Source organism: Hemitrygon akajei, chromosome 10 (assembly GCF_048418815.1).
Source record: "Hemitrygon akajei chromosome 10, sHemAka1.3, whole genome shotgun sequence".
NCBI classification, from domain to species: Eukaryota; Metazoa; Chordata; class Chondrichthyes; order Myliobatiformes; family Dasyatidae; genus Hemitrygon; species Hemitrygon akajei.
In genome coordinates, this window is record NC_133133.1 from 51852498 (window position 1) to 51924586 (window position 72089).

General features: G+C 39.7%; 1 protein-coding gene across 1 annotated transcript; it reads left to right on the forward strand.

Moving 5' to 3' along the window:
- Positions 1-7451: 7451 nt before the first annotated feature.
- Positions 7452-43025, forward strand: kctd12b (potassium channel tetramerisation domain containing 12b). The gene is made up of 5 exons (XM_073058280.1): positions 7452-8539; positions 18415-18468; positions 31301-31573; positions 33698-38315; positions 41113-43025. Exons 1-4 carry the CDS (start codon positions 7708-7710, stop codon positions 34153-34155), a joined length of 1617 nt encoding a protein of 538 aa, XP_072914381.1. The 5' UTR covers positions 7452-7707; the 3' UTR covers positions 34156-38315; positions 41113-43025.
- The last annotated feature ends 29064 nt before the right edge of the window (positions 43026-72089 follow it).

A 72089-nucleotide genomic window follows, 5' to 3' on the forward strand; every position in this document is an offset into this window, starting at 1 on the left:
CATTGCAATCTCACACAGTTCAAATGTAGAGTAATTTGCCATGGATAAGAAAATCCCAGCATTTTTGACCTTTGTTTATGAACTATTTCCCTATGAAATGCATTCAAATGCTGTATAGATTTGTTTCGATATTCCTAATCGCAGTTTTCTATTTCTACGAAAACCGTTTACTCTAGATTACCACTAGAGGGCACCATATGATTAAATTGTGAAAATAGCAGTAACTGGTATAACCCTTCTAATTGAATATACAGAGCACAGACGGCTAAATATTCAGAAGGATATAAAGAACATCACATCTCAAGATACAGAGTAAAATTGATTCAATGCATAGAATTACAAATTAATATAGTCTGCCTTTACACTATGTATAACAGATGCAGTATTTTATTAAACCAAATATGAATTCATTTGGTTACTGTATTTGTTAAGCAGTGAATTGAAGGAAATATTGGAAGAAGTTCAATGAAGAGAGTTCAAGGAACAGCAGGAAAACAATTTTAACTAGCTGGCTATTTCACTTTCTGTAAGTGAGACCATACTGTGTTTGAAAATTGCTACTCTGTTTGCTTAAACAATGATAGCAACTAATAAGCAACTTTCTGGTGCTCCTGATGCAGTCTCTTTTATGTTGATAAGACCCAGTGTAGATTGGGGAACTGCTTTGTCAAGCACTTCCGTTCCATCTGCAAAAAGCAGAATTTCCCTGCAGCCAAACCATTTTAATTTCTATCCCCATCCCCATTCCACCATGTTGGTCCATAGCCCCTGTTCTACCATGATGAGGTCACTCTCAGGTTGGAGGAGCAACACCTCATATTCTTTCAAGGTAGTCTCCAACTGGGTGGCATGAATGTCTATTACTCTCACTTACGGTAATATTTTTTTCTTCCTCTTCCCTCTTTTTCATATCCCCACACTGGCCTCTCACCTCTTCTCCTCATCTGCCTATCACCTCCCCCTTTCCTTTCTACCATGGTCCACTCTCCTCTCCTATCATATTCCTTCTTCCTCAGCCCTTTACCTTCTCCACGTATCACCTCCCTGCTTCTTGCTGCATTCCCCTTCCCAGTCACCTGGCTTCACCCATCGCCTTCTACCTTGCCCTCCTTTCCCTCGTCTCACTTTCTTATTCTGACATCTTCCCCCTTCTTTTCCAGTGAGTTGCAGAGAAATCAACACAGGAGGTGGAGGAGTTGGTCCTGGCAATGTCCTGGCTGGGATCTGGCAGAGATGCTTGGAGAACTGGGGCTTGAGAAAACGACTGAGTGTACTGTTGGGAGTTGGTCTCAGACAGGAAGGGAGGTAGAGATGGCAGGAAGTACGGAGTTAAGGAGGTAGTATTGGGTGATAGGAGTTGTATGGAGGAAGACAAATGGCAGGTATCTGGGAAAAGAAAAAAAAAGTGGCTGATTGAAGATTGTCATGGATTATCGTCCAGTGATGAAGCTAGCAGACAGGACAGAAATAAAAGAAGGAAGGAATCGTTTTGTTGAGTTTTGAACATGATCTGTTTCTGATATCAATCCAATTAGATTAATTTAGGATTTCATTAGGAGATATTGTGCATATGAAACTTTTCAGAGGTAAAACGCTCTTAGTACTTTGTAAAGATCATAAGCAATCTGAGAAAGCTTTGGGATTAAAAGCTGGCCCCGCTCCTTCCTTGTCTTCTCACCTGACTATTGCTACTCTCTGGTGCCCCTCCTCCTTCTCTTCCTACTGTGTACCACTCTCTTCCATCAGCTTCCTCCAGCCCTTTACTCTTTCCACCTACTGTATCACCTCCCAGCTACTTGCTTCATCCCCCCCACCCACCCACCTGGCTTCACCTATCATCTTCAAGCTTGTCCTCCTCCCCCTCCTCCCACCTTTTTACTCTGGTATCTTCCCCCTTCCTTCTCAGTCCTGAAAAAGTGTTTTGGCCCAAAATGTCAACTGTTTATTCATCTCTGTAGATGCTGCCTGACCAGCTGAGTTCTTCCAGCATTTTGTGTGTGTTGTTTTCATCCTAGTTTCCTGTATACATATAGAATAAGCTTTAGTTGGTAAAACTTCAATAAATTTCTTAAATTCTTGACCATTATCTAATAAACTTCTAGCATTCCACTGTAAATTAGAAAAGCCATTAACAACTCTCCTTTGAAGTCTGTACATTATTTACTCCTCCTTGTAAGGCATCATTAATAACTTCTAGAGTTAAGCCTTTTATCACTAGATGTTGTTCTGCAGCTTTTAGCGTAATTTTAATTTTTTCTGTCCTACTTTTAGTTTGCACTGTACAATTTATCACATCTGCCATGAAAGTGTCAAACTTTAGTTTATCAACAATCAGAGAATTCTTTGTTATTCAATCATGCACTTTACAAACTGCCTTTAATTCTGGATTCATAATTCAGATTTCTTTTATTCTGGATATTAAAAGGTCTCACTGACACTGTCTGTTGTACTTTCTGCGGAGCTTCTGCATATGATATGTGCATTTCCACCTGAATGTGCTGCACTTTCGCACCTTTCTTATATATGGGACACCCTGCATAAGCAGAGCTATGTTCCCTTCCACAGTTGCTACATATTAGCCTAACATCTTCTCCACAGTTGCTATAATCATATTCTCCACCACATCTACCACACCACTTTTTACCTTTGCACTCTGTTGCTACATAGCCTAACCTCTGGCACTGAAAACATCTAGAGGGCGAGCACATAAACTCAAACCATATAACTCATATAACCTAAATTAATCCTATCCAGCAAATTTTTCATCAAATTTAAACAACAACAATTAGATATCTGTTCTTACTCCACCATCTAGCATCCACAGAGTTTTCCATAACTATATTTTAAATTGGTACATGGATTCATCTAGAGGCACTCCAGTGATTACCTCCCAAAGCCACTGTTGTTCAATATTTTCACATTTCCATCCACACTTTCCAATACATCAGGTGTCAACCTTTCACCAAGGGTTATAAAAATGTATTACCTGTACTTTACTAATCTTACCCCAAATTCCAAAGACAATTGACCCATAAGCAATTTAATTTTCCATAATTCTATGTATTATCCCATTTTTGACAAAGGTAGCCACACTTCCTCCATTAGCCATGCTCTGAAAGTGTCTTATATCAATATAACCTTGTATATTAAAACTTAGACAAGATTTCAGATAGAATTTTAAAAAGACAAATTGGGAGGTATTTGACGATTTTTGTGAAAGTAGATTGCTTGATCATTTGGTTTTGGATGATATCGAGTTGAGTAATAATACCTTGTGCTCTGTACTCAACTCAATAGCTAAGGAAGCATTTCCCAGATCATCGGTAGATAATAAAAGGAAAGCAGTCCTTTGATGGATGTATGAATGTAAAAGAGCTATGAGGGTGGGGAATACAGCTTTTAGGAAAGTTAAGCTGTGTTACTCATATTCACCTTTCAGACAGTATAAAAGAGTTCAAGCCGTAGTTGGAAAAGTAGTGAGAATGGCTAAAAAAATGTTTTGTGATAGTATTGAGAAAGAGATCCAGGTAGGGTAAGCTTGGCGTATAATTCAGAAAATAGGGAGAGTTAGAAAACTTGATGTATTACTGGTTTAGTTTGACAGAAAGATTTTTGCAGTTACTGACTAAAAAAAAACAGAATTATTAGCAAAAACGTATTAAGAAAAACATTATCATACAAAGTGCCAGTATTTACATCTGAGATGGCTGCTATCTTTTTAACTTTGAAATGGGTTGAAGAAGTATACCCTGATTATACAGTTCTGTGCACTGCTTCGTTCTCAGTTTTGACATCTATTGAAATAGGTACTTCACATTTTAGGCCAGATACTTTTCTTGAGATTGGACAACATCTGTTGAGGTTGCAGGGTCTAGGTTCGTGTACACATTTCATATGGGCTCCTGCCATGTAGGAAAAAAAGGTGGCAGACATTCTAGCCAAGCAATCACTTAAAATCAAGGATCCGCCCTGCTCTGCTGGGTGAGAAGCTGACAGTGATGCAGGTGGATGCTTCCCTGGTGTCATGGATTATTGATTACCTGACTGGCAGACCACAGTACGTGCGCTTGCAACACTGTGTGCCAGACAGAGTGGTCAGCAGCACTAGGGCTCCATAGGGGACTGTCCTGTCTCCCTTTCTCTTCACCATCTACACCTCGGACTTCAACTACTGCACAGAGTCTTGCCATCTTCAGAAGTTTTCTGATGATTCTGCCATAGTTGGATGCATCAGCAAGGGAGATGAGGCTGAGTACAGGGCTATGGTGGGAAACTTTGTCACATGGTGTGAGCAGAATCATCTGCAGCTTAATGTGAAAAAGACTAAGGAGCTGGTGGTGGACCTGAGGGGGGCTAAGGCACCGGTGACCCCTGTTTTGATCCAAGGGGTCAGTGTAGACATAGTGGAGGATTACAAATACCTGTGGATACGAATTGACAATAAACTGGACTGGTCAAAGAACACTGAGGCTGTCTACAAGAAGGGTCAGAGCCGTCTCTATTTCCTGAGGAGACTGAGGTCCTTTAACATCCGCCAGAGGATGCTGAGGATGTTCTACAAGTCTGTGGTGGCCAGTGCTATCATGTTTGCTGTTGTGTGCTGGGGCAGCAGGCTGAGGGTAGCAGACACCAACAGAATCAACAAACTCATTCGTAAGGCCAGTGATGTTGTGGGTGTGGAACTGGACTCTCTGACGGTGGTGTCTGAAAAGAGGATGCTGTCCAAGTTGCATGCCATCTTGGACAATGGCTCCCATCCACTCCATAATGTACTGGTTAGGCACAGGAGTACATTCAGCCAGAGACTCATTCCACCGAGATGCAACAGTGAGCGTCATAGGAAGTCATTCCTGCCTGTGGCCATCAAACTTTACAACTCCTCCCTCGGAGTGTCAGATGCCCTGAGCCAATAGCCTGGTCTTGGACTTATTTCCACTTGGCATAATTTACTTATTATTATTTAATTATTTATGGTTTTTAATATTGCTATATTTCTACACTATTCTTGGTTGTTGTGACTGTAACAAAATCCAATTTCCCTCAGGATCAATAAAGTATGTTTGTCTGTCTGTCTGTCTGTCAAATGTAGCAGCTGCTTTGCATAAAGGGAGGTGAAAGCCATAATTAAAATACTGTATCTATTTAGACATTGTGTCAACGAAGTTGGGATAAGGACAAGAAAGAGCAGCATTTATATAAAATTTGGAGGATGGTGGGAACTCAACTGGGAGATGGATATAAAAGAAGGGAAGAAGTAGAATGTCGAGGAATGACGGGGAATTGCATTGAAACCTATTGAAAATTGAAAGGCCTTGATAAAGTGGCTGTTAGGAGGATGTTTCTTATAGTTGGGGAGTCTAAGCATAGACAGCACAGCCACAGATTAGAAGGACATCCCTTTTGAACAGAGATTAATTATTTTAGCCAAGTGACAGTGAATCTGTGGAATTCGTTACCTCAGATGGCTGTGGAGCCCAAGTCTTTGGGTGTATTTAAAGTGGAGATTGATGGGTCTTGTTTAAAAAGAGCTTCAAAGATTACAGGGAGAAGGCAGGTGAATAGGATTGAGAAGGATAATAAATCAGCAATGATCAAAAGGCAGAGGACACTTGATGTGCAGAATGGCCTAATTCTGCTCCTATGTCTAATGGTTTTATGGGCTGAAAGCTTTGAAAGTACCAGAGCGTAAGGCTTGGCCATTGATAAAACTATTTTTAAAAAATCAGATGCATAAGTAACGCCAAAAACTACAAATATAAACACCAACACCAAATACAAAGCAACAAAATATAGAAGAAATATTATCTGGATGGAATAATTTCCAAGTTCTGTGCAGATATTTCATGGATAATCACTCAGATTTTGACTTAATATTTAATCAATCTTGTTTATGCTCAGCAAATCATGTGCATTAACAATATTTTTTGTTATCTGCACAAGCACACCCCTTCTTTGAAGTTTGGTAGCATCCTTTTCCTTGGTGAAGAAAGATATGACTACTTACTCTACTCACACAGTCTATCTTTGGTTACATCACCTTCATAGTTCATTTTCAGTCCGTCCCTGACTATTTACTGTTCATAACTGTACTAGAATACAAAAAGTTTTGACCAGACTGTTTGCAGCACTGAGTGCAAAAAAAAAACTGCAGTTGGTGGAAATCTGAAATAAAAAATAGAAAATGCTGAAAATATGCAGCAGGTTATGCAGAATATTTGGAGAGAGGAAAAACAGTTAATGTTTCAGGGCAATTGCCCTTCATCGGGAAGCGGCATGCTCTAAACGGAGTTTGTACCGCTGTTCGGGAAGCTTCGGGTTACTTCGGCACCCTCCATCTATTTTTATATCACTCAAGTGGTCGGAGTCCTGCTGATGAAACTGAGACTTAAAGATGGTAGAGGACATTGCGGGGTTATTGTTTCAATGGAACACAAATTAGTATTTATTTGTTACAATATTATATTCTAATTGATACATGGTCATATGTAATTAAGCCTAAAAGATGTCGCAATATTGCAGAGGAAGAAGAGATCTATTTTTGAATCAGTATGATCTCGCGCAGCCTATGCCATATTACATTACGGCTGAAATGAACGGTTTGTAAGTTACAAAATATTTTAAAAGAGGAACTGAAACAAATGGGTAACACAATTCTGCATTTATTTTGAAAACGTTGCATTGTGTTAGACAGCGAATTCTGTAGAAAATTCAATGAAAGTATAGTTGAAAGTTTCAACTATTACTCAAAACTCGATATCCTAAAGTATGGTGCAATAAATTTAATATTTCAAGAAATGATAAAGACTGTAAGTTCTATACTGGAAGAGCAAACTCCCGCTAAATGAAATCACTTTATCTGTGTGCTGATTTCCGAAGATACAGTAATTGCTTTACTATGACACATATTCAACGCTGCATGAAAATATTAACTGCAATCTCATGGGTTTACATATTTGAGTAAAATGTTATTATTGCATCGTGGATGTTACCTTGATTGTCTACAGCAACCAGGAGATCTTTTAAATGTGTGGAATGCAGCCTTGAGTATTGTTTTTAATATTTTATACCAGTCTGTGATTACAAGCACTCTGGTTTATTTCATGTTTGAACAAAGACTTCACGCCGCGATAGATTCACGTTTGATAGAGCACGGGTCATAAAGTGAGATTTATTGAAAACTGAAATAAATGGAACAGCGTCTAATGATGAGCTACATTAAAGTCAATCATACGTGAAAAGTAAAAGTTGACAGTACTATTCATCGACACAGTGGATGCCGGTGCAGAAAACGAAGAGGAGATTCCCAAGACTGGAAACATAGAACAAACTGTTGTATGATCTCAGCGGGTCAGGCGACGTCTATGGGGGAGGGGGTTAAATGTTCTGGTCGAGACTGTCCATCGATGCCGTCTGACCCCTGAGTTCCTCCAGCAGTTTGCGTCTGTTGCCACAGAGCCGAGCATCTGCAGTCTCCTGTGTCTGATGGAAGCGCTGATCCATGCAGGCTCAGCAGCCCCTCCCACTGCCTGACGGCGAGGGCGGACTTGCGTCGCCCACTTTAAAATTGACTTGGAGGAAGAGTGAGGAGAGTGAGCGCGGGAGAGAGGTGGAAGCACGCGGGACCGGAGAGCGCGTCCCTCCCGTTCCCCGCAATCAGCTCAGCAGGTCCGGCCAGTACCTGCAGCACAGCGGGGGCCAAGTGCGAGGATGGCTCTGCCGGATAACGCCAGCTCCACCATGGCCAGCGAAGAGGCCCCTTTCCCCGAGATCGTGGAGCTGAACGTGGGCGGGCAGGTGTACATCACCCGCTACTCCACCCTGCTCAGCGTGCCTGACTCCCTGCTGTCGCAGATGTTTGGCCGCAAAAATGGCCTGGGGCTGGCCAGGGACGGCAAGGGGCGCTTCTTCATCGATCGCGACGGCTTTCTCTTCCGCTACATTCTGGATTACATGCGGGACCAACAGCTGGTGCTGCCTGACCACTTTCCGGAGAGGAGCCGGCTGCAGCGGGAGGCCGAGTACTTCGCGCTGCCCGAACTGGTCAAGGCGCTGACCCCCAAACTCAGCAAACAGAACTCTATCAACGACGACGCCTGCCCCAGCGACCCCGAGGACGGTTCCCCCAACACAGACGCTGTGCGCAGCCTGGCTGCGGCTACGGCGACCACCGGCACTGGCAGCGGCGACAGGAGGATGGGTTTCATTACCATCGGCTATCGGGGCTCGTACACGCTGGGCAGGGACAGCCAGACGGATGCCAAGTTCAGGAGGGTGGCCAGAATCATGGTATGTGGCAAGACGGCGCTGGCAAAGGAGGTGTTCGGGGAGACGCTGAACGAGAGCAGGGACCCGGACCGTCCTCCTGAGCGCTACACATCTCGCTACTACCTCAAGTTTACTTTCCTAGAGCAGGCGTTTGATAAATTGGCCGAAGCTGGCTTCCACATGGTGTCGTGCAACTCGACGGGCACCTGCGCCTTCGCTCACGAGCAGACCGACGACAAGATATGGACCAGCTACACTGAATATGTTTTCTACCGTGAGTGATCTGCCACCACAAACCTCTGCCCACCAAACCCTCAAGTGATTAGACCTAAACCCGACCCACCATCCTTAGAACAGACCCTCTGCTCCTCCAGCTTTCAAACTCCATGTGCCATCCCTGCCTCACCTAGTTTACCACGCTCTCCGATACATTTGGATGGATGAACTTTTCTGAAGTGTTTGTTTTATTTTTAATTTTAGAGACACGACGCTGTTTATTAAACTAGTGCATTTAGTTTTTAACCAAGCACAAAGTTTAGTTGTGTGTGCGTGTGTTTGGATGTGGTGCACACTGGGTGTTGGCACATGTCCCGGTGCCTTCAGCAGCTTAGTTAATCGCGTTTGACGTAAAACAATTGGGGGGAAATGAAGTATTTCCAGTGGCAGAAAAACTGATACGGCGGCGAACGGTAGCGGCATGTAAAATTAACCGATTTTGGAAATTTTCAGGTGGAGGCTATTGGACCTTCATTGCGTTATGAACAGCAAACTGCGTTATGTGCTTCTTTCCAAGAATATTTAAAGGGAAGGTTGATCCGATATGGCGAGACAGTGTTTCTAATTACAGCACGACAATGCCAAATAGTGACTTTAAATTGCCATTTTTTTTTGACAGCGGGGCGTACTAAGTTCTACAAAATGCGGTTTGTATCTTAAACTAAGTGTTTGCCAAATAACGCGTAGCCTTTAAATAAGATAAATGAATTCAAATTTCATAGTGAAATTATTGTTGTTAAAATTTGGATAACACTGCATAAGTTTCTGTTAAGACATTTATGCAGATTTTCCATAAATTAATGTTTCTTATGATATGCGTTATGTGATGTATAAAAAATAAAGCTATTTTGTGATTAGAACAAATGCCAAAGTCTTGACATTTTAATTTGTACCTTTATTTAAATATAAGTTATCCTGTTACATGACTTTATAGCCTGCTTTCCATAGCATAAGTTGTATTTGTAAGGTTGAACACCAGGTTGGTGAACACATTCTAAATCTAAATCTGATGATTTACATATCTTTGATAAAGCAGATATACAACTTCAATACAGTCAATAGAATAGGTATACTACAATCAGCTAATAAATTATGAAGAACAGTATAAGTGCAGTCGTTGTTGTTCTGTTGGCAAGACATTTTCATTTAACATTGATTCACAGAGGCTTCAAGTTCCTGCTGAACAGGTATAAATATTCAGTGCATAGTGTATATGCAGCTGGTAGAAACTTCTGTACAGAGTCAGTGATATTCACTGCTTTCAAGGACAGTAGTCACTGCAGTTTATCAAACTTGTCTTTTAAAAGTTCCCTTACAAATAAATCTTTGTAGACAATCTCAATTCTGTTTCTCTGTTGTCAATACTTAATGCACAACTCTTTTGAATATGTATATTTTCATTTTATGAATGTTTATAATGGGAGTTTATATTAATGCTCTGTCATTTGATGTGCATTGTAGCTCTTAACATATACATGCATGCACAAATGCACACATGTATAGCCTAAACTCTGGCTTGAATTCAATAAGGATTGAAAAGTGGATTTGAACATATTCAGGTACCATTCTTCAGAAGCAGAAGGGGCCACTTGGCCCATCATCGCTATACTTGCTAGTAGATTTTCCGCCAATCTTAAGGATAGTTTGAAGGGGTTTTCTGTATAACATTTTTAATATTAAATAGTCAAATGGAAATTAAAATCTGAGATAATTACAGAGAATAACAACAAAATTTATAGAGAGGGAAACAATGTTAGAGGTCTTCACAGTAAATATTCTCATACTGAATTGTGATTTCACTGTGGTGGACAGCTAAAATAGAGTACAAAGGGACCTTATTGGATTTATTATTCCATATTTATTTAATTTTAGAAAGTTATAAATTTCCCTTTTCATCTTTCAAAGAGCAATTTGTATGAAGGTGCAAGTTGTGAATCAATTGGTAGCACCATTGATTGTTTTAGGAAGTGGTGTGTTCATGTGGTGCTCCATCAACTTGAACACAAAATCCAAGCTGATACTTTTAGTATTTGGAGAGTGCTACAGTGCTGAACTTGGACTCGAGGCTGAGGCCTCCTCCTCAAGAATTTTTGTTTAATGCATACTATTTTGAAGAAGCTTAATAACAGGAAATCAGACTATTTGGGTAATATCTCAGTGTTGAGGGAAAGTGGGTATCTATTGTGCAGTGCAATTATAACCACAATTCTGAAATACTTAGTTTGCTGTAAATAGGTTTTGGGTGAGCTGAATTCATGAAAGATACTTTATAAAGACAATTTTAAAAAATAAATGTTCATTATTATAGTCATAACCTGTAAACAGCAATGCAGTCTTTCTAGTGGGTGGAGTGATAATGATAAGTATGTGCAGTTAAACATAAGCTTGGAAATGCTAAGTACGTTAATGTATTACTGGATCTATTTCTAGTGTTAATGCAATTTAATAGGATGCTTGAGGCATTCTGGCATCCTGCAGAAGAAACATTGCAATTTTCTAACAACAAATATGAGTTTCTTCACAATCACTGCTGTAAAAAATGTAGTCATCTGGTCCATTCCATACTTTTTTATTAACTGAGAGTTCACCCTTAAGGATAGCCTTCATAGATGTTGCATGGCCTGGGAAGCCAAAATTACCTGTAAAAATAGTAACATGTTGCTTACACATTCTCCTTGCTGTGCTTCAGCAGTTACTAACTATGTAAGTGTTCTGTCAGAGCTTCCTTTCGTAGTGAAACATTATAAAGAATTATGTTTAACTCCTTCCTTTATTATATTTTAATAGTAAAACCTGTGATATTGATGGCTAGCTAATAGATATTTTTAAGACTGAAAATGTCACAGAACTTTGTGTTAGAGAAATATCGTTGAATCAAAAATTTCTCCAGAAATTGGACAGTCCATCTCACTCTCACAGAAGACCTTGTGTGGGAAGCGGTTTTGACATTTCTAATTAAGTTTCAATCTGGAAAGCTTGCAGTGATTACAACTGGTGGACTTAATGTTGTTTGTCTCTATTGCCTTTTCTGCTTGTGTTGTCCCTTGATGTTAACAGTACTAACTTCCTCTTGTGTTTTTGTTGGCTCTGAAGTGGTTGATGAGGTCGATGTGGGAATTGTAGATGGTTTCACAGGTGCAATTTAATCTGGTATTACGTACCCCGTAACTGGGTGTCTGACCAGCAGAGAAAGAAGAATCTGTTGGAGTCTGGTGGTACCAAACTAAAGGTGTTTATTAGTAAACTACACAATACAATATCAAAAATGCAAATATACATATAAAACAAGTTAGCAGTAATAAACTTAAAAGTGTAGGAATAATAATAATCAATAATAAACAAGCTCTATCAATGTCTAGGGGTAAATGACTTGTCATAGGAAAGTAGAGTTCAGTTCATAAATGCTGAGGTAGTTATGGTTGTTGTATTGAAATCGTTGGAGAGAGAGAGAGCGAGCGAGATGTAACAGCAACAGCTGCGGCAGGCAAACCTTTTGTGGCTTTCTTAATCCGTCGTATCGTTGTGGTCATTCAGTTATGACCCCTTTGTTCTTCAGCTAGACCATTCTTCTGTGGTGGACTCGTCACTCTGGCATGAGTGGACACACACACAAGTCCCCACCGGCCCTGCTGTAACACTGTGAGCTTTACTGACCGATCTCCTGATTCGGTCTCTGAAGCCCCCATCTTCCTGTGGGTTCACAACACTCAGTCAGTGTCCACTGGTGCGTCTGAAGGGTATCTCTCCAGACCTGTCTTTTTATCCCCACTCACGGGGTCTCAGCTAGCCATCAACTCTGAATGACCGTGTCCATCAAATCAGGCCACTCCTGCTATCTCCTGAGGAATGTTAACGAGCAAAGTAAAGTCCTTGTAGTGGAAGGTAAATAATCCAGGAAGAGTCAAAATACAGTAAATCAACAGTCTCTCTCCCCCTCTTATCTGTAGCAGATGTTATTGCCTGTGTTTCATCTCTCTCTCTCATGAGCAGCATAGCAACAGCAATAGTTCGTAGTTCTCAGGCGGGGGTTTGGGAATGGTTAACTCTGCACCCCATTGACCATCAGGTCTGTTCATCACTCATAACACTGGTGAGTGGGTAGGCAGTCTGGTGGCCCTTTGGTTGCTTCTGCTGGGCCTCTGTTTGCTCCCATTATTTGGATGAAAGATGCTTAATACCACCACAAAAGCAACTTGACTTTGAGCAGTCATTCATCAGTTTCCCAGGAGTCCATAAGGAAGTTGCATCCCTTCAAGGAGGTCTTGAGCACACAATTGAATCTGTCACTGGTAAAATCTTGCCATGAGACCTCACAGTTGGTGGTTTTGGGAATTTGATATTGAACCAATGAGCAACTTGACCTGATCAGTTTAACCAACTGAATCATTGTAGGTATATTAGACTGGGAAAGGACACTTGTTGTTCCAGTAAGTGATTTTGTGTGAAATTTGGGTGATCTTTGCAAAGACCTATTGGTAATATTTTTCCAGAAACTTGAGCTTCCTAAAGTATGTGTCCGGGTCTCAGAAGGATATAGGGCTTTGTGTCAGGTGTAGGGTATGGAACTTAAATGCACTTTTTCCTCAAATAACCCAAGTTGACAGTGCATTGTAGTGAATTTCATCGTCGATGTCTACTTTTGTTAGATATGGGAAATAGTTCACACTTTCCAGACTTAATTTTTGGAAGGCTGTATGGTGTACCTTGGCAGTTTAGCAAAAGACCTTTGTTTGCAGGATATTGAGTGTAATGTTCACCCTCTTGTGTACATTAATGATGGTTCAGATGATCAACCTCTCAGTGTGAACAAATTCAGAATCAGGTTTATTATCACTGGCATGTGACGTGAAATTACTTAACTTAGCAGCAGCAGTACAATGCAATACATAATATAGAAGAAAAAACCCAAAATAAAATAAATAACTCAATTACAGTATACATATATCGAATAGATTTTAAATTGTACAAAAACAGAAATACTATACTGTATATTATAAAATGAAGTTGTGTCCAAGGGGTCAATGTCCATTTAGGAATCGGATGGCAGAGGGGAAGAAGCTGTTCCTGAATCGCTGAGTGTGTGCCTTCAGGCTTCTGTACCTCTTACCTGATGGTAACAGTGAGAAAAGGGCATGCCTTGGGTGCTGGAGGTCCTTAATAATGGACGCTGCCTTTCTGAGACATGGCTCCTTGAAGATGTCCTGGTTACTTTGTAGGCTAGTACTCAAGATGGAGCCGACTAAATTTACAATTCTCTGCAGCTTCTTTCAGTCCTGTGCGGTAGCACACCCCCCCCCCCCCCCCATACCAGACAGTGATGCAGCCTGTCAGAATGCTCTCTACAGTACATGTATAGAAGTTTTTGAGTGTATTTGATGACATACCAAATCTCTTCAAGCTCCTAATGAAGATTAACCGCTGTCTTGCCTTCTATATAACTGCATCGATATCTTGGGACCAGGTTAGATCCTCAGAGATTTTGATACCCAGGAACTTGAAAGTGCTCACACTCTCCACTTCTGATCCCTCTATAAGGATTGGTATGTGTTCCTTTGTCTTCCCCTTCCAGAAGTCCACAATCAGCTCTTTTGTCTTACTGATGTTGAGCGTCAGGTTGTTGCTGCGACACCAATCCACTAGTTGGCATTGTCTGCAAACTGCATCTTCACTGATTTAGTTCTAGAGTGTAATTGTCTTTGGATGAAGGGTTTAACATCAGTTTTAATGATCAGTACTATTTCTTGTGGAAATTTATTCAGGATGTAAGGAGGATTGAGGGAAGTTGTTCCATTCTTCAGGATCAAGCCCTACATTGTTCCCCAGAATTCAATTGTCACATTATATGTGTAAAAAAAAAAGAGTTAACGATGATTATAGTGCAAACCTAGCTCTTAACTGCATTCATCAGGTCATGGGAGAGTTGGAGCTTAAGGAGGAAAATTTGACAACTTGGCCTGTCAACTGAGGGATATTTGTGTGAAATGCATATCTTGTTAGTTTGCCTTTGCAATTTAAAATCAGCCTATTTTATTCACTGAAAATTCAAGACACTTGAGTCAGGTACATCAAAGTGAATCAAAATTAACATTTTGAACTGAAGACTCAGAACTGGATAACAGTGAAAACTAATTAATTTTGAGCTTCAGAGAGCATATGGAGAAGGACGAAGGGAATGCATCATATGAGTGGTAATCGAATGTAATGTCATTTCATAAAATTATAATAAAAATTGAAGGGAGTGTTATGAAACAAAATATTTCAATGATCATTTCATAGATTCAGTATGTTTCTAGGCAGGAGTCTTTGTAATATTTCAGGATCATGTGATATGCTACTGATTCAGTCAGATTTTTAAAAAATCTTAGCGTTACAGTTTGAGAGGAATTGTTTACCATGCATTTTTCAGGCATGTCAATTAAGATTTAAGCCATTAATGCAGTAAAAATGTCCAAGTGCTTGAAATAGAGTTGAGGACCACAACAAGGGTGCTGACTAGGGTTGAAGAAAGCAATGGGAATAAATAAGGGACCAAAGTCTGGATGGCTTAGAGTTAGAAAGTGTAATTGTATGTGACCTGCGAGCTTTTTTTTTCTTCTTACATGGAGGGCTGTAGAGAATTCCTGACCAACGGACTCAGGTGGATATGGATGGTGAAGGACATAAGGAAATGATTGACATGCTATAGGAAAGTTGAGAATACAAACAATGCCTGCATGGGAAGTGTAGGCATTGAAACAAAACCTGGAACTGTATAATTAAATGTGGATCATGAAGAAACTATTATCTTGTGTAGATTTCACTTTAGGGCTTGATTTAATCTTGAGAGAACTGATTCAGCCAGCAATGTGACAATATGCAGAGACTGTAACCATTTAACATTTACTGTTCAGGGCTAAAAGAAATTATAATGTATATCTGGTTTAAAATGGAGTGACATTTTGTCAGGTTAATCATACATTAGGTAAACTCCTCTTAGGGAGGAGTTTATCTTAATAATCTGATTTAAAAGGCATTTTTAAATCTATGTATGTTTGGTCACATAAATTTAGATTTAAACATTACAATTTAAGATTTTATTTCCTCAATTTTTGGCCAAATGGGAGGTACGTAACCATGGTTGTTGAAAACCATAGCCACTGTTCACAACAGTGATACTTTGCAGAGTAGTGCTTGTTGACAAACAGGACAGGATTTATTATCATTTTACTCTTGCTAACCCATGATTCCTAGACCAATTACGCTGACATTCAGTTCAGGCAAATTGATGCTGATTAGAATCTATTGCGTAAGTAAAGAAACTTGGTTTCATGTATTTACAACTAAGTTACATTAATTTTCACATCTAGGCACGTAGCTCTTACCCATGTTGTAAATGAGTAATAATACAGGATATAGAGGGCTGATAGTTCCACTGTGTTTCTATTACAAAATCCTGATCCATTATTTAAAGGTAAGAGAAGGAAAAAGTAAAAGTAAAAGATCAATGTTAATATTAAATAGCACATTCAATAGCTATTGGCTCTTGATGGTTTTTCACTTGCACACTACATTAGAATCAAAATCATCAGAATTGTATCAGGTGTGTATGTGTATATGTATCTGTATGTATATGTGTGTGTGATATATATATATATATATATATATATATATATATATATATATATATATATATATTTTTTTTTACAGACATTACTATATATATATATATATTTACAGACATTACAATAGGCCTGTATCTTCCTACCCACGGACCCTCCTCAAAACATTCTAAAGCACTTTACAGCCAAGAAAGAGCTTAGAAAATACAGTAGCTGTGGAAATGTAGACAATTAATACTTCCACAGTGCCAAAATATGTGATAATTAACAGATAATTAATATTTTTCAGAAATTTTTGTTGAGTCCTCACTTTGTCAATGTGGAGGATAGCTGTCCTTGTTTTCTTCAGGAAGTGTTGGATAGTTTTAAATCTAGCCAAAGAAAGAAATAGGACTCAATATGTTAAATAGTGGCACCTCTGAAGATAGGAACCTTAAAAGATGGAATATTCTCCCTGCACAAACCAGAAACATAAAGGTCATTGAATTTTTTCCTCAAAGGTATATTGGCAAAGCGAATCATCCATAGAATCCCACATTCACATCTTGATATCAAAGTCAAATAACTTCTACATGAAATTTGGCAAAAAATGGTGTGTAGCATAGCACTATTACAGCTTGAGGCATCAGAGTTTGGAGTTCAAATCCAGAGCTGCCTGTAAGGAGTTTGTATGTCCTCCCTGTGGAATGTGAGGGCTTCTCTGGATGCTCTGGTTTCCTCCTTAAAGATGTACTGGTTCGTAGGTTAATTGATCATTGTAAAGTTTCCTGTGGTTAGTCTAGGGTCAAAGCAGGGGTTGATGGCAGGGTGGCTCAAAGGGTTGGAATGGCATTTCTGTGCTGTATCTCCAAATTTATCAATTTATGCATGAAATTTGGCAAAATGTTAATAATGGTATTTATTATAATTGCACTGATAAGTTAGACCTTTATTTGTTTATGAAGATAATGTCATGGGATATTTTACATCCAGCTGAAGGAAGAGCAAAACACACTCACAAGGCCTCATTTCAAATTGCAGCTCTCTCTAAGAGTGTCAGCTACTTCTCTTTAACCATCAGGTTCTGAATCGGCCTGTACAACTGAATCCCACCTCACATACCACCTCTCGAACTTCCATGAACTTGTATTTGTTTTCTCCTTTGGCACTAATGTCTTGTTTTGCCCAATTGTTTTCACTGTCTTCTATAACTTATATTCCATGTGTTGTCTAAAGCTGGACGCCTGTGTGTTGCCACGAGCAAGTTTTTCATCATACCTGTATCTCGCTGCATTGTGTGCACATGATAATTTAATGGACGTGAATTGACTTAGAGCTGTATTAGAGACAGGATTATCATAAATAGTGTTACACAATCCTTTTAGATTTAGAAATTGATTTCAGTAGAATTTGAGTATAATTTAAGATGGAACCATTACATATCAATTACATCAGTTTGAGTTCCAGTCATTGAACACTACAGCACAGAACTGGACCCTTTGGCCCATCTAGTCAATGCCGAGTTGTTATTCTGCCTAGTCCCATCACCCCAAAGTTGAACCATATCCCTCCATGCCAAATTGAGTTCCCAAATATTTATAAAGAACAGGTTTTAAACTTGATACAATGCAGCAAGTGCTAAATGACAAATTAGACAGACCGTAAAGAATGGCACTATGTTCAGTAATGGCAATATCTTTAACTGTGATATAATGCAATTTTAAATGTTATGAAATGAATTTTAACCCAACTTGATTGGCATGAAACTGACAGGATTGGTTGAATGGCAGTTTTACACCACACAATTCAGCAGATGGGAATAGAACAGTTTGGATGTTAACATTTTCTGAATTGTTTGAATATTAGCAAAGGCCAAAGTGAGCTCAATTCCATCAATTTGTGGAGTTTACTGCATTTCAGACAGGAGAGAAAATCAATCTGTTGAGCTGAAAAGTTAATGTCCACGTCATGGTACTTAGGTAAAAAGCAGCGGAAAGAGGAATTCTAAACATCTACGGTCAATGATAATTAAATAATTGATATTGTGATGTTTTCAAAGCTTCACTAAGAAATTTTTAGGTTTTCCTAAAATATTGGTAATTTTTCTTGATTAGGTGCCAAATGAATAGATGTGTCTCTTTTGGAATATAAATGTTATAATGGTTTTTATTTCACCATGGTCCTAATGTAATTTATTACAATAAGTCAGAGATTTATAATAATTCTTTACTGCATAGCTGCAACTAAAAAACTTTAGTTTACTATCAAGCTGTGCCCTGTTTTTTTTTCTGATTAGGTTCACCCAGCTCCTGGAGTCAGTTCTGTGTCACCAATCAGCTCAGCAGAGCAGGTAAGCAAATTCCATTGTGAAACAAAGGTTTGAGCTCTATGTTGAATAACTTTTGAGAGTTAGTTACTTAGTATAAACTCTTTCTAGTATGTTAAGTATGTTTTTAGTATGTTTAGTATGTTAACACATCTCTGGAAATACAATGGCAACTTGCCAATGTCTAACTACCCTGCCATCCATTCTAAGGACACTTTGACTTCAGTGCAGTTCACAGTTTGCACTGGAACAAAGGCAGAAGTGTCAACATTGGATCCAAGTCTTGGTTTCAGTATTGACTTATGGAACTGTGCCAGAGAATGGTACAATGAGTGCAAGCAGAAACACTTAGCTTTAGAAAGGAGATGAAGTTTACTCTACATCACATGCCCAAAGCCATCAATGTTTTGCTTCTCAATTCTTGCCTCTTGTGTGTGACTTTTAAAAGTCATTCCTAATGCTGTGATCAATATTGTTTGACTTATTTGTCTTCCCTCCTGCTGATCCAGCATGATTCTTGTATTGTAAATCAGAAAAATAGGGTTACCTATTTTTATTTTAAATCAAAACTGAGTGCTGGAAATATACAACATGTCAGGCAACATTTGTGGAGACAGAATCGTGTTAACATTTCAACAGAACTTGGAAAGGTTAGAGGTAAAATACATTTTAAAAAGGGAACAACTTGGTGACTGAAGCAGTTTGAATCAAACTTTTGAGAACCTACATAATGGCAGAGTATTTTGCTATGTATGCCATTGTTTGTATGTACCAAGCAACAACTGAAAGCAAAGATTGACAGCTCGATAAGATTTAAAACTGTTTAATGTAATTTCCAGTACACACATGCAAAGGAGAACAAAATAGTTGTAACTCTGAATCTGATGCAGCACAAAAAACCCACAGTAAGATAAAGAACACAATAATAATTAAAAACAGAATAAATATAAATACATATGATAGCCTCTATGCATTGATTGTATGTCCATAAAGTGATGTCTGCACAGGGGTGTTTGCACATGAGGTGACTGACAGGAAATGATGCTGGTTGGGGGTGTGGAGCGGTAAGATCGTGGGTGGAGGCGTTGATCAGCCTTGCTGCTTGGGGAAAGTAACTGCTTTGAGTCTGGTGGTCTTGGAGTAGATGCTACATAGCCTTCTGTCTGGTGGGAGTGGGAAAAAAAAACAGTCCAGGGTGGATAGTATCCTTCATGATATTAATTCCCTTTTCCGGTACCTTTCTGTATATATGTCCTTAATGGCAGGGTAGGGTGGCGCTGGTGATGCATTGGGCAGTCTTGACTATCCATTGCAGAACCTTCCTGTCCACTGCAGTGCAGTTTCTGTACAATATGGTGATGCAGCTTGTTCAGGTGCTCAGTACAGCGCGTCTGTAGAATGACGTGAGTATACAGTACCGTGCTGGTTGGAGTGCCTTTAGGATTCCAGTGTGCACAGATCCAGGGTAATGTGAGGTGAGTAATAGAAGTTCAACCCTGTTAGAACGCCCACCATGAGAAGAAAATGGTGATGCAGGTCTCAAAATTTGAGAGAGAAAAGCAAACAGGAAAGGGAGAGAGAGCGGGGGATAGGTAGTCAGAGAAAGTTTGTAGCAGAAGCAGTTCAGAGAAGTTGTCACCATCGTATTATCATAATACACATTAAGAATTCAGATGTGTATAATATATCTCAGTTTAGTATTCTATGATTTAATGGGCGGAAGGGGGAAATAATAGAACTGTGAAAAGCAAGGCATGATTTTAAACTGTCTTGTGAGCTATCCACTCCAAAGAAACAATATTACTGTATAGGTTTAAAAATCTGCATGTTTAACCCAGTCTGTGCTTTCATAGGTTTGAATAGTTTTGTTGTGGCTTACAAATCAATTTGAAGTCACATAACCAAATCTACCACTCTATGCATCAGTGATTCCACTACAGAAAATTCAGCTAAAATGTTTCCGACTGAATAAGGAATGTCAAATTTATTTTCTGTTTTCAGATGCCAGTCAATACTCAGTGCTCTCAACTGATTTAAAATCTGCTTAAGATCTCCAGTAATTTGCATTCAATTTTTTGGTCCATCTAATTTGAATAATTAGTATTCCAGATGCAAATATAATGCTTTCAGAATTGCACCACTGGTAAAAGAAAAAAAACACATCATGTTAAATTAAAGGAGAATTAAAAGTGAATACAACAAGCAGAGGGACCAAATGTCGAGGTGTCTGCAGAACAATAAAAGCATCTCAACTGAGCAGCAGTTTTTATCAAGGCTGGTCAATAAAGAGATTAAAACCAATAGGCCAGGAAGAACACCTACTTGTAGAAATGAGGCTTTGGGCATGTGATGTAGAGTAAAATTCATCTCCTTTCTAAAGCTAAGTGTTTCTGCTTGCCCTCATTGTACCATTCTCTGGCACAGTTCCATAAGTCAATACTGGAACCAAGACTTGGATCCAATGTTGACACTTCTGCCTTTGTTCCAGTGCAAACTGTGAACTGCACTGAAGTCAAAGTGTCCTTAGAATGGATGGCAGGGTAGTTAGACATTGGCAAGTTGCCATTGTATTTCCAGAGATGTGTTCCAAGATTTTTTTAGTCTTGGTTGGTGACTAAATAGGTCACATTAGCTGCAGAAAACTTCCTTTTATTTAAAACATTGCAAGCTGTCTTTCATAATGGTTCATTGTTATTCATATGACAAAATAATGTTACTGGGAGTCTACTATCAATTTACTATTAGGTATTATCATTACAAAATTATATTTCTTCAGATAAAAGTACAGTCCAGTGATGTATTGTACATTAGGCAGTCTGGATTACACTATTCTTTCAAGACCTGGAAAGATGGCGCTGCACAGCTTCTCTGGGGTCAACCAAAGGTGGTGTTGTCTTTTTTTAAAACATTTTTTATGATCACAAGACACAATTGGACATTAAGAACTTTAAGTACTGCAGGTCTACTCCATCAGTGAGTTGTTTGTTGGTGGAGAAACTGAAGGAGTTGACAGTGCAGATTGTGCTGCTGCCTGCATTAGAGAGGCACTGGAGGAGTTGGTGTGCAAAGGCATTGTGCAGCCTAACAATGAGTGATCGTCTTAGTTGCTTTTCTTCTGATTGCAAGACCCTGTTGGCTATTGTTAATGTGGACTTACTGATGGCAGGGGAGCTGTGTGGCCTTGGTCATAATGAGGACGAGGTCTCAAGTCATGGTGTCGCCTGTTTACAGCCGCCCAGGAGAGGGGTGGCAGAGTCATTGTGCTCCACTGGAGGCGGTGTGGTGCAGTGTCCAAGCTGGACTCAGTCTTGTCCTCCCAGTGTTTGCTCAGCAGAAGACCAGCCGTATTATGTTCAATGGCAGATTGCTACAACATTCATGACTTTGTGGTCTTGGACTATTTTATGTGATTGTATTTTGCTCATATATGTGCTTGCTATCTTATATGTGCTACATCTGCCTTGTGCTGTGTATGACTGTTGGTACTGTGTTTTGCACCTTGGCCCTAGAGTAAAGCTGTTTCATTTGACTGTATTTATGAGTACTCATATATAGTTGAATTATAATTAAACTTGAGCTTGAAGGTGCTGCTCTCCCCCAAGTGGAATTAGTTCTGTTTGTTCCCATTAGCAATCATTCTGATGCTTGCAAGAACAAGCAAGGGAAAAGAACAATAGGAGTGAAAACTTAGGTTCCAGCAATAACAAGCACCATCGTAGCATAGCTGTGAGCACGATGCTATTGTAGCTTTGGATGTTGGAGCTGGGAGTTCAATTTCAGCGTCGTCTGTAGGGAGCTTATACGTTCTTTCTGTAACCATGTGGATTTCCTCTGTTTGCTTTGGTTTCCTCCCACAGTTAGAAGATTAACTAGTCATTATGAATTATCCTGTGATTAGGCTAGAGTTAAATAGGCGGGTTGCTGGGTGACACTGCTCATTGGCCTGTAAGGGCCTGATCCATGCTGTAATGAATAAAATAACCAGAATTCATAGAAAAATAACTAAATGAAATTGTGAGTCTATAAATACATTTACTTTAAAAATTGGTAAACCTTTCAAATGTTCTCCCTATTCTATACCGATCTTCAGTCTACCATGTCATCTTCCTGTCTTGTTTCTAATTGAGTATCATAGGATGTAATATCACAAAAGAGTGGAAAATGCTAGTGTCTTTTAAAAATGTTTTAAAAGTTTTTTTAAAGAGTGTAATGTTTGCATATCACAGATTCTTAGGATATTTGGCAGTTAAATCCATTTCCAATCCCAGACTGAGATGACATTCATTACAAAAATACCATGGAAAATTGAACAAAATGTGACCTTTGGAAAGTTTTTTTTAAACTGTCATACCAAAACAGTATAAAACAAGATTACTTTTGAAAAAATCAGTAACACTTTAAAGAACAATACACTATATTCCACCTAGGTATGCCTTCTGTAAGTGTGTTGAATTTAACATATATTAGAAACAGAGTTAAATTTTGTTGAACATGTAATCAATTTGTCATCAGTCCAATGTCAAAATATTTCACTTGCATCAAGTATGAGGTAGGGATTGTTTAGAGGACAACAATGGCAAAGAGTATTTTAGACTTTAAAAGTAAATCTTAACCTTTGATTTTTATAATGTAAGATATTTTAATAAAGGAACATCTTATAAATAATGCTAAACCCCATAATGATGGGTGGTACAGTAGTGTAATGGGCAGCACAGTAGCATAGAGGGTAGTACAGTAGTGTAACACCCTAATGCTTTATAATGCCAGTGATCCAGGTTCAATTCCTGCCACTGTCTGTATGGAGTTTGTATGTTTTCCCTGTAATGATATTGGTTTCCTTCAGGTGCTCTACTTTCCTCCCACATTCCAAAAACAAATGTGTTAGGGTCATCAAGTTTTGAGCATGCTTTGTTGGTGCCAGAGGCATGGTGAGATTTCATGGTTGTCCTCAACACATCCTGGGACTGCGTTGGTCGTTGATATACTGGAAACAGTGCATTTCACTATGTTTCAATGTACAGGTGATAAATAAAACCTATCTTCAATCTTTATGATCTTTAAATCTTTAAGGAATGAAGGGAAATGAGAAATGCATGGTGGCAGGCCTATTGTATCATAATAATGAACAATTTGCATGACTTCAGTAGCAAGATTATCTTTACTTGTCATATGTACATTGAAACATCCAGCAAAATGCATCATTTTTGACAATGACCAACACAGTCTGAGGTTGTGTTGGGGAACGGCACACAAGTGTCGCCATGCTTCTAGTGCATTCCCACAACTTACTAACCCTAACATCTTTGGAAAGTGGGAGGAAACCAGAGCACCCAAAGGAATACCATGTGGTCACAGGGAAAACATACAAACTCCTTACAGACAGAAGTGGGAATTGTGTTCCCACAGTGATTGCTAGTACTGTAAAGCATTGCACTAACCACTACGCTACAGTTCTGCCCTGTAAAATTCTTCAAATTAAAGATATTATTTTGCAGTCAGCTGACTGTCAGTTTCATTAACAATGCCAATCTCAAAAATATTGATTTGCTTTTTATCCTAAGTACACACACCTAAACCTTTTTGTTTGGACTGTGTAATCATTGAAAGCCTGTCTGCTTTTATTTATCTGTTTCTATTCCTTCATACTGTAAATATCAAAATTTATATCATCTAATCTATTCTCTTTTAACATGTCTAATTTCTAAGCCCTTCTCTTGGTATTTAGTTATAATAACGTGGTGAGGCCTATCCATTGTCTTAATTTTTTTTTGAGAATATAGTAATTTCTAAGGTTGGGACATGTTCGGCACAACTTTGTGGGCCGAAGGGCCTGTATTGTGCCCTATGTTTTCTATGTTTCTATGTTAATATGAAACACAAAATACTCCAAATTTTGATATTCCTGAGATTTTGTATTGATACACAAATACACTTTGAATTTTATATTCCCTTTATATGCTATAAAATCCATCTTCTCTATTTATGTTCTTGGCCTTTATCTACTGGAAGTAGCTTTTAATATTTTGTGATCAGAACAGTCAAATCCCACTACATAAATCCCATATTTTGCAGGGAAACTACCCAACTGGCCTTTTCTCAGCAGAGGTGCAGAGCATCTAAAAGATTTCTTTGCATTATAAATAGTTGGAAGCCAATATATTCAATGCACTTTGAATTAGGAGGCTTCTAAGACCAATGGTGTGTGTTATATCAGTTTTCTCAAACACTTGGGAATGTAATTTCCCTTAACTTGCTTTCCATTGAAAACAATCTCGGCATCCTTAGTCTCCATTCTTCAGTTTGTTTCCAATTCAATAATGGACACTTTTTGATTGCCCTTCCCAGAAGCTATCAGTTGATTACAGTTTATTGCTTGAATACTCTACAGATGGCCCCTTATGTGGTCTTGCAATTGTTTTTAAACAGAATTTTGTTACTTCTTGGACTTTGTGGTAATTTAATCCTAAGAGGTAAATGCAATTAAATTTCTCACTACACTTTACATTTTGAAGCAGACCTGAGATAACTTTAGCAAATGAGTTGGATTTGGGAGGGTGTGCGTGGAATTTATTGGACTCACCCAAGATGAGTGGGGGAGTTGCGACACTGATTAATCCTCATGTTAGTTATATTTCAGTCAGCACATTAAATTGTGCTGCCTTTTCTTTTGAACCAGTGCAGCCTTTGCTTGCCATGCTATTTAATGATGCAAACATCAGTTCAATATACAAGATCATTAACACTAGCTCTAATGTAACTCACTGTCAACTGTGAAACTTTAAGCAGTGGATAAAGAAGGGAGAATATACACAAGTTTAAAAAGAATGCACAAAGGCTTAACAGATCTGCAGAAAGATCATGAAGAAGTGGAAATCCATGGCATTAACTACACAGAACATGAACTCATGAATGTACAATGAAATGTCATAATCTGAACACAAGGTATCGAGGTGAGCAAGATAATCTTAAAGAGATTCATCTGGCACATGATGCTGATTGTTCCAAATACTAATTAAGGAGGAGATAGCCGAGGTGACTGAACGTGTGAAAATTTTATAGCACAAACATACTAGATTGGCAGAATTTAAAGTACTTAGGCAACTCAACAAGATTAGATTTGATGCATCCTTGGATTTTTGGAGAAAATTGTATTGCCACTCCTATAAACTTGCTTTCTTTGATAGCAAATGTTACAACAGTTACAGGCCACTTGAGTTAACAGGATGATAGGAAGGCTTTTTGAAATATTAATCCAGAAGTGACAGAGACATGGAGGATATGAATTAATTAAGGCAGGGCAGTTTTGGTTTGATATGACAGATAGATTTGATGAGGACAGTCCATTTAATCTGATGTATGTGAATTTACAGAAAGTCTTTGATAAAGTGCCACTTAGTTCCTTTTTTAGCAAGAATAACTTGGTAAATAAAAGAACATTGGCAAAATGGGCTAAAAAAAATTGGCCAGTAACAAATATCAAAGAGGCATGGTGAAAAAGCTGGAGGAGGGTGAATAGTGGTATTGTCCAGGGATTGATGCTGAAACCATTGCTTTCTTTGAACATGAATGCCCTAAACCTGATACAATCATTTTTATTTAAGAGGCAACCCTTAATCTCTTGTGGCAGTTAAAGTTTCATTTAATCATATTGACATGAAATATATGACATTAGCAACCTTACTACATGACTGATTACTGTGCATGCAACATTGCCAATAGATGTCAAAACAATGTGACTTATCTTTGCATACTGAAAAATGTTGGGTGCCCATAAATGAGAATGCAGTTGAATATTGCTGGTGCTTTAAGAATAATTTATAACTAAATCAAATTATATATAAAGGGGAAATAATGACAGTTATTCATCAACTTAAGCACTGCAGTTCCCCATTCCAGCTAGGTTTCAATGTCCTTGCACTGTCTCTCAGTATACCCATGTGTCTGCAGTCTGTTTGTTGGAAGGTTTTACCAATCCCCTTAAAAATCTATATAAATATGATTGATGTTTCATGAGGAACTCTGAAACCAGATGGGCTGGTGTAAAGCTGCTGGTATTGGAAAAATTGAACAGTCAGGGATTGCTAGCAGTGGTGAGCATAATGCCCAAGTGAAGGTGTTGGGAGATGATGTGTCAGTCTTTTGAACAGTGATCTCAGCATCAGTTGCTGCACACCAGGCAGCAGCTCAGGGGGCTGGGTAGACAATGGCTGCATACTCAAATAAGAGAATGATCTGGTCATATGCAATGACCTGCTCTTCATGGAGGATAACTGTTGGTTCATGGCTGTTCATATTCAGCCACCTGTAGGTTCCAGAGAATCATGAACTCATTGTGAGTGATATTCCTGTGTCCAGTGAGAGAAAATTCTATATATTACACAAATGGCATGGCTGAGAGAGATCTCTTTGCTCAATGGCAACATCAACCTGCTCTCTGATGCGAAGACGAGCAAAGACATGGGCTCTACTGTATATGTCTATGCAATCACCATCCTTATCTTTACTAATTTCCCTTACCTTTATTAACTGCATATCCCTCGCTCTTGCTCATTTAAGTGCCTACTCAGATGCCCTTAAATGTTGTTCCTGTACCTATTCCCACCATATTCTCTGGCAGCTCATTCCAAATTCAAACTATGTTACAGATGTCAACTACCTGAGGAACTTTAAGCTACTCCTGTGATCAGGAATCTGGTTGGACAAAGAAAGGACTTATGGTCTCAGAGGATGGTGTGTCAGCATAGATGAAAAATTGGTTATCATATCAAAAAGAGGGAGTTGAAATGAATGGTGGTTTTTCAGCTTGGAAGAATTTAACTAGTGGTGTTCTCCAGGGATCAATTTAAGGTTGTCAGTTATTTATTATTTATATTAATGGGGTAGAATACAAGATATCCAAATTTGTTGAATGAAAAAAAGACTTCAAATGAAGGATCTACCATATGTCTCTTGTGTCTGAATCACAAAAAGGTTAGCAGGCAGGTACAGCAAATAATTAAGAGGATAAATTGCAAAGGGTTATTACACACTGTTTTATATCCTTAACTAAGAATGGATATAGTACCACTGGAGACAATCCAAAAGAAATTCACCAAATTAATTGTTGAAATAGGAGGCTGAACCTATTAAGAAAGGCTAAACAGATTGGGTATATATTCTTTTCAATTTAGAAGTAATAGTGATTATATTGAAAAATGTATGTAACACTTGAAAATAATTTCTTACCTCTAAGATGGAAATCACTACAAACATGTCACTTGTGAAGAAATCACATTTTGAAGCCAGAACTTTCATCTCTAGAGTGGTCCGCTATATAGAATTTTATCAAAAGCTCTTTGATACTTAAGTTCACATTTTCATAGATGCTTCTAGAATGTGTCACAATCTTAAAGAAGTTGGGTAGGTTAGTTTGATAGTCTGTTCCAGCAGTAATAAGGTTTTTGATTACAACCTGAGAACAGATTTCATTATTTACATGAATGGATACATTGTTACTTCCTCATACGATATGTTCTTTAATATATGCAGCATCTGGTAAATCTCTTCTGCACCCTCTCTGAAGCTTCCCCATCTTTCCTATAATAAGGCAACCAGAACTGAACACAATACTCCAAGTGTGGTCTAAGAAGAGCTTTATAGAGCTGCAACCTTACCTTGTGGCTCTTGAACTTAATTCTCTGACTAATGAAGGCCAGTAGACCATACACTTTCTTAACTATCCTATCAACTTATGTGGCAACTTTGATGGATATATGATGTGGACCCCAAGATCCTTCTGTTCCTCAATTTTGCTAAGAATCCTGCCATTAACCCTGCACTGAATCTTCCAAGTTTGATCTTCCAAAGTTCACGGTTTTCAAATTGAACTTGACCTGCCAACTTTCGCATCCTATCAATATCTTGTTGTAACCTACGCCAGCTCTTTACATATCCATGACAACCTTCTCCAATTTCGACAACATCACTAACCTTCATGTCATCTGCATATTAGATGCCATATCAAATTGAATTGGGACAGACTCAAAAGTTTGAATTGCTTAAATACCTAAGGAATTACTGTACCTCTAATTCTGTGGGTAGATAAAACAGGAGGCAAAATTCTTATAAAAACTAAAAAAAATAATAGCCAGAGGATCAAGAGACTACAGATGCTTGACACAATTTGCTGGAGGAACGCAGTGGGTCAAGCTGCACCTGTGAAGGGGAAGGAACAGTTTACATTTCAGGTTGAGATCCTGTATCGTGATCCAAAGCATTAAAAATTCCTTTATTCTTACAAATCCCGTTCAACCTACTGAGTTCCTCCAACAGATAGTGTGTTGCTAAAAAATGTCATGTATTTTGAAATGTGCAATTATTTCAGTTAGTTTGAACTGAAAATCATAACAAAAATACCTCTACCTAAACAGAACAGTTCAGGAATTCTATGAAGTTAAGAATATAAAAATTTACACCATTACTGTTATAGTAAACAGGATTTTGCTGAATTTGTTGCTGCTGGTTATTCTATTTTTCCCAGTTTGGTGACCTGGAAGAGGCAATGCCTTTTGTACTGGCATCCAAAGATCGGAAATGTGTGACAGTGCTCTTTCTGGGACAAGAGTACAGAGATGTCCAGTCACTCTTCTTAAATATGTGCCTGCAGGAGAATACAAAATCATTCTTGATGCTGTACAGGTTATGTCACTAGAGCACAAAAACCACTGCAGCAATATATCACCATTCATACTTAAATGAGGACGATTTCCCATAGTTCCATGAGGTTTATGTCAACAGAGGTACTGAGTTGGCTCTATGACTTAGAAATGAAGGGGGTGGGGAGAGGAGGCAAGCTGTGGTGATAGGGAATTCATTAGTAAGGGAAACGGACAGGAGGTTCTGTGGGTGAGAATGAGATTCCCAGATGATACGTTGCCTCCCGGGTGCCAGGGTCTGGGATATCTTGGATCGAGTCCTCAGCATTCTTCAGTGGGAGGATGAACAACAAGAGGTTGTGGTCCATGTAGATACCAATGACATTGGTAGGATGAGTGATGAAGTTCTGCATAGAGAGTTCAGAAGGTTAGGCGCGAAGTTAAAAAGCAGGATCACCAGGATTGTGTTCTCAGGATTGCTGCTCGTGTCACATGCTAGTGAGGCTAGAACTAGGGAGATTATACTGTGTGATGCATGGCTAAGGAGTAGGTGTAGGAGGGAGGACAGACAATGTTTGGATTACTGGCCTCTCTTCCACAGAAGGTGTGACCTATACAGATGGGACAGTTTGCACTTAAACTGAAATGGGTCTAATATCCTAGCAGGAAGGTTTGTTAAAGCTGCATGGTGGGATTTAAACTAGAGTTAGAGGGGAGGGGACCTAGAGTGCCAAAACAGTTAATGAAGTTTTGGAGGCAGATGTTGGTTAGACCTCAGACAAGCTTAGGAATCAAATGGTGTGACTAGTGTCCTGAGCTGCATATATTTCAATGCAAGAAGTATCATAGGAAAGGCAGACGATGGTGCTGAAGATGAGGTATCTGATTTACTAACAGAGGCAACGTGTGGTGAGGAGAGGTTGTTGACAGGGCAAAACTGCAGTCAGCAGGATGAATTGCAATGCAAAAGGTGGACAAAATCAAAAATGGTGAATACAGGACTGAAGGTGTTATATTTGAATGCGGACTAAGGTAGATGAACTTGTAGTGCAGTTGGAGATTGGCATGTATGAAGTTGTAGGCATCACTGAATTATGACTGAAAGAAGATTATAGCTGGGAGCTTGACGTCCAAGGATACACATTGTATTGAAAGAACAGGCAGGAAAGCAAAGGGGGTGGTGTTGCTGCATTGGTTTAAAAAAAAAGAAATCAAATCATTAGAAAGTAGCGATATAGGGTCAGAAGATATTGAATCATTGTGAATAGAGCAAAAGAACAGCAAAGGTAAAAAAGACCTTGATGGGAGTTGTATACAGACTCCCAAACAGTAGTCTGAGGGCGGGAATCAGGAACATTTTCAATAATGTCACCAAAATGGTTATGCAGTTGGAATCAAAAGGGTAACAGCTGTGTGAAAGTAATGGTTTGCAATGCAGTGAGTATCTCTGTTTAGTACATCCTATTTAATTTTCCACATAACTGTTGTCTATTAACTGCTCAAATATTAAATTTAACTAAAAAGATTAGTACTCAAATTTCACTGAATAGCCAGGACTGGATAAATGGTGTCTAGTAAATGACTGCTGTAGCATGCAGAAAATAAGAAACAGGTCAAAGCGTATACTAGTGAAATAGGAGACAACAATACCTCTCATGCACTTTCATTTCTCATAGCAATCAATGTCACTCTAATGGTGGAAATATAACTCAGAGGCAATATTATAGATTCACTGATCCCAGTAATCAGGTTAAATTTGCTTAGGTCACCGATTCCATGTACCATGAATTGCAAAATATGTTGCAGAAATGCTGAGAAAAGAAATTTAACAAAATCTCATGTCAGCACTAAAAACAATACCATGAACATTGGAAATATTTGCATATCCCTAGATATAAATTTGATTCTAAGTGAAATGATTTTTTATTAACTCATTTGAAATGCTTTACAGCAGTAGTGGTGAAATCCAGATCGGCCAGTCTTTTTTATCTAAGTTCAGTTGGACTGTAATATCTAGTTCAACTATAATGAATGCATTTCAGAATTACATATTTGGGATATATATTTACAAATTTGCAATTAAGGTTAAATATAGTCAGAATTATCAAAAGTATAAAGAAAAAGACTAGTTATATCAATAATATGAAGTAAAATTTTCTCTCAATATGAAGGTCTAGTATTTACTTCTGTAATATACTACTTGTATTTTTACTTTACCACAGTGGAAGAAACAACACCTGGTCTGACTGTTATCACAGAAGAAGAAAATGTAGTCAATGAAGATAATGAGGATGCAGAGAACATTGCAAGCTGCAATGATGTCTCCACATCCAGTCAGGACATCTCTTCTGAGGCTAATACTGGATCAAAGGCTGTGGATGAAATTTCCTATGACCTGTCTCCCCAATCACTCATGCCAGAACAGAACGATGTGCAAGGAGTACTAAAAACTGAGCACAAAGTTCTCATAAAACAGTGTCATCAGTGTGAAGAAGGTAAGGAAATGAGGAATTGAAGTTAGTGAAATGAAGTAAAACCCTAGAGCAATCAAGTGTGTTACAAGGAGAAATAGTGCTAGCCAAAAGGGCTAAAGTTAAATCCGTCTGTTATACTTTCTCATAACAATATAACTTTTGAATATGTTGCATATGACTGTAGGATTAGTATAAATGAGTGACCAATAGTTGTTGTGGATTTGATGGGCCAAAAGGCCTGTTTACCTGTTTTATCTCTTGTAATCCTTGACTTTTGAATCCTTAATGTAATTCCAGTTACAGATGTAGCATAATGTTGGAAGCCCTGAATAAATGATGAGCCAAGAGTTCAAAGCTCATTACAGAAACTGGGGAAACATACTGAGATCTGGAATAAAAAGTTGATTTCAGTAATAACAACAAGAGAAATCATCAGCTGTGGGATTGAGTTCATTAGCCGAGAGGTAATGTTACAGCTGTATAGGACCCTAGTCAGACCCCACTTGGGGTCCAGTTCTGGTCACTTCACTACAGGAAGGATGTGGAAACTATAGAAAGGGTGCAGAGGAGATTTACAAGGATTTTGCCTGGGCTGCAGAGCATGCCTTACGAGAATAGGTTGAGTGAACTTGTCCTTTTCTCCTTGGAGCAACAGAGGATGAGAGGTGACCTGATAGAGTTGTATAAGATGATGAGAGGCATTGATCGTGTGAATAGTTGAAGGCTTTTTCCCAGGGCTGGACTGGCTAGAACAAGAGGGCTCAGTTTTAAGGTGCTTGGAAGTAGGTATTGAGGGGATGTCAGGGGTAAGTTTTTTTACGGAGAGTGGTGAGTGAGTGTGTGGAATGGGCTGCTGGCGAATGTGGTGGAGGCGGATATGATAGGGTCTTTTAAGAGGCTCCTGGATAGGTACATGGAGCTTAGAAACATAGAAGGCTATGGATAACCCTAGGTGATTTCTAAAGTACCTGTTCGGCACAGGTTTCCTATAGTTCTATGTTTTTATGATTTACAAGTCACAGATTACAAGATTTCAAGATTTTCAAGTTCACACTGATAAGATGGTAGTGCAAGAATTAATGTAATATTATACAGTAATGGGTGCACATTCACACTATACAGATAAGTGATGGTAGTATTGCACAGTATGCACAGCAGGGTGTGGTAAACAGATCTAAACAATGTTTAAACAGAGCTCTAGTAAACAGAGGCTAATAACAGTCTAACAGGAGGAGGTCATCACTTCTCTGGCTTTAGGTTGACTGATTATAGAGCCTGATGGCCGAGGGTAAGAATGACTTCATATAGCACTCTTTGGAGCAGCGCAGTTATCTTAGTCCGTGACTGAGAGTGCTCCTCTTTTCAGCCAAGGTGGCATACAGAGTTGCCAGGATTTTCTGGAGGGTTGTTTGTTCTACTACAGCCTCCGGTGTGTCCAGTTTGACTGCTAGAACAGAGCCAGCCTTTCAAATCAGTTTATTGAGCCTGTTTGCATCACCCAACACACCACCATATAGAAGATTGTACTGGCGACAACAGTATGGTAGAACACGTGAGGGAGAGGCCTGCATACTCCAAAGGACCTCAGTCTCCTCAGGAAGTAGAGGTGATTCTGGCCCCTATTGTACACAGCCTCTGTGTTGGTGTTCCACTCAAGTCTGTCATATAGGTGCTCCCCCAGGTACTTGTAAGTCCTCACCACATCTACATCCTTACCATCATTAGTAACAGGGAGCAGTGCAGGCTTGGTCTTCCTAAGATCCATCACCATCTCCTTTGTCTTACTGATATTGAGCTGCAGATGATTCAGCTTGCACCATTCGTTAGAGTCCTCCACCAGGGTCCTGTATTCAGCCTTCTGTCCTCCCTTTATACACACAATAATTGCTGAGTCATCAGAGAATTTTTGCAGGTGATACTCTCTACAATCTTGTCAGTAAACAGCACTGGAAAAGTATTTTATATAAGGAATATTTTGTATAAGGAATATTTCAAAGAAATATCCTCAAAGGATAACTTGAAGCTCAAAATTAAAGATAATTGAAGATTATTTCTGTCAATTGTTTTTCCTTGATTTCCTCATTGTCCAATATGGTTGTTAACTCAATTGACCTCTTTTACCATTGTTCTTGTGTTTCTCTATAGTTGAAGGTATGTCTCTGGATTTAGCTGGAGTTGCAGAAGAACAGAACAAAGAAATTGAAACCAATAAGAATACAGAGGATGCAACAAACTGCAAGGATAATCCCACTTCCAGCATGGAGAGCTGTTCTATTGTAAACACTGGGTCAGAAGTCATAAACAAGAGTCTCCAGGAAACCCCACAGAGAGCGACTACTCTGGAACTTGATGATGTACAAAGAATGCAACATGAAGACAAAATCCTATATCACCAGAAAATCAGCAAACGAACAAACACAAATCAAAGCAGCTTTGATAAAACCACTGAGGTGGATCAAAATAAAAATAATGATGAGAAACAGACATTGGAAGCAGAGCTGCAGAAATGCATAGAAGATTTGAAAAACCTTAAAATACCATCCACATTCTTAAAGAAGCAGAGACACTGGCAAAATGAATTATTAAAGAAATATGATATGTAATTCAAGTATTAAGTCAAAAGCAAAATAATTGCAATACAGTACTTAATTTATTTGTCAACTTTCTCCTAGTAGAATTTTGAACTAAAATGTTGATAATATAAATACCCACATTATATATTAATATTCCTCAAAGTCATTGTACAATACCTATATAAAGTAAGTAGATTCTGTGTTACTATGTATCATGTTCTTCTCATATTCTGTCTGACATACTCTTCACTTCCCAGGAAAATCAATTTCTTTCCTGTTAAACATAGAAACTCTTATTTCTTATTGAACGAGAGTACTAAAGAAATGCATAAGCTACTTTTAAGTCCACTCTACCTGACAGTCATCTACAAATTGGAATTTATAATCTTATTATCGCTGTAAGTTCTAGCTTTTTTTTTTAAGAGAGAAATCATTAATAAGAATCCAGAGCTTGAACACAAAACGAAACAGTTAGCAAATAGACTGAAAGGATACTTTATTGAAATTATTAGGTGTATAATTTTGTAAAATTGGCTTTTTATATCTCTAAGTCTTTTGCTAATTAACCCTGTGATACAGACCCAATTGAAACATTAATTTATGGCTCTAAATGCAGCTTTGATTAAATGTGCAGAGTGATACTTTTCTGTTTTGAATGAATAACGTAATGAAATAAAGTGACACTTGTAATATCATGTTACATGTAAAACATTACAACTTTACAACTTTAAGTTGCTGAGCCTAAATTCAGTAGTTCCCAATAGTAATTGTGATGTGTAATTAATCCACTTTGGCTCAATGTAATGAAGGCAGCAAACTAACTTAACGATTTGATGAATTCAATTATTGTAGCTAAGAACAACAACACCACTCATTGACTGAATGTCTTAGTGACATCCAATATGATATGTAACTTGTATGAGTTAAAGTTAGCTTAAACTGTTTAATCAGGCCAGCAAATCTTAAACTCCAGAATGGGTACTGTCAGGCAAAGATTGAATATTTTCTTCATTGGATTCAGATGAACCCTTTGAGGAGCATCAGAGACGACTTAAAGTAAACCTGCCACTGTCACATGTAGTGTCCCTTAACTGAGTTCATTAAAATGTCCCACTAACCAATAGGCTGTTTAGGTGAATAGATTTGAGACCTCGAATGCACTGAGTGATTTGAATGTTTTAAAGGGATGTCCCTAGTGTTTGATTATTCTGATTATTCCCTGAAAGCAATTTTGTTATTCTTGGGAAACAAAGTCTAGACTTGTACAAGTAGGCATTTAGTTTTGCTTTCCAACCAACTCTTTTAACAGCCAATGAACTTATCATTCTAATTAACATTGAGCTTGTATATTCTTTCAGCAAATTTGTCCATTTACACTGCCACCACCGTAAATGTTTGCAACAGTCTGGCAAGATACAGAAGCAACTTTCATTCTAAAAACAAACATACTAATTGATATAAAAATCTATATAAAAGAATAAAATTAATAATTTGATAATGGTAATAATTTGGTTCTATGTACTTATTTTAATTCAATAATTGTTGAACTGAAGATTATAATTCTTCTAGCCACCTTGTTATCTTAGTTCTTACTTATTTCAAGGTTCCATCCTGTGCATTTGAGATCATTTGTAACATCTTGTATAACAATCGTTCCTTTTCTCACTGATGTATTTTGGAACTCAATCAAATGCAAAATGCTCAATTTGTTTTTTATTTTTGTGGTAGTTAATGATTAAATATTATTTTCAAGCCTATGGTAATGCAAGTTTCTGTTCAATCTTGCATAAGATTAATATTATTCATTATTATTAAAATCAAGATTATATTAAATATTTAAGTCATTATTCAACTTGTCAAATTTCTCCATTTCTCCTATCTGTCCATACATCTGTAATCTCCACCAGCCTTCTGAGATTCATGTTCCTCTGAGACTGACAATGCGAGCATCTTCGATTTTAATCTCTGCCATGCTTTCAACTGCCAGAGTTTGAGCACTGGAATTCCCTTCAATCGTCTCCACTTCTCTGTCTCTTCCTCTTTTACCAGACATTAATACCTATATCTCATTTCATGACTGCATCAATTTCTGTGTTTAACCTTGGAAATTGCCTTGGGATGAGTTTGATGCATTATTGGTGTTATATAAAGTTCAATGAAAGATGTTAGATTTGGCAAAGTATCATAAAGATATTGTTGCAAATGTATTTTATAATAATTGCCTAATAATATGTATAGTATGACTAAAAGTTTTTATACAAATTTTAATCTGAGTCAACACTGGTGCAGATTTAAATTGTACAGAATTTTGCATTACCATAGGTTTGAAAATAATATTTAATTGTCAATTACCATAAAAATAAAAACACACAAATTGGGTGCTTTGAAACTTTCTGGAATGAACATTGAATTCTCCAACTCCAGATAACCTGCTCTCTCATCATTTTCCATTATCATTATGGCCATTTTTCATTTTGTTTCTTTAAAATGCCTTGATAGAGGTCAATATTCAAGCTCCTTATCACTTGATCTCCTTTTGGGCTTTTATCTTACATTTTACTCCTCCTCCATACTCTGGTTTTACTGTCTACATTCACTGCTCTCACCCCTCCAGTTCTGAAGAAGGGTTGCTGACTCAATGTTAACTGGTTTCTCATTCCACAGAGGCTGTTTGACAAGTTGAGTTCTAACATTGAACCTCCAGCATCTGAAGTGTTGCTTGTTTCTAGATTTTGGTCAACAAAGCTTCAGTAGAGAAATCAGTTTTCTTTTAACACCATACAGAGCATGTGGCCTATGATCACTGAGCCTGATTGGGCAATCATAATAATGGGAAGCAGTTGTGTTAGTTGGTTCCAAAGGTTGTTATAGCTGGGGGTGGCAGTTGGGATAAACTCCTAGTAAATGATCCCAATTGTGTTCATCTCAAATAGCCTCTAACAACCAAGTCCAGCTCCTGGCTTTCACATGTGTCTGAGCTACCAAATCCAACAAAAGGCTTGTATATCACGTAGACACTGATGGTTGACCCCAACTAACAAATGTCCTCATGGTAGTTGAAGAGACTATTGACCATGAAACCTTGTTGTACTGAGTGTTACTTTGAGTGGAATGGGAAATTAGTGGGGATGTCAGCAAGTGGAGTAGAAACACAGAGATCTCTGTGCGTGCAGGTGGCATTTTTTTAAATTCAGCTATTGCATTGACAAATTATTTTATATTTCCTAAGCAAATTAGTTGTGTGATGATCGTGATTGTATTCATGCCCATCCAATTCCAATATTTAAAGGGAATTGAAACATATGATTTGTTAGATGTTGGAATCATCTACCCTCTCCAGCATTAGAAAAGGCTTCCCCTTCATTTAGAAGCAATTTCTGAACACCATGCTAGAATCTGTGAGGGCATTTAGGAAAATAACCTCTCCTGTAGAGACGGTGGGGAAAGGCTTGGTGAGGTGGACTATGGTGAGCATTTGGTCAGGTGGGTTTGATGTGATAAAGGATGACTAAAGGTTGTTAAAAAACTGAGCAGTAGACATATGAACTCACACTTCTGGAGATAGCAAAAACAATTTTATGATTTTATTTCTTCTAAAAAGGCAAAGACTACAATTTATGTTCTCAATATTTACTATTTATTTATTTATAATTATTACTTTGTCTTTTTTCTTTGTTGTATTTCTACTTTTTGTTGTCTTTTGCACATTGGTTATTTGTCATTTTTCAATGATTCTACTGTGTTCCTTTGTATTTACTGTGGTTGGCCACAAAAAAAAAGAATCTCAGGGTAGCATATGGTGAAATATATGTACTTTGATAATAAATTTACTTTAAACTTGGAACTTTTGACCTTTGAAGTATAATGGTGCATTGTACATGCATCCATCTCTACTGAGTTATGCAATTTTCTCATACCCTCATTGCTGCCACTTTTAGCTCACCTGTACCACTTCACTCCTTGGAACTATTTTCTTCAGAGAAGAAAAGGCTATAGGGAGATTTGATGGAAGTATACAATATAATGAAGAATGTGGACAGAGTGATGGACACATTACCTATTGCTGGACACATCAAGAACTAAAGGCTAGAGATATGGGATAATAGAATTAAGAGTGAATTGAAGAAAACCTTTACTTTTATGGCTGGAATCTGGAGTGCATGGACTACTGGAATGCAGATATGGTGGAGGTAGGTTCCATTGTGGCCTTCAGCAGGGAATTAGATGAATATATTGTACAGAAAATTTTACAACGCTCTGAAGAAAAGGCTAGTTGGTGAAACTAGTGAGATGTCCTGGTACAGAGTGCCAGCACCGAAATAATGGACTAATTATCCTCCTTTTTTACTAAAATGATCCAGTTATTCTGTGATTCCATGCATGCAGTCAAAGGTGCCTGGAATCTGTGAGAAGCAAGGCAGAGCCATAAATCTGAATGACCACTCATTCTGACTGACATTGCAGGCAATGTCAATGCAATTTAGTCCTGGAGTACAAGTCATCAATCAACAGCTGAAGCATTTGTTCACAGCTAACTTCTAAATCTGCCAGATATCTCAGAGAGAGCCCTGGAAGGATCTTGAGATAAATTACTGAGGTACTGTTAACTTTGACAACCACCAAGCAGCTAGATTTGTTCAAACTGATAGCACTTGATCTAAGGTACTGGTGGTGATACAACATATTATCCAATAATTTAGCCTTCAGCTTTAAACCTGTATGCCCTCTTGCTAAATGCATCTCTCTATTGGAATATGAGGAATAGCTTCTTGCTTATTGTTGCAGCTCTACTAATGTTCAGTGGGTTGTCATTTGAGATTCAAAAGTAGCACTGAAGCAGAGGTTTGTTAAACAGAACTGCAAAATGCACATCACATAGACAATCACAGTAGTGTAGTGATTAGTGCAACACTATTAGAGGTCAGGGGTCAGATTTCGGAGTTCAATTTTGTTGTTGTCTGTTTGAATGTCCTTCCTTTGAGCTCATAGGTTTCCTCCAGGTGCTCCAGTTTTCTCCCACATTCCAAAGGCGTACCAGTTAGTAGTTAATTGTCCTGAGATTAGGCTAGGGATAAGTAGGTGGGTTGCCGAGTGGTGTGGTTCATTGGACCAGAAAGGCCTGCTTACTCCATAGTGTATCTCTAAATAAATACATTAATTAACATAAAATCATCTCCAAAGATTCAAATCTTCATTTTGGCTCCACCACAAGTTCTACAAATAAATTCCTCATCATCATCACCCTGCTGAAGTTTGAATACTTACTGACATATCTGCCAATCAACTCTATAGCTTTGCCAGTGGCCCCATGCTTTTGGTTAGTTACCACTAGCATTTTCCTGGAAGCAGAAAACCATGGATACACAGCTAAATTTACAAACTCATTCCAAAATATTTTCAGTTATGGGAATAACAAATTGAAATTAGCTACTTGAATACCTCCAGGATATTTCACATGTGAAGCTAAATGCATTTGACTTAAAAGTGCAAGCCTGTGATCTGGAGGCTGTATCCCAGAGCACTGTAATTTCAGTGCATTTAGTTCGCCAACTACTCCCAAGTGCTCCTGATTAATTCATAAGAGACCTGTATTTCGAGCCAATGGTGCAACTTGAAATTAATGATCCATGCCTTTGTCAGATTTTAGCAAAATAGGGGTAAACTAAAAGGGTTATGTCAATTTTTTTTCTGCAGAGTATAAGACTTTACTCACAATTCTCTGAGAGTCATCAAAGAAAGGATGAACAGAACTTTGCATCAATGAAAAGTTTGCTTTAATTATACCGTATCATTAAAATAAAGAAAGGCTGCTGTTCTGAAACACATTGCAACAAGCTACACTTTCTTTAAAATAACAGTATGTCATACATAGTTTTGTCTACTTATCCTTGGGTATGAGAGATTAAAACTCATGTTTGGGTAAATGCATGAATGTTCTAAAATATTATTTCAGAGGACCTATTCTGAGCACAGCATGTAAGTGCAATTACAAAGAAAGCATAGCAGTGCCTCTACTTCCTTATGAGTTTGTAAAGATCTGGCATGACATCTAAAACTCAGAAAAACTTCTATAGATGGAGATTATATTGACTGGCTGCATCACAGCCTGGTATGGAATCACTAATGCCCTTGAATGGAAATTCCTACAAAAGTTGTGGATATGGCCTAGCTCATCACGAGTAAAGCCTTCCCCACCACTGAGCACACCTACACAAAGTGTTATCGCCATAAAGCAGCATCCATCATCAGAGACCCCAGCACCCAGGCCATGCTCTCTTCTCACTGCTGCCATTAGGAAGAAGGAACAGGAGCCTCAGCACTCACACAACCAGGTTCAGGAACAGTTATTATGCCTCAACCATCAGGCTCTTGAAATCAGAGGGGATAATTTTGTTCAACTTCTCTTGCTCCATCACTGAACTGTTCCCACAGCCTAAGGACTCACCTTCAGGACTTTCCATCACAGGTTCTTGATATTTATTGCTTATTTATTATTATTATTTATTTTTTCTCAGCTCAAGCTGGTAAAACCCGAGGTACAGACATAGCCAAGCACGCACATTTGTCAATTGTCTGAAACTTTTGGACTATTCTGTTAGTGTCTAGTATTGTGGCTTTCTGAAGATTTAACTAGCTATTATAGTGCAGCCTGAATTACTTAATGCTGTTGTGTAGTATCTTTGGGACGATACCAGTATATTATTATCAGGACAATGTTCATGTTCCAAAGTCTTTCAATTTCCTTTTTTAATTCATCATATTTCTTGTGTTTTTCACTTATTGATTTCTGTATGTTATGTGTGTTTGGAATGGCTGTATCTATTAAATAAGTTGTTCTTGCTTGTTTATCCTGTAATATTATATCTGGATAGTTATTATGGATTGTCCTATCTGTAGTAACAGATTGGTTGTAATATAATTTATGGGATTCTGACTCTAAAACTGGATCAGGGTTGTATTTATAACAAGCTATGATGTCTCTTACAGGTTGTATTTTAAAGCCCGATTTTGGTGAATGACGTTTGCCACTTGATTGTGCCTGTGTGAGTAATCAGATTGAGTTGAAGTACTGCAGAATTATGTAATATGTTAGATTGTTTCTGGCTTCTCTTGGCATTTTATGCATTTATCATCTTGAATTTTTTGGTCCTTTATTAGGTATTTCTAATAATTTTTTTGTTTTAACCACCTGGTCCTAAAGGAACCCTTCTGTTTCTGGGAAGAGGTCTCCAAATCTGAGCCAGGTGGTTGATGCTTCCTTGTTGACAACTGGTCTGCTCAATCCGTGTCTTCCATGGAGGGAAATGCTCTTCCATTGGTTAGTTTTTTTCTTCAATAGTGATAATTTCTCCAGCTTTTGGGTTGTGCTCTCATTAAAGTTTAGTAATGTATACTTCTTAATCAGAATTGCATATGCTCATGTGGTGTGTTGAATTCTGCTTTCGTTGATGAAAATATATCCTTACAAGTTTTATCTGACTGTTGTGTAGATTTTTAATGCCTGCTGTTCCTCTTCCCCCTTGTGTTCTAGATAATGTTATTCTAAGTGCATTCAAATGTACGTAATGTTTTCTGAAATTTGACATTTCAGCTCTTATTTTCTTTGTAAATTTTCCAGATCGGTTTCAGACCAAGAGATTATGCCAAAAGAATATGTTAATATGGGTCTAGCAAAAGCATTTATTGTCTTTGTTATATTTTTACTGATGAGTTCTATTTGGCAGATTTTCTTAAGCCTTGAAGTAAATTCTGTCAAAAGTTTTCCTTTTATCACAGTATGATCCATTTTCTTTGTTTGTTGATATCTCAGATACTTTTATGTTTCATATTCATCCATCGGCTGTATTGTATCCTGCTGCTCTGTTTTGTATTCTGTTAGCTCTATTGCCCCTTTCTTTATGTTTAATGTTCTGAATTTATCCAGCTCAAAGTTCATGTTTATATCTTTTGAAACATTTCTACTATTTGAATTAATTGCTTTAGCTTTACTGATGAAAGAGCACATAATTTTGAATCATCCATGTATAGAAGGTGTGTCAAGGTATAATTCATTTGGTTGTTTCTGATTTGGTATCCAGCTTTCATCCAATTCAGTAAATTAGAGAGTGGGTTTAAAGCTAGATAGAACCAGAGTGGACTTAGTTGTCCTGGAAAATGTCTCAATTTTTTTTGATCAGGGTGATTGTGCTTTTCTGGTTGTTAATAGATAGGGTGATTACAGTACACCAAAGCTTTATCAGATGTTGCAGGAATTTCACAAGTATTGGATGTAGTTTATATATACTAAGAACTGCTATTATTATGATGATTTATAGTTTTTCAGCTGGTAAAACCTGAGCTACGGGAGTAGCCAAGCACGCTCATTTATCAATTGCTAGGAACTCTCGGACTATTCCAGTAGTGTTTAGTGTTGTGGCATTCTGAAGATTAGTGTAGATATTACTGTGTAGTCCTAATTGTTTAATGCTATTGTGTAGTGCCTTTGGTATGACACCAGATTTAGGTATTACTATCGGGACAATGTATATCTTGTTCACGTTCCAAAGTCTTTCAATTTCCATTTTTAATTCAGCATATTTCATTTTTTTTCACTTTTTGATTCCGTAAGTTGTGTGTGTGTTTGGAATGGCCATATCTATTAAGTAAGTTGTTTTTGCTTGTTTATCCTGTATTACAATATCCATATGGTTATTATGGATTGTCCTATCTGTATAACTGATTGTCAAAATATAATCTGTGTATTCTGACTCTAAAACTGGATCAGGGTTGTATTTATAGTAAGGTGTGATTTCATTTATTAGTTTGTATATTAAAGCAAGCTTTTGATGAATGATGTTTGCTGCTTGATTGTGCCTGTGTATGTAATCAGATTGAATTAAACTTCTGCAGGATCCTGTAAAGTGTTGAATTGTTTCTGTTTTTTCTCAACATTTTCTACATTTATCATCTTGAATTGGTTGTTTTTTTATTGTGTATTTTTGATATATTTTTGTTAACCACCTGGCCCTATATTGCCTCAAGGAACCATTTCTGGTAAGAGGTCTCCTATTCTGAGCTAGGCATTTGATGCTTCTTTGTCAATATCTAATCTGCTCAGATTGTGAGGATGTCTTCCATGGAGGGTCATGCTCTACATTATTATAATATTATCATTATCATTTTCTTTCTTTTTGTGTTTGCACACTGGGTGTCCATTCTGTTGGTGTGGTCTTTCATTGATTCTATTACGGCTGCTGGATTTATTGAGTATGTCCACAAGAAAATGAATCTCAGGGTCGTATATGGTCACATATATATACTTTGATAATAAATTTACTTTGAACTTTAAAGTTTAAATGCAGAATTTAGCTACAAGAGAGATCAAATGAAAAACTAAATATCAAATAAAATGCATTGATGAAAATATTATATAATATTTTACTGAAATATTATGATTTCATACTTTTGATACTTTAGATTTACTGTGTTCATGAATGTTGCTAATGATCAGTTGGACATGAAAGTTACGTGTTGTGTAAATATGCCAGATCTATTACCTTTATAAAACAAAAGCAATATAAACAAGAAAAGGAACCATAGAATCATAAAACATACAGTACCGAAACAGGTTCATTTGACTTTTCTCATGTATGGTGACATTGATTTCTATCTATGCGAATTCCATTTGCCTGCAAGATGCCCTTATCCATCTATAAGTTTCATATTTAAATACCTGTCCAAACTACTTTTGAACACTGTAATTATATCTAACAGGAGGAATGGGGTTTTGCTTTGTTGCTTCCTCACATTTTTCTTTGTTGTGCTTTGTGTTGTTCTGTCGAGCATCATGGGCATGCTATTGGCACTGGAATGTGTGATGATGCTTATGGGCTGCCTCCAGCACATCCATAGATGTGTTGCTTGTTAACTCAAATAACACATTTCAATGTATGTTTCAATGTACACATGATAAATATATCTAAATATGAAATCTGGATGCTTCACATTTATCCATATTATACTTCATCTGCCAACTTTTGCCAAATTACTTAACATATCTATATCCCTTTGCACCTTTCTCACAATTTGAAAACTCACACAACTTTGTTTCATCAGTCAATAAGCTACACTAATGTCAGACCCTTTATCAAAGTCGTTAATATAGATTTTGAATTGTTGAGGTTCTACCACTGATCCCTGTGGCACACCACAAGTTACTGATTGCCAATCGAAAATTCCCTTTTAACCTGACTCCATTTTCTGTTAATTAGCCAATCTACCATCAAACTTTCCCTTAATTTTTGTTTCCAGGTATGTGGACCAACCATTGCTCTAGGCAGGAAATTTTTACACAACCTGAATCTGCAATGGCACTTTAAATGTTTTTTTCTTATAATATGCACATCAAACAAACATAGATTACAACTCACAACACAGAAAAATAATATCTGGCAGCCAAAACAACTGACAGCTACAACAGCAAAAGTAAACTGTCTTGACTTGTTGGTGTTACTGTTCAGCAGGCCGGCAGTTTTTAACAGTGATCCATCAACTTCCATTCTGTGTTTATTGTTACAATTTGTAACAGTATTGTAACTTGAAACACTGACAATGTAAATATGTTGACGCTCTAAACTGTTTCAAAGTAAAGGTTGTGGTGTGGCGGCCCACACACGTGGGACTCGAACCGCCATCAGGAGCCATGGGCAGACACATGGTAGCGCGTTTGGAACTACCCACTCGGGGCAGACCTTCCGGGGACAGTCTGATGTCACGTCCGCCCCACAGGTCACAGGGAGGGGAGATTTAAGTGCGCGATTTTGTATCAGTAAAGGCATTCTGAGCTCAGCTCTCTCTGCCTCTGTGTGCTTCTTTAGTAGCGCGTTGTGCGTTACTACATCGGTGACCCGGATGTTCCAGATGGCATCTGGAGCCGGCGACTCAGCGACCAGCCATGAGTTCGAGCAACTCACACAGTGCGGTCTCTCTGAAACTCTCGACTTTTTGGGCCACTCAGTTGGTTTGAGCAGGCTGAGGCCCAGTTCAATATCAGAGACATTACAGCCGACGCCACGCGGTACTACCACATGGTCAGCACGCTCGACCAGGAGACGACAGGCCTGATCATTGACTTCCTACGCCAGCCACCAACGGAGGATAGGTACACTAAGCTTAAGCTGCTCCTGATCCGTACCTTCGGAATATCCCGCCACCAACGGGCCACGTGGCTCCTACACATGGACGGCCTGGGTGACAGCACTCCATCCGAGCTCATGAATGATATGCTGGCGCTCATGGACGGCCATAAGCCGGGCCTTTTATTTGAACAGTAGTTCCTCGCAAATGCAAGAGGACATTTGCCTCCTCCTCACGAGTGAGGATTTCAGCGACCCAGGCAGGGTCGCGGCTAAAGCAGACGTCCTTTGGCAGAGCAAGCAACAAGGAGCAGTCTCCATTGGCCGAGCCACGATCGTGCGCCCCAAAGCCCAGGCCCCGCAACCGAAGCCGCCGAGACCCACGGGGGAAAAAGATGAAAGTTTGGAACAATGGTGTTTCTATCACCAAAGATGGGGCTCAGGCGCATGCTGCTGCTGTCTATCATGTGCTCTTCTGGGAAACGCTGGGGACAGCCGTCGCTAATGGCTACAATGGCTGGCCACCGAGACAGTCTCCTGTACCTCTGGGACTGGCAGTCAGGGTGGTGCTACCTGGTAGACACCGGGACCAAAGTCAGCGTACTCCCCCCTCGAACATGGACACTTGTAACGCGGTCTTAGGCCCTGAACTCACCACCGCAAATGGCACCAGTATTCGGACGTACGGCCTGCGAACTATCTCACTGCATTTCGGGTCCAGCCATTTCACTTGGACTTTCACGTTGGCAGCGGCGTCATAGCCACTACTAGGGGCAGATTTCCTATGCGCCAACTGCCTCCTGGTCAACCTAAAAGGCCGGCATTTAGCCATGCTGAGACATTCTGGACTTTCCAGCTCAGAGAAGCCAAGCTACTGGCCCTCCACCTGGATTCCGTGACCCTCTCAGGTAACGAATTCGCCAGGGTGTTGGCGGAATTCCCCTCCATAGTCACCCCACTGTTCTCCATGGCCAACCCCAAGCACGGCGTGCAGCACCACATCCCCACGCAAGGACCGCCACTGCACGCCCGAGCTCGCGGGCTCCCACCCGACAAGCTCCACCTCGCCAAGGAGGAGTTCCGTAAGATGGAAGAGATGGGGATCGTACGCCGCTCAGACAGCCCATGGACATCCCCGCTGCACATGGTGCCCAAGTCCACAGGAGGATGGAGGCCCTGCGGAGACTACAGAAGGCTCAATGATGCCACAATCGCCAACAGATACCCAGTACCCCCACACTGCACGGAGTGACCATCTTCTCGAAAATCGACCTAGTCAGGGGATACCATCAGATCCCAGTGCACCCCGATGACGTGCCCAAGACAGCCCTCATCACCCTGCTCGACTTGTTCGAATTCCTGAGGATGCCTTTCGGTCTCAAGAATGCAGCCCAAACTTTCCAAAGGCTCATGGACTCGGTGGGACGTGGCCTGGATTTCGTTTTCATTTACTTGGACGATACCCTGGCGGCCAGCAGTTCGCACCAAGAGCGCGTGGCACATTTGCGCAAGCTCTGCCAATGCCTGAGTGACCACGGACTGGCAATCAATCTGGCAAAGTGCCAGTTTGGGCTGACGGAGATCGACTTCTTGTGCCACAGAGTCAACCGACATGGCGCAGTTCCCCTACCGGACAAGGTCCAGGCCATCCGCCAGTTCCCCAAGCCCAGCACGGTCAAGGGCCTTCAGGAGTTCATAGGGATGGTCAACTTTTATCATCGGTTTGTGCTGGTGGCGGCACACTTCATGAGACCCTTGTTCAGCCTGATGGCCGGCAAGACCATGGCGCGGAGTCCATGGAGGGGTTTGAGCAGGCCAAGGAGACGCTGGCAAAGGCGGCCCTCCTAGTGCACCAGAGAGTCGATGTACCCACGGCACTCACAGTTGACGCTTCTGACATGGCAGTCGGCAGAGTCCTGGAGCAGCTCGTCGAGGACCAGTGGCGACCACTCGCTTTCTTCTATGGCCACCTACGGCCACCAGAGGTGAAGTACAGCGCTTTCAACAGAGAGTTGCTAGCACTCTACCTGGCTGTCCAGCATTTCCGGTACTTCCTCGAGGGAAGGGAGTTCACCGTGTATACGGACCACAAGCCCCTCACCTTCGCACTGGCCAAGCTATCGGACCCATGGTTGGCTCGGCAGCAAGGGCACCTGTCCTTTATTTCAGAATTCACCACGGACGTCCGCCACATCACACGGAAGAACAACATCATTGCCAACACACTGTCTCGCCCCTACCTCCACTCAGTAGACATATTGTCCTCAGGAATAGACTATGCAGCACTAGAGGAAGCACAATGGTCGGACCCCGAGATCCTGGCTTACCGCACCGCCGTTTCGGGGCTCCAGTTGGAGGACGTCTCCATCGGCCCGGCAGCAGATCGACTCCTGTGCGATGTGTCTACCGGCAAACCCCGACCCGTGATACCAGCAGCGTGGAGGCACCGGGTGTTCGACATGCTGCACGACCTGGCCCACCCATCCATCCGGGCGTCCATCAAGCTGGTAGCAGACAGATTCGTCTGGCACAGTTTGCGCAAACAGGTCAGACACTGGGCCAGGACCTGCGTGCACTGCCAGACTGCCAAAGTCCAGCGACACGTGAAGGCTCCCCTCCAGCAGTTCCAGCCGACGCACAGGAGGCTCCAACACATCCACGTGGACATCGTCGGCCCCCTGCCAGTCTCCCGGGGTGCCAGGTATATCTTTACCATGGTAGACAGGTTCACCAGACAGCTGGAAGCCATACCGCTCGCAGACACGTCCACTGAGTCCTGCGCCAGGACACTCATTGCAAACTGGATCACCAGGTTCGGCCTCCCAATGGACATCATCTCCGACAGAGGGGCGCAATTCACGTCTGGTTTGTGGACAGCTCTGGCGCAGCTCCTGGGCACCCAGCTACATCACACCACAGTGTACCATCCCCAGTCCAACGGTTTGGTAGAACGATTCCACCGGCATCTCAAGTTGGCCATGATGGCACACCTCAGGGGCCCCCAACTGGACAGATGAGCTTCCCTGGGTCTTACTGGGCATCCACACAGCCCCCAAGGAGGACCTGGGCACCTCCTCAGCAGAATTGGTCTACGGCACCACCCCCCCCCCCACCCCCCCACGATGGTCCCGGGCGAGTTTGTACCAGAGGCCCGAGGTTCAGAAGAAACTCCAGCAGCGGTGCTAATGAGGCTGCGGGACAAGGTAGGGACCCTGGCACCGGTCCTGACCTCCAGGCATGGTCCCACGCCATCCTTCACCCCTAAAGATCTCTGAGACTGTGAGTATGTTTTACTTGCAGGGGCATGCACAGGTCACCTCTACAGCGGCCGTACGAGGGACCCTTCAAGGTGATCCGGCACAACGGAAACACGTGTGTCGTGGAGGTGGGTGGCCGGGAAGAGACTTTTACAGTTGACCGCCTCAAACCGGTGCACTTGGACATTGAGCAACCAGTGAGGGTACCCGCACCGCACCGGTGAGGCCGGCCACCCAGGCTACCACATAGACTGGGGGCTAAACTCCCCCGATGGACGTTTCTGGGGGGGCGGGGGATGGTGTGGTGGCCCACTCACGCGGGACTCGAACCACCATCGGGAGGTGCGGGCAGACACGCAGTAGCGTGTTTGGAACTACCCGCTCGGGGCGGACCTTCCGGGGACAGTCTGACGTCACGTCCGCCCCGCGGGTCACAGCGGCCCATGGGAGGGGAGATTTAAGCGCGCGATTTTGAATCAGTAAAGGCATTCTGAGTTCAGCTCTCTCTGCCTCCGTGTGTTTCTTTAGTAGCACTTTGCGCCGACTACAGTGGTACATTTATTATTTAGAACATTTATGGATTATATTTATTAACATAATTAATCACAGGGTATTTCATAATTATATTAACATAGATTTCAAAATTATATAAGCAGAGCTTCAAAATGATATCAACATAATATATTATTTCATATAAAAGAAAATTGCAGCTGCATGGCATCTAAGGCTACGTGCACGGGAGCATTTCAGTTACTGCGTAGCCATGCAACTTAGAGGGAACAGTGCTCCTGTCCTTGCCAATATATTATCCCCAAACACGTGCACTGTGTTAACCTTTGTCATTGCATCTTCTCAAAGGCCTTCTGGAAATGTAGATACACCTCAATTACTGTTTACGTCTTTCCTGGCTGTCTTTGGCTATTTTTGGCAGCAGACAAGTAACATGGCTCATGCCCAATTTTAAACATCAGCTTTGTAAAAAGGAAAATCCGATTGCAGTCTCAATTTTGTCTTGGGTTTATTTAGATTTCAAGCAAATATTTAACTTTATTTTGAGAGAAAATATGTCTTTTCTGGAAAAAAATCTCAGTGGTAACTTCATATAAAAATCTACATGTAATGATTGTAGGCATTATACTGTCATTGCACCTATCAATCTTTCTGTACTGACATGAGCAGAAATTCTAGTGTCAGCAGGGATGGAGGAAGCACCTCCAGGATCACTATGCCCCATCCAGCTGGGTAAAAAGCTGTTTAGCTGCCAGAAGGAAGATTATTGCCTCCCATTAGACCTATTAGGTGCTCCCTCACATTTTCACTAAATTTCATCATTCGTGTGCTCATCTGATGTTCAAAACAACTCGCTCAACCTGTCATCTAATTCCCCAGTACTGGAGACCGAAGAGACTGTAAATGCTGGAATATGAAGCAAAAGGCAATCTGCTGGAGGAAATCAACAGGTACAGCAGCATCTGTGACATATCAGGCCAAGATCCTGCCTCAGGCTGGGTGGGAGGGTACTGATGCAGGTTTGCGACCCAAGATATCTGCCATTCCTTTGATTCCGCATTACTAGTTTACGATTGAGCTGGGGAAATTAGAATTACCTATGTCTCATATCCTTTCCTCAAGATGTAAGCTCATTTTGAGGAATATATGAGAGGCAGGAAAACAATCGGATTACCAAAGACTGTTAATGCTGATAGAGAATCACAAGAAATGCAGAGACCCAGGAGAGCTGGGTAAGATCCTTCCAAGCATCTGAAGGCAAAGGATACAAATTGCTGAAAAGCTAAGAAAGTTATTTTAGTTATTATTTACCATTTGAATTATTAATTACCATTTAGATTATGGAAATTTCAATAAATATTTTTCTTTAATATATTAAACCATTAAATATATTAATTTAGTAATTTTAAATTTTTTATAACAGAAAATTACAGTCTTTATACCATGTGGTCATATTTTAGTTTCATAAGCGACCATGGAGCTGTGATTCTGCTTTTATGATATACAGAATTAGTAGATTTTTTAATCTAATGGTTTTGAAGAACAATATTGACTTACAAGCGGAATAAAAAAGTGGAGGTGGGGGGGGGGGGGGAAGGAGGACTAGCCTGAAGTTGGCAACAACACAACCTCTTTGTTATGTCTCTGTAACAAAAAATTCCAATTTATTTCCATATCAAAACTTCTATTTGATCCTCCTTTGATGATAATAACAAATTCTTCCTATCATGTAGTCTGTAACACACTGCTAGTTTTCCAGCTTTTGTGAAAAAAGTTACATCTATCTACAGGCTACTTAATTATATGTTTATTTGTAATAAAATTAACATGATAAGTCACTTTCGGCTCAGTAGCATAATGCTGTCATTCACAAAATTATGACGCCTTATATTTGGGATTTGTATTAATTCACTGGGCTAAAGTTTGTGCGCTTGTAAATGCTCCTTATTTTGTTCACATTATAAAGGAAGGAAATAATCACAGCCAAATGGGAAATTGTGGACAGTCATAGCATCCTCTGCTTATCCTTCATCTTTAATGTAATAAAATATTTCAAGATGTTTCAATGTCAACCAAAAATTGATTTCTAAGCTATATATAAGAAGATTCTTTATTACTGAATGAATCAACTCAGCTTAGTGACTGGCAAAATGATGTTTCAAAAATCGTAACATGTAGTGCCTTAAATCCTTAAAGATTCACTCACATAAAGTGCATTGTTGCCCTTTAATATAAACAACACACCACACAAAATGTCAACAATCTACATACATTAATTACTTACATATATGATATAATACAAACAACTAATTATTTATAGACACAGGAAATTCTACACAGCAGGAAGAACTCAGCAGGTCAGGCAACATCTAAGGAAATGAGTAAACAGTTGACACTTAAGCCCGAGACCCTTCTTCAGGACTGGAATGGAAGGGGAACGATGCCAGAATAGAAAGGTGGGGAAGGGGAAGGAGGACTTGCTGGAAGGTGATAAGTGAAGCCAGGTGGGTAGGAAAGGAAAAGGGCTGGAGAAGAAGGAATATGATAGGATGGAGAATGGACCATGGGAGAAAGAGAAGAAGGGTAGGCAGCAGGGAAAGGTGATAGTCAAGTGAGGAGAGGGGGTAATCAATCAGAGTGGGGAATAGAAGAAGAGGGAAGGGGAGGGAAAAATATCGAAAGCAGAAATTATTGTTCATTCCATCAGGTTGGAGGTGACCTAGGTGGAATACAAGGTGTTGCACTTCAACTCTGAGAGTGACCTCACCATGACTAAAAACGAGACCTTGGACTGACATGTCCATGCCCTTATTCATTCTTCTCTCCCCACTAATCTCTCACGTGGCACACATCCCTGCAATTGACAAAAAGTGTTACACCTGCCCATTCACCTCCATACCCACCTTCATTCAGGGGCCCAAACGGTCCTTCAGGTGAGGCAACATTACACCTGCAAATCCGTTGGGAGGATCAATTGTATCCAGTGCTCCCAAAGCAGCCACCTCTACACTGGTGAGATCTAACATAAATGGGGATCTGCCACATTGAGTACCTCTGCATCATCCACCAAAAGTGGAATTTCTCGGTGGTCAACCATTTTAATTCCTCTCCCCATTCCCATTTCAACATGTCAGTCCATGGTGTCCTCTAACACAGTCATCATATGAATTGATAATTCTAGTAAATCATTTCATTACTTCCTACACATTTGACCTTACATCAATTCTCTATGGGTTACCTCAGCATAATTCTTTAATAATGAGTACATTGTATGACATGTTCTAAACAATAATTGTTCACACTAGGTTAAAAAATGTGATTAAAACTTAGCAACAGCAATAATTAACAATCTTATGTTGTATTTGTTATATAACTGCTGACAATGAACTCAATCTTCTATATAAGTTTCTTTTTAAGATTCTTCATCTCTGCTTCTACTTTCAAATCAGTTTGCATCCTAACTCCCACTCTGACTTTCTTTAGAAACGCACTTTTCCTCTTTCCTGTATTCCTTATGAAGTTGCAAAATGATCTTCTTTGATTCATCCTCTCCAGATTATCTCTAGGCTTTCACTACTGCCACAAAAATTTTCAATCTATTTTATTTCACTATCCTTTCACTGCATTAGGCTGATTTTTCTAAGACCAAATCTACTTTGACGTCTTTTATAGGCTGTATTGAGCTTTTGAACTACCTACATATTGTAAAAGCATCTGTACTTGATTTAATCCATTCATCGACTGTTGTCAACAAAGGTCTTGTAAACATTGTGCTCTTCCCAACACTCATCTTCTGAATCAAAATTACTTGTCTCAGACAGAACTGAAATTACCTTGCGCAGTGGTATATAATACAAAACGCTGGAGAAACTCATTAGGTTAGGCAGCATTTATGGAGAGCAATAAACAGCCAATATCTTACATCAGGATAGAAAAGGACATGGGAAGAAGCCAGAATATGAATGTGGTGAGGGGAGGGAAGGGAGTTCAAACTGGCATGAGCTGGGTGAAATCTGGTGAGGGGAGAGCTAGGTGGGTGGGGTAGGGGGGAATAAAGTGCAAAGCTGGGAGGTGATAAATGGAAGGGGTAAAGGCTGAAGATGAAGGAATCGATTAAGAGAGAAGAGTACACCACGGGAGATAGGGAAAAAGAAGGGTACCAGAGGGAGTGATGGACAGATGGGAAGGGTACGGCTGAAAGGAAAGCCAAAATGGGGATTGAGAAAACAGAAAAGGGAGAGGGAGCAGAAATTATCAGAAGCTAGAGACAACAATGTTCATGCCATCAGGTTGGAGACTACCCAGACTAAGTATCAGGTGTTGCTACTGCAGCCTGAGAGTGGCCTCATTGAGGCAGTAGAGGAGGCCAAGGACTAACATGGTGGAATGGTGATGAGAAGTAGAATTGAACTGGGTGGCCACTGGGAAAGCCTGCCTTTTGTGCAAGATAGAGTGAAGGTGCCAAATGAAATGGTGTCCCAATCTACGTAGGATCTCACTGATGTGAAGGAGGCTTCATTGGGAGTGCCATATATAGTTGATGACCCCAACAGACTTGCAGGTGAAGTGCAGGTGAACGTTGGCGATGGAGGAGGTGTAGGGGCAGGCACAGCACTTGTCCCACTTGCAGGTACAAGTGGGACAAGTGTACCAAGAGGAAAATCAGTGGGGAGATTGAATGGACAAGAGAGTTTCATAGAGCCTGATCCCTGTGGAAAGCAGAGAGCTGGTGGCAGGGGAGGGGTTAAAGGTGAAGGAAAGATGTGTTTAGTGGTATGACGCCGTTGAAGATAAGGGCAGTTGTGGGGAATGATGTGCTGGGAGCATAGGCCGGTTGGCTGGTCTCCACTCTTCCCTCTCCACAGACTTTCTCTTTGTACTTAACCCTGCAAGCATGCTTGGAGAAGCCGACTGTATCTGGTGCTCCTGATCTGGCCTCTTCTACATTGGAGTTTGCTCTCTATTAGTTTTGTCCAGGTACAGCGAAAAGCTTGTCTTACAAATTTTTCATACAGATCAAATTATTACACTGTGCATTGAGGTAGAACAAGATAAAAAACAAAAACAATATAGAATAAAGTATAAAAGCCACACAGATAATGCAGTGCAGGTAAACAATAAAGTGCAAATCATAAGAGGTAGATTGTAAGGTGTGATACAGCATGATAGAAGCTTTCCTTGAGCCTAGTGGAACCTGATTTCAGGCTTTTGTATCTTCTGTCCAATAGGGGATGGAAGAGGAGAGAAGGTCAGGCTCGGTGGGACGTTTGATTATGTTGGCTTTATTGCTAAGTGCAAACAGAGTCCTTGGAGAGAAGGCTGGTTTCTGGGACATGCTGAGCTTTGTCCTCAACACTGCTGTTTCGTGTGGTCACACATAGAACAATTGCAATTCCAAGGCATTATGCATCCAGGTAGAAAACTTTCCATGTTGTGCACCATGTTGCTGTTTGTTACAGCCACTCAAGGAGGATGGTATTGGAGGCGATGTGTGGAGGCAGTGTGCAGTTCAACAAATGGTGCAGATCATTGTCTTGGATACTTTTCTTGTGATCACCAGATCCTGCTGGACATTGGTAATGTAGAATACTCTAAGTCCAATTGATTGGTTCATTGGCAAGGCCGACAGCGGGCGAGCTGAGTGGCCTCGGTTGTTGTGTGGTCCAGGCCCTCAAGCTATGCGTTTGCTTCCTGCAGCTGCCCAGAAGTGGTGTGGCACAGCAGGTGTCCTGGCTGGGTGTGTGCTGGCCCCACCCATTGGTGCTACCCTCCAGTATTCACTCAGTGGAAGACAATCTAGACTGCATTTGTCTGCAGATGAACCAGCACGAGAAGAGGAACTGCTGTGTACTTGTTCATTCAGAAACGTGACTCCGGGACAATCACCCTATGCATCATCAATCTACTGGCCATGACACTCAGGGGCGGGCTATATTACTGTTGTTATTATTGTTTTATGACCCTACGTTTCACTGCTATCATCCAGTAATTATATGTGCCTTGTGCTGTGTGTGACTGTTGCTCACTCAGTTTCAGCAAGACCAAAGAACTGATTGTCGACTTCAGGAGAGGGAAACCAGAGGTCCATGAGCCAGTACTCATTGGAGGACAGAGGAGGAGAGGGTTAGCAACTTTAAATTCCCAGATGTCACTATGTCAGAGGACCTGTCCTAGACCTGGCATGTAAGTGCAATTGCAAAGAAAGCACGGCAGTGCCTCTACTTAGGAGTCTGCTGAGATTCAGCATGGCATCTAAACCTCTGACAGATTTCTGTAGATGTGTAGTGGAGAGTGTGTTGACTGGCTGATCATCATCTGGTATGGAGTTACCAATGCCCTTGAATGGAAAACCCTACAAAAGCTAATGGATTCGGCCCAGCACATCTCAAGTAAAGCACTTCCGATCACTGAGCACATCTACATGAAATACGACCATAAGAAAGCAGCATCCATCATCAGGGACCCTCACCACCCAGGCCAGGCTACCTTCTCATTGCTGCTATCTGGCAGAAGCATAGAAACATTGAAATCCACAGCACATTACAGACCCTTCAGCCCACAGTGTTGTACTAACCATGTAACCTACTCTAGAAACTGCCTAGAATTTCCCCACCACATAGCCCTCTAATTTGCTAAGCTCCATGTGCTATCTAAGAGTCTTTTAGAACCCTATTGTGTCCAGCTCTACCACCTTCACTGGCAGTGAATTCCATGCACCAACCACTCTCTGTGTGAAAAGGGTTGTTTTGTGGTGACAATTGTTACAAAATGCAGCTGTGATCTGATTTATTGAAATGATTTCACATTGCATTTTCAAAGTCTTTCCAATGGAACTCCAACTAGTTTTCTGCATTTTTCAAGAAAACCGGACGGACAGCATTACAGAAATGAGCTAGAATACGTATAGATGCTAAATACATTTACGCCCAGTCCGTTCAATAAACAGAGGCCACGATCTCCACACGTACATAGCATCCTCCGCTCAATCTGGAGGATTCTGCAGCCCTGAGCACTTGGCACTGACACCAATTCTGGGTCATAGCCATGATGATTTGTGATTCATACATTTTGTTCTGTAAAACAATTAGGAATTCACTTTAATTCTGCAACCAATATCTTTGTGGAAAAGAACTAATATGTACACACAGGATGTCTGTGGTGGGATGTACAAGAAGGTACAAGAGCCTTAGGACTCACATCACCATGTTCAAGAACAGATACCACCCCTCAACCTTTGGGCTCTTGATTAAAGAGGATAACTACACTCATCATTGAGATGTTTCCCACAGCAGATAATCTCACTTTAAGGGCTCTTTATCTTGTTATTTATTGCTATTTACTTATATTTGCATTTGACCAGTTTGTCTTCTGCATTCTGGTTGATCTTTCATTGATCCTGTTATAGTTACTTTTCTATAGATTTGTTGAGTATGGCCACAGGAAAATTAATCTCCGTGTTGTATATGGTAACATATATGTACTTTGATAATTTACTTTGAACGTTGTTGGCACTGAGTTTTGAAACTTGGCCCCAGAGGAATGCTGTTTCATTTGGGTGCATTTGTGTGTATGCTTGCATGACAATTGAACTTGAACTTAAATTTAGATTTGACTTCAGCCTCCTGAGAAAGTAGGGGTGTTGGCGAGCTTTCTTGACCATGGCATCAATGTGGTTGGACATCAATACCGTTGATGTAAACAAGAACATGTACACTAAACCCTTCCTGAAGCCAAAGAGCAGCTCTTTTGTTTTGCTAACACTCGAGGAAAGGTTGTCATGACAATATGTCATTAAATTCTCCATCTTATTCTTTTACTCCATCTCATCATTACTGCTTTTAATGTCCAGATGCTCCAGAGAAGAGCGTAGGGTCAGGAACATGAAATCCATCATAGTCTTGTTTCGGCTGTAGGTAAATTGCTGTGGGTCAAGGTTCTTTCGGAAGGCTGGAGTTATTACGTATATGCCATGGCCAGGTCTCAAATCACTTCATGATGGTAGGTAGCAGAGACACTGAGCAGTAGTTGTTATGGCACATTCTTTTTTTACTTGGATACTAGGGAGATAATGGTCCTCTTAAAGCAGGTGGGAGCCACAGATTGAAGCAGGGAGAGGTTAAAAAAGTCTGAAAATTCCTGTGCCAGCTGTTCCACGCAGAATCTAAGGACATGGCCAATGATACCATCAGGGTCCAATGCTTTCCATGTGTTTATCCTCCTGAAGACTTATCTTATGTCTATGATAGTGACTACAGATTGAGGTGCACTGGAGACTGTCGGATGCCCATTTCCTTATGTTCAAAATATGCATAGAACATGTTAATCTCACCAGGAGGGGATGTGCAGTTGTCGGCAATGCTGCCTGACTTCATTTTGTAACACGTTATTTAAGGCCTTCCAAAGCTGATGACTGGACTGGGAGTCAATTTTGGGACAGGAACTATCTATTAACATCTAGATAGCTTTATGAAGGTCATTTCTTGAATTCTTGTAAAAGTTAGGGTCACCTTGTTCAAATACTGCAGACCTAGACCAGAAAAGATTGGATCTCCTGGTTCATCCATGCATTCCAATTTGGGAACACCCAATTTATCCTTTTTAGTACGCAGTCTAAGAACACCCTTGCTGATAAAGTCTGTGATGGCAATGACATCTAGTATGGCAACTGAGTCTTTGAACATGGACCAGTTAATTAATTCATAGCTTTTATGTAAAAGCTCATCTATTTCCTTAGGTCTGCACTGTATGATTTTCTGTGCTGGATTCTCCTGTTTCATCTTCTGCTTGTGTGAGGGAACAAGCCGCACAGCCTGGTGATCTGACATACCAAAATGTGGGTGGGGGAGAGGCTCAGTAAGCACTTTTGATCGTTGTATAGCATTGGTCCAGGATGTTTGGACCTCTGGTGCTACAGGAGATGTGCTAATACTATATTAGTAACAAACTCTTGAAGTTGATCTGAATAAAGTCATAGGTAATAATGAAAAGGGCTACTGGGTTTTTACTGTGATTAACCCATTTCAAGGCTGTTAATCACAGAGTCGTTGTCATGGCTATCCCTCGAGATTGAGGATGCTGGTCTTCATTCCGTCGATCTATCACAGAGCGAAGATGCCTGTGCGTGTATTTGTTAAACGTGTATTTGATGTTGCACTCCAAGAAGCACACGATACTTCACAAATCAACCAACTGATTCCAATGGCATGGAAACCACGACGAATGGAGCTGATGGATTTGTTGCAGCCTTTATCCGCCTTCACAGCCGTTGAGTTCGAAGTAACTTTGTCCGCCTGTTCCACCATTGAGGTCAGAGTATACACAGGTCATCAAGTGCAGATTAAAGCGCATAAAAGATAAATAGGAGTAAATTTAATTAAGTGCCATTATGAGTCTGTTATCCTTGATTTCAGAGCGACGTGAGGAAATGTTATCAGATAATCCTTTCCACATTTGGCTGATTCTAACTTTATTTCTCTAAAATCAAACAGTGAGGTCTTTATAGTCAAAGTTGTACTTAACGAAAAATAGTGTGTGTGCCATATGGTTAAATATTTAAAAATCAGGATGAAAAACTGGAATTCTGCTTCTCTAAAATACTGATATTGCACCGATTGATTTAGACAAATAAAAAATAGTCCACTTATTTCACTCATAATGTCAGGCTTTTAGCATTAGGATTCATCACAAGAAAATTCCCAGTGAGAAAAGCTATTTGGTCCACTTTAATGAAGTTATCAGAGAAGCATTAAGATAATCAAATGCGGCAACTAATGAAATTTGAAATTGTGAGACTTTTGATTCCATACCTTCATTTGGAAATAGATCCCAAATGATCATTATGATCATTTTCTTCCATTCCCTTCCCCATAATACTCCTCTTTCTCATACTGAGGGCATCTCTTCTTCTCTAACCTTGCCCCGCATTGGTGACAAATAGTGATTAGTTTAATATTCGGTTATATAAACATAGAAATATTGGAAATGTATAGGAACTGATGGAGAAAAACAAACTATGAGAGTAAGCCACTTAGGGACAGAAACAAACATAAAGCTCCTAAAGTGTTGGCCAGAAAGAACTAAACTTTGCAAATCCACAAGAGGGAATGAGACAAGGGTAGTGGAGCAAGACAAAGAAAATGCTTTTGTTCTTACCTTGTGATCAAAGGAATTGAAGTTGCCATTTTGCAAGATTGTTCTTGCAGCCACCATTTTGTAAACTGTTTTTTGCAAATGAAAGCGGCATAATGAGTTTCCTGCTGATGATCTGCTAAACTAATAAGGCCAGCCCTTTAGTTTAGCAGATCATCAGCATTAAGGTACATATGTTCTTTATCTTATTTATATCAGACTTATTCATAAATTTTCATTCAATGAAAACTGAAGCCTAAAATACTCTGTAATGCTCATAGTTCTATGTCCCCTACAGAAGCTGCTAGCACCTGATTAGAACAATTACGGCTAGTCAACCAAGATTTCTTGGTGTCCAAATGCGCAAAAAGACCAGAGTTTTGCAATTTGAGGAAGAATGCTTTTAACGTGATTTATTAAATATATTTTAATGAGACAGTTTTAAATATCTCTGTATGTCATTGATAATGAAAATCTATTTATCTTCAGAACTTTGATAATTGGCAAAGCCTGTATCGGACGTTCCTTATTTTGTCTGTTTCTCTGCTCTCTGTTGTTTGGCTGATGTCACAGGAATCTGGGATACTTCAAACCTACAAAATAGCCCCTCTGTAATTTGCTTCAAGTATTCTATCATTGAAACGTTCTACAAGTGAGCAAAGAAAATGCATTCTTCAATTATGATTGCATGTGAATATTGATTTTGGAGAAGATTCATGTTGGATTTACATTTGTCAAACTGCCCACTAACCAAACTGTTGATGCCATGCACACTCAGTGTGTCATCAGTTTTTCTTTAGGCTCCAAAATTCAACACCCTCAGTAGTCTTTGTGAACAGAGATATCAATTGATGGTCCAATAGATGTGATATTTGTAACATTGCTTAGTTCAGTCCATGTCTTGCCTTGAGACATCATGTAGTCAACTAAAAATATTTTCCTTCCCTTGGGTAACTAACCCTATGTTTTAAAAATAAAAACAAAAGCATCCTTCTAAACATGTCAGATGATCTGGCTGTTCTGAGAAATAGCCTGTTTCCTAAACTACCTATTTGCCAGAAGAGGAGTCAGTCTTGTGTCTGCCACATGCTCTTTCACATCACAACATGAAGAAATCTTTCAAGTTACTCTTTATGTATGTGATACTTGCAATTTAGCTCTTGTCTTCTTTATCCAGTCATTTCTTGGAACTCAGTCTTTTGGCCTTGAAACTTTCTTGCAGTTCTGTTTGTAATGTTTCCAGAGATAATGTAATGTTCTAATGTTTCAAATATTTTTCAGTAACGGCACATATTTCTCAAAGTATGGTACAGAACATGGACATGGTACAGATACTGTTTGACACTCAGAATTAGTTTGTGCTGAATTTATGTTATCCAAAGTAGCATGCAGCAGTGGTGAAGTTGAATGTTACTCCGTGGTATCTGAATAATATAGTATTCAAAGCTACTTTACTTTGGTTGTTCAAAAATGGTTGTTATGACTTTCAATAATTGTATTATTTAATAGTAAATTATTTTAAAGGTTATTGAAATAAAGTGCCTTAACCTCCAAAATTAAGATTTATTTTATTCAAGAGTAGTAAATTCAGTTAGAGAACAAAGGAACCAGAACTTGTCATAAGTCAATTGCCTCTTGAACCTCCTTTGCCATTTATGGTTCATCATAACTCTTGTGTACATTTTCTCATCCATTTCCCATATTACGACATCTGCAGTCCTCTTTTCTCAATTATACAAAAACCTCAGACCTCTGAGGCGGAGAATTCAAAAGATTTGCAACTGTCAGAATAAATACATTTCTCATCTTTATGCAATATCTATATAAAATAGTTAGCCCCTTATCTTAAGATCTCTAATGGTAGTCCTTCATCCAGAGAAGGTACCATCTCAGTGGGTGAAGTTGGTTGTGAATCTCTCTCAGAATCTTGTGAATTTATCAGAGACAATGCATTTTAATTGTTTATCAGATGCAATACATTTTACCATTTTATAAAGACACATTTTTAAACACATTCACTCTGGTTTTTGCTGCTTTTTTCCAAGGTCCTGGGTATTTCCTTTGACATGAACTTGAATATCCACACCCACTCAATCACCCCAATAACTGTCTTCAGTCTAAGTTGTCTGATTCAATTGTAAGGGGTATAAGCTTGTTTTAAGTGGAACACCCTAAGTGAAGCTACAATGTGAATATATTAGCACATACAGTATTTACATAATTTGCTGTGAAATGTTGTATCTTTAATGAAGAAATGGATTTTCTTACTTTCAAAGTGTTATTCTTGAACTCTGTTTCTGAGGAATTATGCCAGACATTACAAAACACTGTAACATCTGAAGGACCATTTTAGATAGATGTGGTCAGAATGAATTGCTTTCCACTCTCTCCAAGATTCAGATCATAATTTTTATGCATCTTGCTCAGATTTGGTCTTCAAAGTAATGTGGATCAGGTGGAGAGCACGCTGGCACTTGTTCCTGCTGAAGCTGACAATTATTCCCATAAGACAATGTCTGAGCAGTGCTATTATTATGTTGCATCACTTTGAACAGTTTGATTAGACGTTTTGGGAAACAATATCATGCATCTTTATTTGGTGCTATTTAACCACGTCCCAAGACATTGATACAATCAGTACTTTTGAAGTCAAATAATTGAAATAATAAAGTATTTCTAAATTTGGTACATTATAGTCATCTGTAATATACATTATCATTCACGTGATGATTTTGATAATGCACTACACTCAGTAAGTGAATGCATCTTATTTTTACAAGCAATTGATATTTTTATCTTCATGTACAAATGTGTAATTTCATTTACAGCATGTTTCAATTAAAGTATGTTATACTCTTGATCCTTACTGACTTTATGCTTTGTGATATAAAAACATCACAAGCAGAATCCGAAAGCAATTTAATTCATTTCAAACTAAACAAAAAGGGCACTGAATTGTGCATTGATGAAATCCGTTCTTAATGAATCAGTTAAACAATACATTAATGAAGTAATGAAAATGTTTTGTTGATTTTCTCATGCTAACGTGCTACATCAAAGACTTCTGAATTGTTTAATGGGTTATATGTTTCATCGATGTGTGACTTGTCTGAACACTCTAGATCCAGTTACAGGTATATGCTTCAGTTTGCAGAGTTTTGCATCTTCTGCCTGATTCTATGTCTATTGACCCAGGAAAGTGAAATGATTGAATTTCTTTCATGTCTGTACAATGTGGCAGAAAAAAGAAGCTGTTCTGAAAACTTCCACTGTTAATATAACATAAAATCGAGAGTTCATCTGAATATAAGCAAAATCTATGAACTGTAACAGAAAAATTGTGTATGTCGTTCGCAGGCAAACTCATAGTATTTCCATTAGGAGTATCCCATCTGGAAGATTTGAAACAATAATATTAGTCAGGCAAGAAATATATTTTTAATAATTAGTAATGTATTTATAATCCCAGTTGAAAGATGGCCGAAAATCCATTGAAGCTAAATGCAGAATTGGATTCCCTTCTTTAATAGCAGCACAGCTTTTGGAAAGCCTGTCAATGTTGGTCAATTAATGATTAAATGTAAATACCAGTCACCCCTCATAAACTAAGATTTAAATCCCATTAAATTGATGAAATTATGCTTTGTTTGCTAATATAAAGTGCCTGGCATAAAATCAAAATAAATTACTTGTGCCTCACTGTTAACCGGTAATTCACACTGTGAGGTAATGGAAAATGTGAGATAGAAGCCGTTTGAGTCTGCTCCACCATTTTATAAGACCATGGCTGATCAACATCAACACCAATTCCCAGTAACTAGTATATCTCCATAACAGTTGCCTCTATTAGTTTACAGAATTCCATCCATCTCTATGTTTGGATAAACACAACAATGAAGCTTCCAGAGCCTTCCATGGTAGGCATTTCTGGAGGCTTACCACCCTCTGAGTGAAGAAATTGCTCCTCATATCAGAACTACATTGCCTCTCCCTTATTCTGTAATTATGGCGGTGGGGGAGCATTTTCCCTGCACCTAGTCTGTTAAGCACCTAAAGAATTGTACATGTTTTGCTAAGATCTCTTCTTATCAAAACATGTAAAATGTTCTGGTAACTGTTTCTGTTAAGATGGCAGCACATTTGATCGCAGTGTCACCTACAGGGTCAACCAAAGGAGTTGTTGTCCTTCTACAATCGCAAGACCCCACTGGACACTTAGAATTTAAAGTAATGCAGGTCTACCCCATCAGTGAGATGCTTATTGGCAGAGACACTGAAGGAGCTGGACAGTGCAGATCATACTGCTGCCTACGACAGAGTGGCGTTGGAGGAATCTGTGCATGAAGGAGGTGTGCAGTCTAACAGTGAGTGATCGTCAACTTTGCTTTTATTGTGACTGCAAGACCATGTTGGACATTGTTAATCTGATCATTGATGTTCAGCGGGGGAATTGTGTGGCTTTGGTCACAGTGAGGACCAGGCCCCAAGCTGTGGTTTCACCTGTTTACAGCCATCCAGGAGAGAGACATCGGTGTCGGTGCTGTCCATCAGAGACGGTGCGGTGCAGCATACAAGCTGGAAGTAGTGCTGCCCCCCCCAAGTCAGAATGTACTGAGCCCAAATGCAGATTTCTGCAGCATTCATGGACTCAGAGTCTCGGGCTATATTTTTTTGTGTGTGGCTGTTTTTTACTGATATCGTATATATGCTTGCTATCTTAAATGTGCTCTATATACCTTGTTCTGTGTGTGAATGTTGGTACTGTGTTTTGCACCTTGGACCCAAAGGAACGCCGTTTCGTTTGACTGTATTGATGTACAGATAAATGGCAATAAAACTTGAACTTGAACTTATTCTTCTACAGTCCAGAGAACCCAGACTCAATATATCCAATACCCCTCATACAGCAGTCATATCATTTGTGAAACATGTTGTGAATGTTAGCTGCACTCATTCTATGGCAGTCTCTGAAGGAAGGAGTAACTCTGTACATCAAACATCTGTGTTAATTATTTGCATTATGTACATTTTAGTAGATGATTTCAAATTTTTCCATATATCAGCCATATGGCTGAGGGGACTAAATATCATATTTCCAAGTTTGCAAATTATACTAAACTTGATAAGATTGTGATTAAGGGAGAGGATGTAAAGGGGCTCCAAGGGATATCGATTTTGTGGTCCATCTGCAATTTTCCTGCTTGATCACTTAGCCTGTACATTTCCCCTTGAAGCTCTTTTATATCTACTTTGTGGAAATATGACATTCAGTACCTTCAGACAAATGGTTGACATGGATTGTATAAAGTTAGATTGAAATCATCAACACCCATAGAATACCACTGGGCACACTCTTTACTGTTTGTCACGTAACCAAATCTCAGTCCATTTCAGTATATACCCCTGATTCTCTGCATTCCAAGATCAAACCTTTTGTGCGGGTTTTTACTGAATGCCTTCAAAAATTCCCTGCCAAAATCTGCATTCACTCGATCTCCCTGATCTAATCTGCTTGTCATATCCTCAAAGAACTCCAGCAATACACACATAATTTTCTTTTCATAAATCCATGTTGGTTCTGCTCAGTCCTATTTTTCTTTTTAAAGTGTTTATGTTCAAGTTCCAATTTAATTGTCATTCAACCATATATGAATACCCATGAATACAGCCAAATGAAACAGTGTTCCTCCAGAGGCCAAGGTACCAAACACAATACCAGCAGTCATACACAGCACAAGGCACATATAGCCCTCATAATATAGCAGTAACCATACAATAACACAAAAACTATATAATCCAAGTCCTTTAGTGACATGTCCAGTAAATTGATGGTGCATGGGCATTTCCAGTAAGAATGAACAGTTCTTAGCAGTCCACAGACGAACGTAAACACGTGGACACACAATCCAGATTGTCTTCTACCAGATGAACATTGGAGGGCAGCACCGATGGGAAGAGCCAGCCCAAACCCTGCATGGAGGTGCCACACCACTTCCAGAGTCTCCTCACCTGGACTGCTGCAACAGACACGCCTGCGGTTTGAGGCCTATCCTCACTACAATCAAGGCCACGTAGCTCCTCTGCCATCTGTCTCACCGATAGAAAGGAGACTCAGACTTGTGGTATTTTACATTTACATTATCAATGTCCAATGGGGTTTTGCAATTGGAAGAGAGATGTCCAAGACAATGACTGACCAATAGACTACACAGCACCTTTGTGCACTGAATCTGATGCCTTTCTGCAGCAGGCAGTAAATGGTCCACACCAAGTCCAGTTCCTCCATCAATGGACAGCTTGACTATTGGGTAGACCTGCAGTACTTGAAGTTCTTAATTAGACAAAGGAACAGAATTAGGCCATTCAACTCATTGAGTGTGCTCCACCTTTTCATCATGGCCGACCCAGGATCACATTCAACCCCATACAACTGCCCTCTCAACATATCCTTTGATACTCCGAACAATCAGGAAACTATCAACTTCCACTTTGAATATACCCATGGACTTGTTCTCCGCCACAGTCAGTGGTAGAACATTCCACAGATTCACACTCTTTGGCTAAAAAAAATTCCAACTTACTTCTGTTCTAAAAGGACACCCTTCAATTTTCAGGCTGTGCCCTCTAGTTCTGGATACACCCCACCATAGGAAACATTCTCTCTACGTCCATCCTATCTAGTCCTTCCAACATTCAGTAGGTTTCAATGAGATCTTCCTGCATTCAGTAGGTTTCAATGAGATCTTCCTGCATTCTTATAAAATTCCAGTGAGTACAGACCCAAAGTGGCCAAACTCTCCTCATGTGTTAACACCTTCACTTCCAGAATCATCCTTGTGAACCTCCTCTGGAGTCTCTTCAATGACAACACATCCTTTCTGAGATATGGGTCCCAAAACTGTTGACAATACTCAAAGTGCAACCTGATTAGTGTCTTATAAACCTTCAGCATTATCTCCTTGTTTTTATATTCTATTCCTCTTGAAATAAATGCCAGCATTGTATTTGCCTTCTTTACTACAGACTCAACCTGTGAATTAATCTTCTGGGAGTCTTGCATGAGGACTCTTAAGTCATTCTGCGCTTCTGATGTTTGAATTTTCACCCCATGTAGATAATAGTCTGCATTATTTAAAAAGCAGACAGGAGGAAATCTGCAGATGCTGGAAATTCAAGCAACACACACAAAATGCTGGTGGAATACAGCAGGCCAGGCAGCATCTATAGGGAGATGCACTGTTGATGTTTCAGGCTGAGACCCTTCATCAGGACTCCCTATAGATGCTGCCTGACCTGCTGTGTTCCACCAGCATTTTGTGTGTGTAGTCTGCATTATTGTTCTTTTTACCAAAATGCATTATCATGCATTTCCCAACACTGTATTCCATCTGCCACTTTTTTGTCCATTCCTCCAATTTGTCTAAGTCCTGCTACAATCGCATTGCTTCCTCAGCACTACCTACTCCTCCACCTATCTTTGTATCATTGGTAAACAATGCCACAAAGCTACCAATTCCTCTATCTAAATTATTGACAAACAATGTGAAAAGTAGCGGTCCTAACACTGACCCCTGAGGAACACCACTAGTCACTGGCAGCCAACCAGAAAAAGTTCCCTTTATTCCCACTCGCTGCCTTCTGCTTGTCAGCCATTCCTCTATCCATGCCAGTATATTTCCAGTATCTTGTTAAGCAGCCTCATGTGCGGCACCTTATCAAATGCCTTCTGAAAATCCAAGTAAATGACATCCACTCCCTCTCCTTTGTCAGAAAGTTCCAAAAGATCTGTCAGGCAAGCTTCCCTTTAGATAAACTATGCTGATATTGACTTATTTTATCATTAGTCTCCAAGTACCCCAAAACCTTGTCCTTAATAATGGACTCTGTCAATTTCCAAACCACTGCAGTTAGGCTAACTGGCTTATAATTTCCTCTGTTTTGTCTTCCTCCCTCCTTAAAGAGTGGAGTGACATTTGCAAATTTTCCAGTCCACTGGGACCATGCCAGAATCAAGTAATTCTTGAAAGATCATGACCAATGCATCTGTTATCTCTTCAGCAACCTCTCTCAGGACTCTGGGATGTCGTCCATCTGGTCCTGGTGATTTATCCTCCTTAAGACCTTTGAGTTTGCCCTGCACTTTTTCCTTTGTAATTACAATGGTACGTGCTCTTGCTCCCTGACACTCATGGACCTCTGGCAAAGTACTTATTAGGTTCATTTGCCATTTCTTTGCCCCCATTACTACCTCACCAGTGTCATTTTCCTGTGGTCCAATATCAACTCTCATCTTCCTTTTATTCTTTATATAACTGAAAAAACTCTTAGTATCCTGCTTTATATTATTGGCTAGTTTGCCCTGATATTTCATCTTATCCCTTCTTATGTCTTTTTTAGTTGACTTTTGTGGGATTTTAAAAGCTTCCCAATCAGCCAACTCCCCAATCACTTTTGCTACTTATTTGCCCTTTACTTGGCTTTTATGCAGTCCTTAACTTCCTTTGTCAGCCACGGTTGCCTACCCCTGCATTTGAGAACTTGTTCTTCTATGGGACATAACTATCCTGTACCTTGTGAACTATTCCTGAAAACATCAGCCATCTTTGCTCTGCTGTCATCCCTGCTAATTTCTTCTTCCAATCCACTTGGCCAAGCTTCTTTCTCATGCCTCTGTAATTCTCTTTATTCCATTGCGATACTGATACAAGTGACTTACGCTTCTCCCTCTCAAACTGCAGTATGAATTCAATCATATTATGATTACTGTCCCCTAAGGGTTCCTTTACATTAAACTCCCTAATAAGATCTGGGTTATTACACAACACCCAATCTAAGATATCCTTTTCCCGGTAGGCTTAAGCACAAGCTGCTCTAAAAAGCCATCTTGTAGGCATTCAATAAATTCCCTCTCTTGCGATCCAACACCAACCTGATTTTTCCAATCCCCTTACATATTGGTCCCCCATTACAATTATGTCATTACCCTTATTACATGCCCTTTCCTTCTCCCTTTGCAATCTCAACCCCACATTCTAGCTACTATTTGGAGGCCTATATATGATTCCCATAATGTTACACTTGCAGTTTCTTCACTCCACACACAAAAAATATGACATTCTCTGACCCTATGTTACCTCTTTCTAAAGATGTAATTCCATCTCTTATCAACAGAGCCACACCACCACCTACACCTTCCTGCCTGTCCTTTTGATACAAAGTATATCCTTTGATGTTAAACTCCCAATGATGATCTTCTTTCAGCCATGACTCAGTGATGCCCACAATGTCATACCGACCAATCTCTAATTGTGCCGCAAGTCCGTTCACCTTATTCTGAATGCTACGCACCTTTAAATACATTACATTCACTCCGGTAATCTTCACCTTATGAATTTGCCTCTGTGGTACAATTTAACTCTTTGCTCTCTCTGCAGTTTTACCCAGTCATTGGCTTGTCCTTCCTCAAATTCATATTACATATTACATCATCTACTTGTAAACCTGCTGGCCCATCCTCAGCTCTATCATCCTGGTTCCCATCCTCCTGCCATATTAGTTTAATCCACTCAACAGCTCTAGCAAACCTGCCCGGAAGGATATTGGTCCTCTTCGGATTCAAATGCAACCTTTCAGAAGAGGTCCAAATTATCCAGAAATCTGCTCCAATCTCCAATTCCTCAGCCACGCATTTATCCACCACCTCCTTCTATTCCTATTCTCACTGTCACGTTGTGCAGGCAGTAATCCGAGATTGCAACCCTTGAGGTCCTCCTTCTCAGTTTTCTTCCTAACTCCCTGTATTCTGTTCACAGGACCTCCTCTTTTTCTGCCTATGTCCTTGGTACCAATATGTACCACAGCTTCTGGCTGATCACCCTCCCTTTTCAGGATATTCTGGATGCGTTCAGAAACATTGCTGAACTTGGCATTTGGGAGGCAACCATAATCCGTGTTTCCTTTTCACGTCCACAGAATCACCTGTCAGTCCCCCGATTATAGTGTCCCCTATTACTGCTGACATCCTCTTCAGTTTCCTGCCTTTCTTATCCACAGGGCCAGACTCAGTGCCAGAGGCATAGCCACGGTTGCTTCCCTCAGGCAGTTTGTCCTCTCAACAGTACTCAAAATGGAGTACTTATTGTTGCGGGGTTGGCCACAGGGGGTGCTATCCACTACCTGATGTTCTCCCTTCCCTCACACATTTATCTGTCTCCTGTAGCCTTGGGGTGACTACCTCCTGTAGCTCCTGTGTATCACTGCTTCGCTTTCCCTAACAAGCCGAAGGTCATCGAGCTGCAGCTCCAGTTCCACACGCAGTCTCTAAGGAGTTGCATCTCAATGCACCTGACGCAGATGTGGCCATTGGGAAGGCTGGTTGTCTCCCGGACATCCCACATCTGACACCCAGAACAGTCCAGCATTAATGCGATCATAAAAAAGCCATTTAAAAAAGACAAAAACAACTTTGGTTGGCCCTGGAGAGGCTGCAGTGACTGACCACACTGCCACCTTACTAGAGTTAAGAATTAGACTTACATTCTAGTAGGTTCCCCACCATTAACCTCAGGCTAATAGGTAGTCAATCCCTTTTTCATTCTCTCTTACTTCACTGAAAAGTTTGGCATACTCCAATTAACAGGAAAATTCTAGAGCCTATTCAGCTTTAACTCTAAAGTTCCCTCCTTCATAACTGCAAATCCTAATGACTTTTCAGTTTTCAGCTTGTTCGTCTCAAATGGAATCCAGGACAGTAATAAGCAAAGCAGATTGTTAGAAGAGCAGTGATCAATGCAAAAGGGATCCAATTGTGCACTTTTATGATGACAAACTTCTAGATGCTTTATCTGAATGCTTGGGAGTATTTGCAACAAGGTGAATGAATTGTTGCTAAAGATAGAAATAAATTGATACAATCACATGATTATTACGGAACAAATGCCAGAAGTGAAATATTTTTGGGATATTTGACATAAGCGATCAACTATCAACAAGGAAATGGGAGTGTAATATTATTAATAAGGGAAGAGGTCAATGTAGTACTGATAAATATTCTTGGTTTGACAGATCTTGATGTAGATCTAGAATCAATTTGTCTTGAGCTAAAAACAAAGCAAAGTCAGAAAACATTGGTTGAAATTATTTAGAAACTATTGCAAAGTACATATAATATTGAACATGTCATTAAACAGAAAATTAGAGCTCATTGTGGCAGTGTAAACTTTAACCTACATATAAACTAGAAGAATGGTATTCATTATAGCAAGAGAAAAATGAATTCATTGAAATTACTCAAGATATTTTTCTGAAACAGCATGTGCAGGAATCAATTTGGGATCTATTTTGGATTCTGCTTTGTGCAATGAGAAAGGATTAATATATAATCTCATTGTGAGGGAAGTGGGTCTTGGGATAGTCAAACAACAACACACACAAAATGCTGCTGTGTTCCACCAGCATTTTGTGTGTGTTGTTGTTTGAATTTCCAGCATCTGCAGATTTCCTCGTGTTTGCTCTTTGGGATAGTATGGTCTAACATGACAGAATTTAACTTTGAATTTAAAAGTGATGTCATTTAATGCAGAAGAGGGGACTTCAATATAACCAACAACAGAAGGCATGTGTGGTTGTGATTGAACTGACATGTCTGATGGTGAATTTAAAGGATTTAAAGAAATAATGAATAAAATGCAAAACAAAAATCAAAATGGCAAAAGGAAAATCACTTATCCTTGGTTGTCAGGCGAAGAATGGATAGCTGCAATGCAATGGCATCAGATTAGTGCAGGTAATTTCACTCCGAGTCATTCTGCTCTCAGTTCTTCATAGTGCTCACCTGTACTATCTTTGTGAAGGAATCTTTGTTCATTTAGTCAGTAAATTAGTGCAGTAATAATTCAACATACACCTTATTTGTTTTATTATACACAGATGCACAACAGACCCAATTGAACAAAGCTCTTTTTTGAAACCACAATCATTTCAGTGGTAGGAAGTGATGACACCGTTTATTTAAGTTCCGGGGTGGCTGGAGCTCTGAAAACTGATAACACTACCACGTGAGGGCAGCTCATTACTTTTACTTTGTAGAACTTTAAGCTTGCATTGACTAGCGCATGAGGTTTTCACCACAATGATATTGCTGATTGCTCTTAAAGCTGTCCTGCTGTTAAAGAGGTCAAATTGACTGTAGTGGCCCAATGAACTTTACTGCAAACTTGGTGTCCTTGTAAACGTTGTTCTTTACAGACCTGAGAGTTATCGTCCAATCAACTGTAGCAGCAAGAGAGAGGTTTGAAAGGAATGAGCATCATTACTTCAGTGGAACCTGCAAGCCAGTGAGGAAAAGATATACTGGTTTCGGAAGTTTATCAAGAGAACTGCAGTCACATTTTCATTAACTATAATAATCTCTAGGAAAGATTACAACTGTTGTAGGTTTGGCAGAGAACCACAGAGAGAACGGAAGCATTACTCAAAGCAAATATCAATGTAATTTCCAAATGCGTTGTACTGTTGTTATATTTCCTATGGTCCAAGTGCATAAAAAATACCAAGTGTACTCTCAACCTGAAATACCTCCATATGTCACTGTGTTAATGGGGTGAATCTTCTCCTTTTTAATTGATGCTGACATTGTCACTCTCACAGGCATCACAAAAGAAGCTGGCATTACCTACAGAGTCAAATATATAGGAGAGTTTTGTGATCTTCCAATCACATATTTAATGATAAAACACCAATTTTTATTGACAGTACAAACGTTGTCCTTTTACTGCACTGGAACACCATTGTTTGCGGCATTGATCATTCTACCTGAAGAGAGAGGTTATAACTAGCTTCAGTGGTTCAACCATCCATTTGATGTTGCTGTAAATACTCTTAATCTGATGGGACATAGCTATAACAGAATTGATTTTATTGAAGGAGGCTGTTCTCAAACTAGTTTGCAATGTCT

Coding starts and splice junctions, on each gene's coding strand:
- kctd12b (XM_073058280.1), top strand. CDS start 7,708: ATGGCTCTGCCGGATAACGCCAGCTCCACCATGGCCAGCGAAGAGGCC. Junction 8,540..18,414: donor CACTGAATATGTTTTCTACC/GTGAGTGATCTG, acceptor TTTTCTGATTAG/GTTCACCCAGCTCCTGGAGT. Junction 31,574..33,697: donor GTGTCATCAGTGTGAAGAAG/GTAAGGAAATGA, acceptor GTTTCTCTATAG/TTGAAGGTATGTCTCTGGAT.